The sequence below is a fragment of the Hypanus sabinus genome, chromosome 21 (genome assembly GCF_030144855.1).
Source record: "Hypanus sabinus isolate sHypSab1 chromosome 21, sHypSab1.hap1, whole genome shotgun sequence".
NCBI classification, from domain to species: domain Eukaryota; kingdom Metazoa; phylum Chordata; class Chondrichthyes; order Myliobatiformes; family Dasyatidae; genus Hypanus; species Hypanus sabinus.
In genome coordinates, this window is record NC_082726.1 from 33,115,367 (window position 1) to 33,187,455 (window position 72,089).

Below are 72,089 nucleotides of genomic sequence, written 5' to 3' on the forward strand. Positions count from 1 at the left end.
ACTGAAGAGTCAGGGAGTTTTCCCAGGGTCACTATTCCTCTCCCAACCAATGTCAATTAACAAGGTCAACTCAATTTCATCTGCTAGGTTCAGGCAAACATTGTTCCTAGGTGACAACAGTGACTGCATAATGCGGTATAATGGAAGTCCTGCTTTCTCTTTGTTTTTACTGCCTGATATAGTTACCAATAGCTTGTGCACAGGAAGGAAATAAAAATGTTGATGTAATGTTCACTTTTGTCTGAAATTATTGGATTGAATATCCTAACTTGCCATGGTGCGTTTCAAATGTAGAATTTCTAATTGTTAATTGAGTAACAAATCTATTCAACTCCTTTTCTCTATGCTCTTACAGTCCATCCTTAGGTTTTATGTATTTTTATCCCTGATAATTAAAACTCTAAACAGATGGAAGTTACAGATTGTTACATTTTATTTCTTTTCAAATGAAGTATTATTTGTTTCATTCAAAATTGTATTTAGAGCCACAGTCATTGAAATTTAAAGCAAGGCATTAATATTCATATTCGTGCTGAATATTGATATTGAGGAATGGATTGGAAATGGTAACTGGAAGGTGATTGATAAGGAGAACATTTTGGGTTGAAAACCAACCCCAAACTAAACAGCATAGCCTGAATATGAAGCACCACCTTAATTTGTTGAAGTTAGCAACAGGTACAAGACTGGGGAAGCGTGTAATATTTATAACAAAATATTGAATGAAGAAGCATATTCTATTAATTAGCTATGAAGGTCTGGGGAAGGTTGAATAATCCAAAGTCTATAGTCATATATTCATATTGAAATGAATTAATAGGAAAATAATGATAATGCCTTCCAGAATTGAAACTAGTTTGGTGGAATAAATGGGGATTTTTCCATCAAAATACACAATAGTTTCAGGCACTGCCAACAGATTCATAAGCTTGATCAAATTCTACCTTGATGTCAAAGGCAATTATTCTCACCTCATCTCTAGAATTCAGCTCTTTTGTTCATATATGGATCATGACTCCATGTGACCATGGAGTCCTTATCTCTTGCAATGGTAAAGTACAAAATGAGCGTGTTTGAAGAGGTTCTTGGTCAGTAACTGCTGTGTGACACCTCTGACTCTGCTGAAATTTGGGAGATGGATGTTGAGAGCTTGGATATATGCTGCTTTTGGTTTTCAGGACACACTGGAGCAATTTCCCACAGTGTCAAGAGAGTGCTGGTATAAATACATGAGCGACTTGACTAACAGTACAACGGTTTGTTCTGGTATGCAAAGCTGCAGCATTACAGCATGGGATGTTGCCTGAAGCCATATCCTTTGCTATATCCAATATCCTTCCTCACTTCCTGATATCCTGTAAGGTGGAAATAGGAAGGGACAAGATGGTTGTAATGGCATCAGCTTCAATAACTGCATTCTTACACTGACCCGTTGATATTGATGGTGGAGATGGTCCACTCTTCTCTCCTATCAGATTCCTTCTTCTACAGCTCTTTAACTTTCCTGCCCACCTGGCTTCACCAATCACCTTCTAGCTATCCTCCTTCCCCTCCTCCCACCTTTTTATTCTGGCAGCTTCCCCCTTCCTTTTCAGTCCTGATGAAGGGTCTTAGTTTGAAACTTCATTTCCATAGATGCTGTCTGACCTGCTGAGTTCCGCTAGCAGTTTATGTGTGTTGCTTTGGATTTCTAGCATCTGCAGATTTTCTCCTTTTTATGTTGTCTGATTGCCTCTTCTGTTGAAAAGCCCCAGAAATGAAACAGTAACTGTTTCTCCTTCCACAAATACTGCCTGACCTGCTGAGGTTTCCATGACTTTTCAAACTTCCAGCATTTGATTTTGAGTTCCATTTAATTGCTCACTTTTGTATATGAGTGGAATGCAAAAATTATACCAGGTCTTCTGATTGCAGATCTGCCTACAAAATTCACCCTCACTTAGCCCTGTACTGTATCTTCACTAAGTAACACCTCATTTTTAGGCACATCTGTGACTGCTTCTGATAAACACCTTTCAATGAATCAGTGTTGGTTCCTGTTTTAACATTAATTGTAGAATGAGGGATATCCAGACTACAAAATCACAGCATTTAGGAAAAAATAGTTCAGTTCTTGTTGATACTTTAAAGAACCTCTCAGATGTTGAGTTTTGATGAAGTGGTACAGCACAGAAAAGGCCCTTCACCCATCGTCCAAACACCTTGTTGCTGTAATCCTGCATTCATTCCATTTCTTATTCTCTCCACATTCCCACCAGACTGTACTACTCACTTACATATTCTACAAAGTTTGCAGTGGCCAATTAATCGACTGAACTTAATGTCTTTGGGGTGTGGGACAAACCCAGAGCACCCGGAGAAAATCCACAGTGTCAGTGTCACAAGCTGCAAATGCCACTCAGATAACACTTCAGGTCAGGATTGATTGGTCTCTGTGCCAATGTAGCAGGTCTGAATTTGCCTAATTTTGCAACAGATTTGTGTTACACAACATGATAGAATGAAAATGTTATATCCCTGATGGTCAATTCTGTGAATACTCTTGAAATCTGCTATACCTGTATCTACTGTGAGATAGAATAGTCCAATATGCCTTCTTGCAGAACATTTCAGATGCTACCAAGACAATCAGTGATGGGAATTGAAGTCACCCACCCAGAATTAGTTCAATGTGTTTGCTCTCTCAATACTTCTTCCAAATATTGTTCAGCTGCATTTGTGCCATAGTTGCATTTATACTTATTTTTAAAATTGAACAATGTGCAGCCTTTTGCTCAATCTTTTTGGAAGCGCTTGTGATAATTGTCAAATTCTGATGAATTGCAATCAGCTTTTTCCTACTAGATTTGCCCACCACTTTTTGCTCACACCCAGTTTTCTTCTTTAAGCAATGTTTTTAAAGATTCTCCTATCATGGTAATGTGCTTCATGCCTAAGGTCAGCCAGCAGTCATCCACCTGAGGCACTGGGACAGATTTAGCTGTTTGTATAATTCCCAACGGAAGCCAAATAACTGAGTATTCTTCTTGATCACCAGAAGCAAGGTTGACAATGGCCCAACTCATTTCATAAGAGACTTTTGCAGCCAAAAGAGAGGGAAACTTTCACCCCATTAACCTGGACTGGAATGTTGCCCAAGCCATTGGTTTTACGGCAATGTGCCAACTCAAGGATTGCCCTGTGAACTGTTTACACGGTTAGTGTATTACAGAGGCATGACATACCAGTGCTTGAGTTACATTCTACTGTGCTTAGTCTTTATTGACCTGGTCTCATTTCTGAGAGTGTGTCAGGTTGAATCTATTCTCATTGAATCTTAATGTACTGGAACTTCATCAACATTGTTTACCATTAGAAATTTCATGAATAACTTCAGTAAAGTAACAATTGGATAACTGGATCTGTCTGCAGGAAGGAAGAGATCAAATTTTTAACACGGATAATTTTACAAAGCATTGTTACCAAGGTAGAGTATGTCCAGGCATGGCTTTTAAAAATGTTACAGGTTGCTGTATTGTTGTGATATTATGATTGTATGTACATGGATATTTAAAAGAGCACAGCACATGCTGAAAGAATCACTGTTCATGATATTTTCCAGCTCTAAAATTGGGGTTTCCCTCACTTTGGCTACAGTTCAAATGAGACACTCATAAGACCTGTCAAACAAAATGCAGTTGGTTACTCTACTGTGAATTTCACTGGCTAGGCACAGAAGATTATGGAGCAATTACAACTGACTATATTTGCAATTTGTATTTATAGTATAGAATGATGTTCTCCAGCATATAACTGGTGGAGACTCTCCCCACTGCTTTTCACAATATTGGTTCCCCACTTCCACAGTTATAAAAGCTGCTGAAATTACAACTTTCCTTTAAACTCTATTTGCAACAAACTTTTTCATCTTCCATTAATGACTACCGTTGATCCAATCGAAGGTGGTGACGAGTCAGCACATAGCAGGGAGATTGAAAATCTGTCTGAATGGTGCCACAACAACAAAGTCTCAGTCAATGTCAGCAAGAACAAGGAGCTGAATATAGTATTCACAAAGGAAGAAGAAACGAGAGGTCCATGCAGCAGTCCTCATCAGAGCATCAGAGATTGAGAGCATCAGCAACTATAAGTTCCTTGGTGTTATCATTCAGATCATCTGTCCTGGGCCCAGCACGTAAGTGCTATCACAAAGAAAGCACAACAGCAAATCTACCTCCTTAGAAATCTGAGAGAAATAGCATGACATCTAAAACTTTAACAAATTTTGATAGATGAGTGGTGCAGAGTATATTGACTGGTTGTATCACATGTCCTTGAAAGGAAAATCATACAAAAAGTAGTGGATCGGGCCCAGTCCATCATAGGTTACATCTTCCCTATTATTAAGCACATCTACAAAGAATGCTGTTGCAGAAAAGCATCATCCATCATCATAACCCCCACCATCCAGGCCATATTCTCTTCTCGCTGCTGCCATAATGAAGGAGATACTGGAGCCTCAGGACCCACACCACCAGGTTCAGGAACAGTTATTACCCCTCAAACATCAGGCACTCAAGCCAGGGGGGATAACTTGACACAACTTCACTCACCCCATCACCGAACTGTTCCCATAAAACATGGACTCACTTTCAAGGATTCTTCATCTCATGTTCTCAATATTTATTGCTTATTTATTTATTTTTATTTTTGTACTTGCATGATTTGTTGCCTTTTCGCATTGTTTTTTTTTGTCCATCCTGTTTGGTGTGGTCTTAGATTCTATTACGTTTCTCGAATTTACTGTGTATGCCTGCAAAGAAATGAATCTAGCAGTTGTATATGATGACATATATGTACTTTGGTAATAAATTTACTTTGAACTTTGAGCATACTTGATCCATGGGAGTTCGTGCCTGGAGTCATTAAAACTTGCACAACCGGGCAAAGAGCAGAGAACTGTGACTGATTCACATGGCACAAAGTGAGTCTGTAAACATAATAGGCCATGACCTGGAAATAAATTTTAAAACCTTTATCTGCAGTCTCCGGTGAAATGATGTATGGAAGCACCATTAAATCATACACTCAGTGGATGTGTGTTCATGTTCTTCTGCACCTGTATCCCACCCAATTCAAAGTTCACCATTTCCTGCAATCAGAGATGCTCATGCACACCACTGTTGCGACGCATGTTTGAGTTACTGTCACCTTCCTGTCAGCTTGAACCAGTCTGACCACTCTCCTCTGATTTCTCTCATTAACAAGGCATTTTGGTCCACAGAACTGCCACTCACCAGATGTCATTCACACCATTCTCTGTAAACTCTAGAGACTGTTGTGCATGAAAATCCCAGGAGATCAGCGGTTTCTGAGGTACTCAAACAACCCCATCTGGCTCCAATAATTATTCCATGGTCAAAGTTACTTAGTTCATATTTCTTCTGCATTCTCGTACGTGGTCTGAACAACAACTAAATCTCTTTACCATGTCTTCATCCTTTTATGTACTGACTTCCTGCCACACGATTGGCTGATTTGATATTTACATAAATGAGCAAGTATACCTAATAAAATGTCGGTGTATCCAGGGAGGGATAGCACCTCTGGTGAAGGGACTTGTTGAGTCCATTCTGCAGTAGCTCCCTCACCTTTGGTCCCCACCAGATACTCAGCTGTCACCTGTGACTCCAAGTAACTGTTTGTATGCGACAGAGGCCGTACCCCAGTACACCACTTCGACAGGCAAGCTAAGCCAGGTGAGAGCAGCTGGCGGTCTCAGACCCCGGGGAGTTAGGGACATGCTTGTCACAGCTTGCAATGTAGCTTTGGCGAACCAGGTGGATGAGATCTACAGTGAGACCCAACCACCAGGAAGGTGGTACCACAATGCCCCTATGAAGAGCAAAGGACATGACAAGGCAAAGAAGGCAGCATGATCATCCACTGAACCAAGGAAGATACTAGTTTGTGTCGCTTGCTTAAGACAGTAAAACTGCCCGACTACTGTGGTTTTTCTACTTTGAAAACTCACATGCACAGTTATCCTAACATTGGCGGACACAATGGACAACCACCAGACCTAATAAATTGGCAACTGAGTGTACATTAAAAGAGAAAGGCAAGTTTATTTGTAGAAGGTAAAATAAATTGTCATGTTAACTTCATCTGGATGTGCACAATTACATTGAGAAGGTGGGGGTGATCTTGTTGTTGAACCACTGTGGTAGTAGGGAGGAAGCTGCCGAATATTCATCCGATATGTCACACATCATTCAACTATGCCAAGAGGATAAGTGACTTGAAAAGCAACTTGAATGACTCAAAGTACTATTTAGACAACTAACTGTTCTGAAATGTGGTAATAAGAAGCACAGGGGTTAAGTTTATACAGCATGATCCCACAAACTGCTGTGTGATGACGAATGGATATTTTCGGCTTCGGTTCAGTGCTGATTACTGGAGGAACAATATGGAAGACAAAACTATTCTTCCTGCTAATTGTGCTTTGGATGCTCTTGCATCCATCTGTGAGGACAGTGGAGGAATTGATCTCGAATGAAAGATGGCATTTTCAACAATGCAGCACATTCTAGGGACCAAAGAACAACTGAAACTTCTGTAAATATAAATCAGCAAAATATTTGCTGCAGTAGAAATAGTAGGGTCAGCAGATTGAAGCAAGTAAGTGATAGAATATGGACAATGGTTGAATTGTTTCCTCAAGATTACCTCAGCGGATGGGAGTTCATGAGTCTGGGAGCGATCAGCACATAGCACAACATCAAAAGAAATGCTTGTCAGCAAATTCAATGTTTGCAAAAATTATTTGAGTAATTAAAAAAATAACTCAAGGCAGGGTCCCAGACTGGGAATGATTTAGTGTCTGTCCTTTGGAATCTCTTTGATACCAAAACTACAAAAAGTTTTAACTTCAGATTCTAATAACGCTAAAGAGGCAATATGAAAAGCTTTAGACATCCTTTATGTGATGGAAGGCAATAACTAATCAAATATCCAGCTAAATATATATGTATGATGTTTAACGTCTAAGGATTCTTTATATTGTTGATTGACATTCCAATTCTAGATTAAAGGCACACACACTTATATGTGAGTGACCTTGTAAGTCGAACTCTAAATGGATCTGCTTTGAACTTTCTCAGAGGAAGGTGAGTTGATAAAAACAAGGTCATCTAACAGATACTACTGAAAGACATAATAGGTTCTGCTGGCAAACACGGTATCATTTTCTCCCATGGTCCACTCTCCTCCCCTAATAGATTCCTTCTTCTCCAGCCCTTCACCTTTCCCACCCACCCTGGCTTCACCTTCCAGCTTGTCCTCCTTCCCCTCTCCCCCCATCTTTTCATTGTAGCATCTTCCCCTTTCCTTTCCAGTCCTGATGAAGGACCTTGGCTTGAAATGTCAACTGCTTAATTCATTTCATACTGTACTGTGCACATATTTCTTAGGCACATATATCTAACTGGGGTGTCTAAGAATTTTGTACGATCCTGTGGTAATTTTATGTATTGCACTGTACTGCTGCCACAAACAAAATGTCACGTGTGAGAAATGATGATCCTGATTCTGATATGGGTCTCTATTGTAGACTGAGTGGGAAGGGGCAGGGAGTGGGGAGGGAGTGGGAAGCACCAGAGAGACATTCTGTAATGATCAACGCAACGATTGTTGGGAATCACATGATCTTGCCTGGTGTCTCAGGGCAGGGTAGGTCAGCACACACACCAACCCCCAACCCGGCTGTCCTTCTCAGCCACCTGTCCGGCACCCCTTCCGCAGTGCTCCACCCTAGCCATTCACAACATCCTTTGCTCCTGCCAGATTTACACACTTACTCTCTGGTCCACGTTGACAAATACAGAACAATGCAGAAGTCTTGAGCACCCTAGCCATGTGTGTGTATATATATATACACATATGTGCCAAAAATGTTTGCACAGTACTATAGGTGCTGTCTGATTTGTTGAGGTCCTCTAGCATTTTGTGTGTGTTGTTATGGATTTCCAGCATCTGCATAACCTCTTGCATCAGTATGCACTTATCAAGTCTACAGAGCAGATCTTCCAAGCTGGGCCTGTGCCTGTTTATCTGACCATAGCCAAGGATTATGTATGTGCTACGACTAGCTCCAGCTCTATCAGTCAGGTCCTGGAGGCATTATGACGATTTTGTATAAAACCAAGCCTGGGTATTTATTCACTACTATACATTGGAATATGTGATCTTGGTTGGGAACAAAATGTGACTTTGGTGGATTACTCATCAGGAGCTATTGATCAGCTGGTATGCTCTGAGTAAGCTGGCAAGTGGTAGCTGGCTGCCTGGGTACGATACATGAGGGGAACCAGACAGGGAGAGGCACAGGATAATAAGGGGCAAAGCTGCAGCTAAAGGAGAAATTCAGAGAGATTTAATCTCTGAAGTCTAGGTTTGCATTGAGACAATGTTTTTCAGTGTTGGCATGACAACGGTGGGGAAAAATGGGAGGGGACAACTATCACTGTCCAGTAAGCTCCTCCAGCTCATTAGTTACCATCCTTTGAAGGCCATTCTTTAGGTTGAAAAACAGGTCGACACAGACTAGATGGGCTGAACAGCCTGCATCTGTACTGCAATGCTGTATGAGTCAATGAGTGTATTAAAACAGACACCTGGCATCATCCTCCACCAGGAAGCTGGCTTTTTGTTAACTGTTCAGAAACTGAAAAATAAAATGCTATTAAGATAGCTGATGTTATTAGAAGGAGTTACTTTAAAGTTTAAACACTAAAAGATATCAGTTGTAGTGTAACTGCTCTGTTATATTTCACATCTAGAGTCATTTTGATACAGTATGGTGGTTATGTCACTTGAGGATTAAACAAAATCATGATGACAGTTTGAATTCTGTTTAACAATCCTGATTAGAAAATACAGTGGTAAAAGTGATTATGAAGCCGCATCAGAAATGGTTTATTAATCTCCTATTCTTACACTTGTTACATTTGTAACTCCCACCCTAAAGTAATCTGGTTAAATGTTGATTGTCCTGAGATAGCGTAGAAAACCATTCAACTGAATCAAACCCAATTCCACTAACCAACAGTACTAGTGGAGCCTTGTCAACATGCCTCAGGAACAGCAAAGATACTGTCATAGAGTCATTGAAAAATACAGCATAGAAACAGTCCCTTCAGCCCATCTAGACCATGCTAAACCATTTAAACTTCCTACCCCCACTGATCTGCTCCTGGACCATAGCCCTCCATATCCCTACCATCTATTTACCTATCCAAATTTCTCTTAAATGTTGAAATTGACTTTGCATTCACCACCTGCAAAGGCAACTCATTCCACACTCTCATAATCCTCTAACTGAAGAAGTTTCTCCTTCTATTCCTCTTAAAAAATTTTACCTTTCACTCTTAATCCATGACTTTTAGTTGTAGCCCCACCTGACCTCAACTGAAAAAGCCTGCTTGCGCTTGCTCTATCTATACACCTCATGATTTTGTATACCTCTATCAAACCTTCCCTCAATCTTCTATGTTCCAAGGAATAAAGTTGGAAATTGTCATTTACTTAATCAGACTTTCAGAAGAACCATCACCATTACTCACCCATATCCAAGGTGCAGTAATTTAGTAAAATATTACTGTCGATTTCAGATTAGATATCAGAAGCCAAGAATCCATTGGCCAAGGGTAAATGATTCCAAAGCACTGTTTAAGGGTGAGTTGATAAGTTCCCTATTACGTATGTCAGTCAACGTTCAACACAACTGTTCATTATTAATTGGCTTTTCATCGCATTGGCTATTGAGCACAAATTGACATCGTGTTCAACTAATTAAGTCTACTTTAAAATAAATTGTAGGTTGAAAGGTATTTTTAATTACTGTGAGCATGCAATAAGTGCCATTCAAGTTTTTTAGAACAATCAAATCCACAGATCATTTACTTTATAGTTACCTCATACACCTTGTTTATCATTGTGAACAATCACCAAAACACTCACTGCAGATCCTCGCATCTCCAACCGGAGGTGCGCCAGGCACATTCTCCCCTCCCTTCTTCACTTTCCAGAGGGATCACTCTCTCTGCGACTCCCTTGTCCACTTGTCCCTTCCTAACATCCCATTCCACTAAGCCCTTTGTCTCTTTCACCTATCAACACTGAGCTTCTTACATCGTTCTCACTCTTCTCCTTCCTTACTTGCCTATCACCCTCCTTTCACCAGGATCCAGTATCAACTGCTTTTACTCTATCTCTTCCTTCCAACTCCTTTTATTTGTAATCTCCTCTCTTTCTTTCTAGTCCTGATACTGCTACAATACAGAGATCGCCCGAAAACAAACCTTCATGAAAATCTGCTGGTTAGATTGCGCGACCTCGGCTTGCTGAGAGAATTGGGCCTGCAGTCCTCGAGTCGCCTGATGCTGGTGGCCAGAGTTGGGAACGTTGTAAGCGGTGTGTGAGGAAGGGGAAGCGAGACGGGCGGGCAGGAGTCCGTGCCAGGAAAAATGCAAGCCCTAGCTGGCCGGCCCTCCCGTCCATTCTGCTCTCCAATGTCAGCTTGCTGAGGGAATCAGGCCTTGCAGTCCTCGGAGTCGCCTCATACCGGTGGCTGGAGGTGGGGATGTTGTAAACGGTGTGTGAGGAAGTGGAAGCGAGGCAAGCGGGCAGGAGTGTGTGCCAGGAAAAAATAAAACCCTAGCCGGCTGGCTCTCCCGACCACTCTGCTCTCCAATGGACATTAAATTGGACGACATCTGTGGCAACAAAATACTCGGCGGGAGTACAGAAACAGACAGAATCCCGGATGCCACCATTCGGCTGATTATTTATGTAACAGAATTTCCCCCAAGCCATCAGACTACCAACCTACTGACCTCTGCTGTGCCTATTGTCTTGTTTATTATTTATTGCGATGCCTGCACTGTTCTGTGTACTTTATGCGGTCCTGGGTAGGTCTGTAGTCAAGTGTAGTTTTTTGTGTTGGTTTACGTAGGTCAATGTAGTTTTTGTATTGTTCATGTAGCACCATGTTCCTGAAAAATGTAGTCTCATTTTTACTGTGTACTGTTCCAACAGTTATGGTGGAAAAGGCAATAAAAAGTGACATGACGACTTGAAGGGTTTTGATCTGAAATGTCAACTGTCCAATTCCCTCCATAGTTGCTGCCTGTCCCATTGTGTTTGTCTGCATTTTTTGGTGTGTTGCTCCAGTTTACCAGCATCTGCAGTCTCTCTTGTATCACCTTTGTTTTAACTACTGGGCTCTTGGGGTTTAGGCATGTACAGGTCATCCTGTGTCACAGATGTGATATCCGACATGGGTACAACAATACTTGTTGGTTACAGTCACTGCTATCCAGCATAAGAAGAAGTTATTAGACAATGATGAGATTAAAAAAGATCCCATATTTTACAACAAGGAATGCATTCCAATCTCAAAAAAATGATAGAAAAATACTTAATGCGAAAAGACCACTTACACAGGTGTGTTTACAAACTTTGGAACTTCCGAAGTAAACTATGATCAAGATGCAGCAAAAAAACTTGATTGTAGCCAGCCTTCTTCTCAATATTCCTACCCCTACCTGCCTTTAGGTTTGGTTTCAGTTCCTGGTGGCATTACGAAAAGAGGGCAGGCACTTTGCAAAGCCTGTGCCTTATCTATGCTTGGACTTACCGATGTAGACAGCAACCCATTTTTATTCTTGTCCCCATTCCCACACTGACATGTCTATCAACTGCCAGGTTGAGGCCAAGTGTAAACTAGATGGCTTCGGCCCGAAACACATCGACTGTACTTTTTCCATTGATGCTGCCTTGCCTGATGAGTTCCTCCAGCATTTTGTATGTTTTGCTTGGATTTCCAGCAGCTGCAGATTTTCTCTTGTTTGTTAGATGACCGGCATCTCATATTTCACCTGGGGTGTCTGCAATCTAATGGCCAATTAAATATTGAATTCTCCGTTTGTCCCTTTCCCCCTTCTTCAGATCTACCCAGATTCTCCCACAAACACTCTTTTTACCACCAACCTCCCACCAAATGTAGCTCTCCATAACCCAACTTCTTTTCCCTTCCTCACTCAATTGATCAGCCCAATGTTGACACACTCCTTCTGGTCTCTGTTCCACACTGTTCTTGTATGTCTTCCATTGTTCCCTTATTTAGACAATAGACAATAGATGCAGAAGTAGACCATTCGGCTCTTCAAGCCTGCACCACCATTCTGAGATCATGGCTGATCATCGACTATCAATACCCAGTTCCTGCCTTGTCCCCATATCCCTTGATTCCCCTTTCCATAAGATACCTATCTAGCTCCTTCTTGAAAGCATCCAGAGAATTGGCCTCCACTGCCTTCTGAGGCAGTGCATTCCAGACCCCCACAACTCTCTGGGAGAAGAAGTTTTTCCTTAACTCTGTCCTAAATGACATACCCCTTATTCTCAAACCATGCCCTCTGGTACTGGACTCTCCCAGCATCTGGAACATATTTCCTGCCTCTATCTTGTCCTCTTATCTTGCCTCTAATCTTATATGTTGCAATCAGATCCCCTCTCAATCTCCTTAATTCCAGTGTGTTTTCACTCTCCAGCTTCCTCTCCCTATCAGAATTTGTCATCTGCAGCTCTTTCTTGTTTTTTTTTCCCCTATCATTTCCTGGCCTCTATTGCTATCTCACACTTTCTTCTCTCTCTGGCTGTCAATCAACTGCCCCTCACCTGGATCCACCTGCCTCTTGCCATCTCTTGCCCCACCTTGCCTCCTCAGCTCCTAATGCTGCCCATCTCCCCTCTGCTCCCTTAGTCCAGATAAAGGGTCTCAACCCAAACCGTCAACATTCTTTAAGAGTCATTTAGACAGATACTTAAATAGGCAAGACATGAAAGGATACAGTCCTAATGCAAATGAGTGAAGTGGTTATCATAAAGATGATGGGCCAAGGGGCCTGTCCCTGTGCTTTATGATTTTATAACTCCGTGACTCCATTTGAGGAAAAGGATTAAAAAGTTGCCAGAGGCACTCATAAGCTTAAGGACAGAGAAATTACTAGAAGTTAACAGATAGTGACAAAATTATAAAATATAATATTGAATAAATTAACAAAAAACTTACACCAAATGGAGTTTAATTCTCTACTTTAAAAAACAGGCAGAGGACCAAACATCCTTGCTGTCAGGCCAGTTACGTCAGACTATCCCAGTGTATGTATAATATCAATAGCAAAATCCATTTTTAAAATATTTTTATTGTGAATTCTCAAAACAGCTCTCAGGACACTCCCAAACTTAGGGTGTTAGAGAGAAAGATTAATGGAAATTAATGACTACTAACCCAAACATTAGAGTGCAAGCAATGCAAGATTTAAGGTCAGTGGCCTGAATTGTGTGTGGTCTTGAAGAACAGTTCAGAGAAGCAAAATAAGGTTGGAAAACTGAGGTGAAGTTTGCAATATTAGGGGAAGGTTGGTTACAAGGCAAGTTCTCTCCATTCCGATTATTGTTTATGTTCAGAATTCTCCTGCTTAACACTATAAATCCACACTATGCAGCACAATGCAATTTCTATGCTTCTTTAACCTTTGTGAATAGCAATGCAAGTAGCAAAAAACGAAATGGACATCTTGAGAAGTGAATGACAGATTGGTGGAGACAGGCTATTTGGGGCCAGAAGATTACTTGGTGAAACCTCTAAAAATGTAGCCAATTAATATTTCTGACCTTTGTGTCCCAAGATGAGCAAATTGGTAAACTGGTAATTTGGTTTATTATTTTCTTATGTATCGAAGTACAGTAACAACTTCTGTTTTGCACGACATCCATACAAATCATTTCATCACATCAGAGCACTGAGCTAGTACAAGAGAATGCAATAACAGAATGCGGAAGTGTTACAGTTACTGAGAAAGTGCAGAGTAGTGCAAGGCCATGACAAAGTAGATTGTGAGGTCAAGAGTCCATCTTATTTTACATAGGTACATTTTTTTACAGTACCGACTACTGAATGACAGATTATTCAATAGTCTGAGTAACAGCTGGGTAAAAGCTGTCCTGGGAACTCTTTCTACATGTTCAAAGACTTTTGTAGCTTTTACCCAATGGGAGTGGGGAGAAGAGAGAAGGTCTGCTGTGGGTAGGGTTGGCTGCTTTACCCAGGCAGTGAGAAATGTATTCAGAATCTATGGAGGCAAGCTGGATTCCATGTTGTGCTGAGCTGTGTCTACAGCTATCTGCAGTCTTGGGCAGAACATTTGTCATACAGGCATTATGCATCCAGGTAGGATACATTCAATGGTGCATCCATAAAAATTAGGGTGCGTTAATGGGGATATGCTGGATTTATATAGCCGACTGAGGAAATATAGGTGCAGGTGTGCTTTCTTGGTCATGGTATTCACGTAGTTAGACCAGGATAGGTGATGTTCACTCCTGGGCACAAGAAGCACTCCATCCCCTCTACATCAGCAATGTTGCATGCGCATCACTGCATTTCCTAAGGTCGATGACCATCTCTTTTGTTTTGTTGACATTGAGGGAAAGGTTGTTGCCATGACATCATGCCAGGAGAAGCACTGCTTGAGTCTTCACTCAACTTGAATAATATTTATTCTGCAGAGGAATCTGAATGTTTTCTTGGCACAAGACGACCTGCTCCAGTGCAGTGTGTGGTAGGTCTGTTTCAGTGTGATGTTTGAAGTTAGGAGATCTGAGGTGGTGAATGTAATGGGGGAGGAAGGAGAGAAAGATATAAAGGAATGATGGACACGGTGCAATGATAATATCTAATATATTTTAATTAAATTGTGACATAACATTAAGACTGAAGATATCCACAATATACTCCTTTACAGATAAGTAAAATCATGTTGCAGTGGAAAGAAAATAAATAAGCTTAATTAGAAGAAAAATGATTCGGATCAAAGTACTAATGTTATTTTAAATGCTTTACTTTCCTCTCTTGGAGGTCAGGATCTCATGTACAGAATGTGGGCTATCCTGAGAAGATTTTCAATTTTTAAAAAATCCCATGCCAAGGCTCTGAAATATCACACAGCTGCCAGTGACCTTGCTTGCAAGGAGGAGGTAATGACTAATGATCAAGAGAATGTTAGACATGTCTATTGTGCTTTATACAAAAGAAGAGTGGAAATTAGCTCATGCTATTATTTCTTTGAAATAATATTTATCTTTAAATGTTAACACTTTGATAAGCAGTTACTATTCTGAAGACAGATGAATGGTGTAATCCTGAGACCTGGAAGATAGATCCACTAAATGTGCCAGATGTGAGAAACTGATTGTTTTCAGGAGAAACTTACGAAGAAAAAGCCTATAACATTTTATATTGGCTGATGTCACCTCTTTGTACAGAAATCAAACATTTAGAAAGAGGTAACATAAGTTTGGAAGGGGTTGAATCGTTGTAGATAGAACTAATGAACTTCAAGGGTAAAAACAGATGATGTGAGTTGGAAATCAACCACAAAACAGTAGTAAGAATGGAGTCTACCAATGACAATGGGAGATAGCAAATACATGCCAAAAGGGCAATGTTAGAACATTTATAGGGGGATTTCAATATGCAATATTCATTGTGAAAATCAGGTTGGCACTGTTTTCCAAGGGGGGAATTTCTAGATTGCCTACAAGATGGCTTTTCAGAGCAGCTCATGGTTGAGCCCATTAGGGAATCAGCTACTTATCTTTTTACTCTTTTTATGTTATTACTAGATTTACTAGAATGTTACCTGGGTTTCAGCACCTAAGTTACAGAGAAAGGTTGAACAAGTTAGGTCTTTATTCTTTGGAGCGTAGAAGATTGAGGGGGGACTTGATAGAGGTATTTAAAATTATGAGGGGGATAGATAGAGTTGATGTGGATAGACTTTTTCCATTAAGGGGCAAAAGTTTAGGGGTAACACGAGGGAGAACTTCTTTACTCAGGGAGTGGTAGCTGTATGGAAAGAGCTTCCAATAGAAGTAGTAGAGGCAGGTTCAATTTTGTCATTTAAAAAAAAATTGGATAGGTATATGGACAGGAAAGGAATGGAGGGTTATGGGCTGAGTGCAGGTAGGTGGGACTAGGTGAGAGTTGACAGTTGGCATGGATTAGGGGGGCCGAGATGGCCTGCTTCCATGCTGTAATTGCTATATGGTTATATGTCGATGATTTGGATGATGCAAAATGTGTTTTTATTGTAAAATTTGCAGACAATATGAAGATAGTTGGAGGGACAAGTAGCTTTGAGGAAGCAGAGAGGCTGGAGAAGGACTTAGCCAGATCAGGAGAATGGGCAAAAAAAATGCAGTTGGAATACAAAGTTAGGAAGTATATGCAACACACACAAAATGCTGGAAGAACGCATCAGGCCAGGCAGCATCTATGGAAAAAAAGTACAGTCGGCGTTTCAGGCTGAGACCCTTCAGCAGGACTGCAGAATTAAAGATGAGGAGTAGATTTAAAAGGTGGGGGAAGACAGAGAGAAACACAAGGTGAAACATAAAACCTGGAAGGGGAATGGTGAAGTAAAGAGTTGGGAAGTTGATCGGTGAAAGAAATACAGCACTGGAGAAGGAGGAGTCTGATAGGAGAGGACAGAAGGCCATGGAAGAATGAAAAGGGGAGAGGAGCACCAGAGGGAGCTGGTTGCAAGGAAGAAGATAAGGTGAGAGAGGGGAAAGGAGATGGAGAATGATGAAGGGGGTGGGGTGGGGATGTGACCATTACTGGAAGTTCGACAAATTGATGCTCGTTCCATCAGGTTGGAAGCTACTGAGACAGAACATTAGGTGTTGTTCCTCCAACCTGAGAGTGGCTTCATCATGACAGTGGAGGAGGCCATGGAAAATCACATGAGAATGGAAATTGGCTGTAGAATTAAAATGGGTGGCCACTGGGAGACCCACTTTTTCTGGCGGATGGAGTGGAAGTGCTCAGTGAAACTGTCTCCCAATCTATGTCCGGTCTCACTGATACACAGGAGACCAGATTGGGAGCACCCAACACAGAATATGATCCCAACAGACTCACAGGTGAAGTGTCACCTCACCTGCAAGGACTGTTTTGCCCCCTGAGTGGTAGTGAGGGAAGAGGTGTAGGGAAGTGTATGTTCCTCAGGAGTATACGTTCATGCACTTTGATAGAAGAAACGAAAGGGGTGACTATTTTCTAAGTGGAGATAAAATACAAAAAACTGAGGTGCAAAGGTATTTGGGAGTCCTTGTACAGGATTCCCCACAGGCTAATTTGCAGGTTGAGTATATGGCGAGGAAGGCACATGCGAGGTTAGCATTCATTTTAAGAGGACCAGAATATAAAAGCAGGGATGTAATGTTGAGATTTTATAAAGGACTAGTGAGGCCTCACTTGTAGTATGGAGAGCAGTTTTGGGCCCCTTATCCTAGAAAGGATGTGCTGAAACTGGAGAAGTTTCAACCAAGGACACATGAAAATGATTCCAGGATTGAATGGCTTTTCATATGAAGAGTGTTTGATGGCTCTGGACTGTATCCACTAGCATTCATAAGAATAAGGGGTGATCTCATTGAAACCTATAGAATGATGAAAGGCCTTGAAAGAGTGTATGAGGAGAGAATGTTTCCTATGGTGGGAAAGATCAGAGACACAGCCTCAGAATAGAGAGGTGTCCTTTTAGAACTAAGATGAGGAGGAATTTCTTTAGCCAGAGAATAGTGAATCTGTGGAATTCTTTGCTCTAGGCAGCTGTGGAGGCCAAGTCTTTTTGTATATTTAAGGCAGATTGGTCAGGGCATAAATGGATACCAGAAGAAGGTAATTGGGGCTGTGAGGAAAGTTGGATCAGTCATGATGATATGGCGGAGCAGATTTGATGGGCCAAATGGCCTAATTCTGCTCCTATCTCTTGAGGTCTTATGTGCCTTAATCCTTCACTGGCAATCTATGAGCATGTGACAAATCAGCCTGTGATTGCACTGAAGAGGATCCAGTGGAGATTCAGCAGGATTGCAGGACTTTTTGTTCTATTTATTTTATTTAAAGCTACAGCATGGAATAGGCCTTTGAGCTGTGCTGTCTGGAAGCCCTTCATTCAAACTTAGCCTGATTATTGCACAATTTACAATGACCCTCTAACCTGCCAACTGGTATGCCTTTGGAGTTTGGGAGGAAATTGGAACACCCAGAGAAAAGCCACGCTTTCTACGGGGATGACGTACTGACTCCTTACAGATGTCGGAATTGAACACTGAACTCCAACACCTTGAAATGTAATAGTATCATGCAAACTGCTACGCTATCATGGCATCCAAAGCTATTGCCAAAGGTTGTACAGGTTGGACTTTTTCTCCTTGGAGCAGGGTGGGCGGTGAGTTAGATCTGATAGAATAATATATAATTATGCAAATAATAGATAGCACATCCTGTCAAAAACTTTTACCCATTATAGAGGTATCAAGACAAGAAAATATAGTGAGAGGGATGTCTATTGATAAGTTTTTAACACTTATGGGTGATATCTGAAACTTCCTACAGTGGAGATGATGGAAGCAAATAGAATTACTACATTTAAGATGCACATATGCAAGGTAAAAAAAGCTCAGGATCTAATTCAGGCAAATGGGATTAGTGTAAATGTGCAAAAAGATCAGCATGTACACAATGGGCTGAAAGGCCCATTTCTGTGCTGAACAACTCCTGTACAAAGTATAGGCATTATTAATGTGTTTATTCATCTGTGGAATTATTTAATTTTAAATCACTAAGACCTTTTAAACACAGCTCTCTGCCATTGTCAGTCACATTTAACATTTGTAAAATAAGATAAATATTCTCTAAAATAATTCAAACTTGCATCAAGTTACTCTTGCGCACAAATAAGATGGAACAACAGCAAAACTTTTTTTAAAAAATGCTTAGAAATTATTATATGACAGTGTACAGAGAGATTGCAGTGTGAATGTTGATGAGATGTTAAAAGTTATGTACTGCAGATACAGTAAAGAGTTTAGAAAGTAAATGAAAGGTTGCTTTTTATTGAAATGTGCTTAATGTATTGGGGAAGGAGTTCTTGACTATGGAGTGTCTGTGGAGATCCCATATGGATTATAAACTGTAAAACTGCAAAACTGCAAATTAAATTGTAATTTGTAAAACAATGGAAGTCCATGAATCAGAAAGTAGCTACTGGGTCAAAATGTCTGCACCAGCTGGTAAATGCCACCTTGTCCTGTTATGTCCAAGTAGTTTACATGGAAGCTCACTGAGTTGCTTTTCAAATATAATTGAGACAGTGAGTTCCAGAACCCACTTCCCTCTGGAGGCAATTTGTTTCCTTCAACCTTCACTAATCTTTGCATCAAATCTGATAAATCATTGTACTAAATGCTGAAGCAGTCTTAGATTGCATATTGGTATTAAAAAAACTTTATTTTGCAGATGGACCATCCAGTGAGTGGGATTGTCCTCCTTCCGTATTTGCTTCTGTGCTGTTAACTGTGCAGAGGATACGAGTCCATTCCTGCTCCCAAATCCAGAACATGAGACATAATCCCAGTAAACTGTGCCAGCTAATTGGACCACGAAAGAGAGAAACCTCTCTGTTAGAGGGATATCTTTGCAATTTCAAACATCAAAGTAAATTTATTATCAAAGTACATATATGCCACCATACACAACCCTGAGAGTCAAAGTCATTTTCTTGTGGGCGTTATTAATAAATCTACAGAATAATAACCATGACAGAATCAATGCACAAATTTCAAACATGTTTTCAACATGTTTGCAAAAGACAACAAACTGCAAATACAAAAGAAAAATATAATAATAAATATCAAGAACAATAAATAAAGAAAATAAATAAATATCTAGAACATGAGGAGTAGAGGCCTTAAAAGCAAGTCCATTGGTTATGGGAACATTTTAATGATGGGGCAAGTGAAGAGTGAAATTATCCCCTTTGGCTCAAGTGCCTGATGGTTGAGAGGTAGTAACTGTTCCTGAACCTGAAGGCATGAGTCCTGAGGCTCCTGAATTTTCTTCCTGATGGATGCAATGAGAAGAGAGCATATCCTGGGTGGTGGGGGTCCCAGATGATGGGTGCGACAGTGTTTCATATAGATTTCTTACCTCAGTAACTAGGCCATAGAGTCATAAGAGTCATGCAGCACAGCAATAGGTCTTTCAGCCCACCACACCTCTGCTGACCACTACATACCTATCTATACTCATTCCACTTAATCCTTTCAATTCTCTCCTTGCATATTCAGATCAAGACTGATTCCTGACCAGGAAGGGAATCAAATGAGATGGAGATTGAAAGGAATAATTGAAAGGAATGAGATAAGGGCATGATATTGAATGATGGAACAACCTCAAGGAGTCATGTGGTCTCCTCACACTTATTTTTCTTAGGTACAGTTTAATTTCTGTAGCCCATTTGATTGGTGTTTATCATTAGATCTCCCTGAATGTTTACCTCGGTAGGCAGTGTTCCCAACATCACCATGTGCCCTGCAGCACTGGCAGAGCTTCCAGTGAGGACTGCATGTGAGCACATTAATCAGTTGGATTTTTAACACCATTAAATGTATGCAGCCCATTAAAACAAGAAAATATCTAAATTAAAGTCTGCTGCAAAGGCTATGATCATCTTCAGTATTAAGTCTCCATTAAAATGATGAAGTGCACTGTAATATTTCTAAGTGTCAGATTAAAATATTAATTTAATTTCTACTAAGTTATTTCAAACAGTACTTACATTTTTGTTAATTCCACCCCTCTCCCCTCTCTTCAATGATTTGTGTGACACTCTCAGACTCACTGTGATGTAAAAATGACACTCACATTGATTGTCAATGAAGTCTTTTAGACATTGGAGATTTGTCATGGATTTTTTTTCCCACTTTATATTCATGCAGCATATCAAGGAACCATGAGCCAGGGTTTAAGGAAGGCTGCAGAAGCTGCAATGTGTCAGGTGCAGCCTACTGCTCTGCTCGCTTATTGAAGCCAGAGGATGTCGGATTTATTTACTGGACTCTCATTGTCACTAACTTTGGTCTGCGAGTTATTGGATGTTAGCCCCCTTAATGTCAATATCATTAAGTACAAAATTTTATCCAACTCTAATTTTCCAAAATTTAATAGGCAGCTCATTTATGTAACAGGTGTCGTACCATCTTTTCAAAAGTCATCACATATCAGCAATGTGTTCAGAATTAGAACCAGTGAAGGTAGTGGTTGACAAAGTTGTGCCTTTAGAATTATTGCAGACTTTTATGATGTGAAATTTAGTATTTTGTGGCAGCATTACTATCAATTAGTAATTAATTTACTAGAAATAGATAATGCAAAAAAGGAACCATGAGATGACGTTCATGGACATTCAGTAGTCTGATAGTGAAAGGGAAGAAGTTGTCTCAGAATCATTGTGGGTCTTCAGGCTCCTGGACTTCTCTTTGATGCTAGTAATGAAAAAGGACATGGTTCAGATAGTGATGGTCCTTAGTAGTGAGTGCTACCTTCTTGAGGTATCACCACTTGAAAATGTTCTCGATGATGGGGAGGTGTGTGTCCATGATGTAACTGGCAGAGTCTACAACCAGAGGAGGACTTTTGCGATTCTTTGCTTTGGATCCTCCCTCTCAGGCCCTTTTACCATACCATTTGTGGAAGGCTATCAGTAAACTGGTTGGGATTTTATAATTCAAGTGTTATTATCTTTGTTATTTCCTTAACGTTACAAACTCTTTAATTACCATATGCTTAGAATTCAGTCTCAGAATTCATGTCTTCCTAGTTTTTAGCCTGGTATCAAAAAGGGAAAACAGGCTCTGTATCTCTAGAGCACTTTTCACAATGACACAGTTATAGAGTCATAAAACTGTACAGCAGAGAAACAGTACCATCGGTGCACAGTCTGTATGGTGACCACCATGTCTTTCTATACTGATACAATTTCCCTGCATTTGTTGCAACTTTATCTATGCCCAGCTCATACAACTGCTTGTCCAGATGATTCTTAAATGTTTCTGCCGCCACACCTCCTCATTACAGACAGCAGCTCCACTCTGCATGAAAAATGTATACCTCAGTTCCCTTTAAGCCTTCTCCCTCTCACCATAAACATATGTTCTCTAGTCTTAGATAGCCCTACAATGAACAACAGACAATGATTATCTCACTTATCTATGCTTGTCATAATGTTGTATACTGCTATTGTCATCTCTCAGTCTCCTTCACTCCAGGTAAAACAGGCCTAGCCTGTTCTATACTTCCTGATAGCTCAGTGTCTCCAATCCAGACAACATCCTTGTGAATTGTTTTTGCACTCTTTCTTGTGTGTGCTGGGTGCAGATGCATCTCCACCAAAGGAAGTATAAGGTGCTCCTTCCCTCTGCTAACCTGCAGGTTACCCTTGGGCAAACTGTAATGCCTGCTTATTCCACCACCCCCCCCCCCCCCACCCAATCAGGGTCATATGAAGCCATGAGAGCAGGTGGTGAATGGTTGTATGAACAGCTGATGTATATCCCAAATCCTGGTTATGTGACCACTGAGGCCACGCAGACAATCTCAGACGAGTATTGATAATGGCTGGGGTCCTCTGCCTTGTAAAGACACTGTCCAGAAGAAGGCAATGGCAAATCACTTCTGGAGAAAAATTTGCCAAGAACAATCATGGTCATAGGAAGATCAGGATGGCCCATATCATACAACATGCCACACAATGAACTAATGAAGTATTTCTTGCTTAATTCAATCCTTTCTAGACCTGAACACAATGCTCTAAATTTGACTTAACCAATGTTTTGCTCAGCTGTAGCATGATGTACTGACTGTTATATTCTGTGCCTCAGCCGATGAAGACAACCATACCATATTCTTTGCTTGCCACTATGTCTGTCTATGCTCCCATTTTGAGGAACTATGTACTTGGAGACCGTGACCTTTGTTCAACAGCCCTTTCCTAGGCCCTGTTACTCATTGTGTATGTCCCGGCATAAAGGAAAGCTTTCAGCCAAAACACTTTGTTCCAGCTCCTGGAAGAACACCGGGAGCTTCAAGGTTCAACATGTTGTGCATTCAGAGATTTTCTTCTGCACACCACTGTCATGAGTGTTACCTCCCTATCATCTTGTACCAGTCTGGCCATTCTCCCCTGACCTCTCTCAGTAACAAGGAAGGCATTTTTGCCACAGAATTGCCACTCACTGATTATTTTTTGTTTTTCTTTCGCACCGTTTTCTGTAAACTCTGGAGTCTGGTGAGAGTGAAAGTCCTAGGAGATCAGCAGTTTCTGAGATACTCAGACTACCCTGGCGGGAGCCAACAATCATTCCACAGTCAAAGTCACTTAGATCACATTTCTTCCCCATTCTGATGTTTGGTCTGAACAGCAACTGAACCTCTTGACTGTGTCTGTATGCTTTTATGTTGCCATATGATTAGTTGATTAGATATTTGCATTAATAAGCAAATGTACAGGTGTATCTAATAAAGTGGCCATGAAGTTCCTTCAGCACTGGACAATCCACAGTAGAATCACTATGTATTTGATAGGAGGATAATTGTACAAGATGTGAAGCCCCTTCCCTTTTCATCCTACAGCTCCTCCAGCAGCTGATTTCTCAAGATATATTCTAGTCTTGAAATATTGTGAGCTGGGAAGTAGAAGTTGAAGCTGGTGTTGGGAAGGATTCCAAGTTGGGTTTTCTATGGGAGAGTAGATTGTATGAGGGACGCAATTTGCTTGCCCAGAGGGAAAAAGCAAGAGAATGCAAACTATTGTATTGCCTTTTAGTAATGAGAATACATTTTGATGGGCTCAAATACCTAGATTGTGCAGATATGATTCTGTAACACTAAAATCTATTGGATTAAGAGATTGGTCACCAGTATATCTTATATAATGTGACTGGATGGGACAAGTGTTGATCCAATGGAATTCTCAACAGTGGAATTAAATGGAAGCACTTTCTTATCAATTTATGCATGTTATACACACAAAATTGGGAGGTACTAACTATCTTCAACAAGAGTGAGACCAATGACCTGGCCTTGAAACTTAATTGGGACCCTCACTGCCACCTCACATTGAGCTTCCTGGGTCACCAGTGTTCAGAAACTCGACTGGACTAGACACACGATTACCATGGCTACAAGACCAGATTAGGCAGGGTACCCTGGATGAGTAACTTATCAGTTAATGCCCAGGCCTTTCAACCATTTATATACACAAGGCAGGAGCATGATGAAATATATCCTCCTTGCAGCACCAACAATTCTCAACTAGTTCAGCATCATCCAGGACAAAACAACCCACTTGATTGATGCATCATTCACCACTACTGGTGCACAGTGTTACAATATGTACCACCTACAAAATGCACTGAACTCCTCTGGTAGCACTCCCGACCTGCAGCCTCTGCCAACAAACAGATCAAGATTAGTGGGTGAATGGGAATACAATTCCCTGCTGGGTCCGCTCCCAGGTGAACAATGTCCTCACTTGGAACTGCCACTTGTTCTTTATTTTCTCAAAACTCTCTTCTCAACAGCACTGTGGGAGCACCTTCACCAGAAGGACTGGAGCTGTTCATGAAGGCAACTCAACACCAAATTCTCAAGGACAATTTTGAAAGAGCAATAAACTCAACAAACATTTTGCAACCTACTAAATAATTACACATGCTCCTAACACAGGAAGCGCATAAATAAAATCCTGGCTAAAAATAACTAGTTGATAATTATTTTGCTCCATAAATGCATCCCTATGGTATTCATGCTTGTACAGTTCCATCAAGCATGATGTACTGAGGGTATGGGATTATGGGAGAAAGTGTTAGTCACCCCTGGCAAAGCTCAGCTATACTACCTAAAAATTTGAATCAGACATTATTAATTCTGAAATGTCTCATTTTCTGAGCTGAGACCAGGAACAGAGAAAAATAGAAAAGGCCTAAGGTGATGACATAATGTCCTCATCAAAGGCAAGAAGAATTTTCCTTAGCTTCCAATTAAAGCAGTAGGGGAGTGATGACTGTCTCAGAACTCAGCAAGACTAAAAGTGCGTTAACAGGAAATAATGCGCATGGCACATTGTATATGATGCTAGGCATCATCCCAACAAGTTTAAAGGCTGTAATTTGGCCAGGGATCATCCATGCAAACTGCAAATACTGCAGCAAATGTTTCAAGCATGCAATGACAACAAAAGAGAGGTTATTCATTTTGTGTCATTTATGCTGGAGCCATTCACCTGATGACACCAGTGCAGCTTGAAATTTTCTTTACACCATTTTACTGGCTTCTGAGAGCAGACTGAATCTTTTTCTGAGCAAACATCATCCAGTTTTAATAAACGACCTTTATCAAAATTTACTGAGGAGTGTGCAGTTTAGATACTACCTCATATGTCAGAAAATATACATGACACTCTACCATTTTATACAAATTCAAATACTGGCCAGGTTTATTTTCAACTTAAAAACATCATAAACTATAAGAGTTGGACAGCTAGTTAGTCATTTACAGATCAGGTAACCAGGATGACTGGTTAAAAAGAGTTGTTATGGTATCATGGAGTTATTGAGTCATACAGGACAAAGGTGGGCTCTTCAGACCAGCATGTTAAATACCAAAGTAACCAAAGTAATCCCACAGGCTCCATGGCTAATATTTGATCGAACTGAACAGACGCTGCTGCCACAGTTTTACAAGTACCAGTCTATATTAATCCCATTTGCCACACTTAGTTTGTCCAGATTATTAAAAAATATTGTGGGAATACTTGTCTCCACCACTTCGTCAGGCAGTGTATTCCAGACGGCAGCCACTCTCCAAGTGAACAAAGATTTGTCAGAGACCCTTGAAACCTCATACTCCTTACCTCGAACCTATGTCCTCTGGTTTTAGACTTCTCCATTGTGAGGGAATTTGTCTCACTCTACACCTTACCATAGAAGCAGCTCATCCTGGAGAATTCCCAGTGAGAACACAGGCATGGAAACTGGTCCTTGCCACATCTGCTTTTAGGCCCTGTTCAGAAGATTTAAGGCGCAAAATGACAGTCAGGAGGTGTGTATTCCCCATCCACTAGTGATCAATGAAGAGTGGTCGATAAATCACTAAGGGACAGCTCTGCTTCAGGGTAACAAACAGGCTCCACTCTCTCAGCCCTATTCGTCACACCTCCTGTGACTCCTGCACATTTAAAAATGATGCTGAAGTGCAACAATAAAGTTAGAATAAGTCAATGAAGGTGTCTGTTAGTTTGGATTCAAATGGCCCTGCACAGAGCAAGGCCGTTGCAGTCAGCCCAGAACACAACATGGTGCAGCCAAGGTATCACCCAGATACAGCATGGTAGTGTAGCAGTTAGCAGTCAGCATTAGTGATCACTGATCAAGGTTTGATTCCTGCCATTCTCCGTAAGGAATTGGTAAGCTTTCCCCATGACTCAGAGGGTTTCCTCTGGGTGCTCTAGGTTCCTCACACATTCCAAAGATGTGCTGTTAGGATTAGTAAATTATGGACATGTTATGTTGGGGCCCAAAGTATGGTGACAGTTGTGGGCTGTTTAGCACAACCCTCACTGAGCTAATTTGATGCAAACACTGCATTTCATTGCATGTTTTGATGTCGATGGGACAAATAAGGCTAAGGATTTCTGGGGAAAAATGCCAACTGCTTTTTTCACTTGTACCCCCCCCCCCCCCATCACATTGCTTGATGGTGGCCAAAACTTTTATTTTAGCAAACTGTTGTTTAATTCCACAAATTTTCCAGTTTTTATTTTACTCCCCCCAACAGCTGATTGCTTTCACCAGAAGGAGTGCAGCAGCCCAAGAACTTGGTTTTCTTATCACCCCACACCCACTGCTCAGCAGTAATAAGGGAGGGGCAGTATGTGCTGGGCTTTGTCGGTAATGTTCACATTGTATAAGTAACCAAGCAAAATCAACGAGCCTCCACTCAACACGTTTGGTCCAGGTGAAGGATCTTAACCCAGAACATTTCCCTTCCTGCTTTGTGTGCTGCTCCATGTCTTAGCATTTGCACTCTCATCTCAATCTGCAGACCTGAAAGACTGAAAACTCTGACAAAGTGCAGTTCTCCCACAGCCGATACAACATCCTCAATTGGTTGCGTGCATGCTTTGTGAATCTTCTGACTTGGTGTCCTGAGTGCTATAGACCACACCTGCTGGAAAATTGTGGGCTGAATGCGGGGAAGTTTCGTTCCAACCATTAAGTTAATCTGCATAAGCTAAAGGTACAGAGTCAAGCTATCTTTTAGGGGAATGATTTAGAGAGGATCTGAAGGGCAAGTTTTTCTTACAGAGGTTGGTGGGTAGATGGGAGGAGCTGCTAGAGGAGGTGGTAGAGATAGGTAAAATGAGAAAGCTTGGAAAAAAAAATGTGTATTACTACATGGATAGGAAAGAGTTAGAGGAACATGGACCAAATGTAGGCAAATGGGATTAACTTAGACTGGTATATTGGTTGGCATGGATGAGTTGGGCAGGAAGATCTATTTCCAAGTTATGTCAATGTGAATTTTTATGAATCATTGCTCCCTTTACTTAACTCTTTGTTTCAGAAGCTCGTCCCAATAGTCAGTATCAACTCCTGTACTGACCTCAGCTCTCAGACACAATGACAACATCAAGCAATACCGGTACAACGGCATTGCATTATGCAATTGTCCTTACCTGGGGTTAACTGCACTCAGCCCGTGTGGGGCTGCTGAAAGTCAGCAGCAACAGCAGACATTATTAGCTCTCATCCCACGTCTCTTTGTTCTCCATGTTACCACTACATGGATCTGCCAATAATTTACTACATTGCAAAGGTGGCTGGACTTCAAAAGTACTTCACCGGTTAAGAGACATCCTGAGGCACTGCAAAGTCTTGTATCAGTGCCAGGTTTTTTTTCCATCCGGAGTCTCAGTCTGGAGTTGATGTGTGTGTCCTCATCCCTCAACCAGGGGCTGTGAGATGTATAATTACACTGAATGTTCAAGGGAAAAAAGGGCAATTAAATGAACATAAGTCATTTTGTTACAATCAGTATTCTCTAAATAGATTGGAAAATGTTATCCTTATGGTGTAAAGGAGAGTCATGTAAAAATTCTGCTGCGTGGGTCTCAGAAGGCTAATTAGCTGACAACGCCTGATATTTTCAATTATTCAGATTTCTAAAAGGAGAAGTGAAACTAAGAGTAAGCGGATATGAATCAGCTATTAGTATTTGCAACAAATTTATTACTGTTTTTTTAAAAATTCTAGGAATCCAGGAGGTCACTTTTGCAATCTCCTTTGATGCTTGGAATTAGTTGGTAACAGATGGGGGCTGGATTTCTGCAGAGGCTTTCCCATGTGACGTTTGTAAGAGAAATTCCAATACTTTGGGGAGAAGAGTCAGAAGTGGTCCATGATGGCAAATTGTTATGTTGATGAAGGGTTTTGATGGAATGTTTTAATCAATGGGAAGCAACTTCCACATTAAGTCGTCATATAGAAATCCAACAAGGAGGGCAAAAGAAATGGATTTACCTAGAGAGTAATGGTATTCATTCTCTTGGGGAGCAGTTGATGAGTGGTGGCATTGATAGATTTTGGTTAGGAGGAAATCAAGTAAAACATAAATTCTGGCATAGACTAGTTGGTTGAATGGATTGTATCTGTGCTGTTTGTCTAAGCAATCTGGCATAATTCTGTGCATCAGGCTAAGTCATGGTGTTAAGACAAAGTCTATCTTCACCGGATTTTCTCTTCCTTATTTTCACTTCCTTGTACTGTCTTCCTACAGTCCCAAGTCCTGCTGAGTTTTGAGCGACCTTGTTATCCCATTTCCCAAGTTTGCCTTTCAGACTGAGGAATGGTGGAATATTTCACCAGAACAGGCATCACAGTTAAACCTAGTTCTTGGCATCCTATGGCCACACCTAAAAGCTAAATAGTTATCCTAAATTGTGTATTTTTCTTTTCTCTCTGGTCCTAAGATACATGATTGCACCATCTAGCTGCAGCCCCTATTCAGCATAAAATATAATGGATCTGAAATCCTTCCAGGGGAAGGTGGACCTGATCTACATCAACAGCACATTGATGATTGAAAAATGGAGAGCTGTGTAGGAGAGAAGGTTTGTATTGATCTTAGAGTGGGTTGAATGGTCGGCATGGTATTTTGGGCCAAAGGGTCTGTACTGTGTTGTAATGGTCTATGTTTTACATTCATATCGAAGGGAGGTTCTCCAGTGAAAGAGAATGAACAAGGATTAAACAGGAGATGAGGTCATTATTTCAGACAAAATCATAAACCAAAATGTGAATGAACAATCACTTCACAAAGTCACTAAGCTTTTGTTAAATCACCATGCATGTTACTGGTCACGGGCACAGCAGCTCCTATTTATCTTCCCAAATGGCATGCATCATGATTCAAAATTCAAGGTGCAAGATTGTTTAATGCCATTTCCACTGCACAAGTGCAAAGGAGAATGAAATAATTGTTGCTCCAGGTTCAATGTCAGACAAAAAAAAACAGAATAAGATAAAGAACACAATAATAATAAAAATATCAACTGTCCAGTCCATACTGCTGCGGGAAGTCAGGACTTGTGTATGACACCAGAACTTAATGCGCAATTAACAAAAGTCAATGAGGAAAGAAGTTGGCTGGTGAACACAGATAGACTAGTCTGGAAGGACTGAATGGCCTCTTTGCGCTTTGCTTCTATGCCAAAAGGGTTCTACAGACTATTATCCGCTGAGTACCTTGTTGGATGAAAGTAGGAAGAGAATTGCCATCTTTATAATATTGCAAACTGTTGCAGTAAGGAAACAATGTGTTTGACAGAAGAGAGCAAATGTCAATTTTTCCTGTTAATCAATGGATGGGAAAACCAGACAGACCGTACATCAAGCCAAGCATGCAACCCACATACAGCTTTTGGTCCACATAATTCTGTGTTGAGTTGGTGTTACACTATATACCTGGGCTTTGTAATCCTTCCTCAAGCTTACCTATTTTTTTTGTGCTAAGGGAACAGGATGAGAGGTGCATACAAAGTATCTCAACAGATAAAAATAAAAAAAATAAAATAAATGTTTTAAAACACGTGTGAGAGGCTTCTGAAAGCAAGTTTATCACATTGTGCTTCTGTGTTTAAAACCAGGTAAACATGAAACAAGCAAAACACACTTCAGTTACAAGCACATTCAGTCATTAATGTTTCCTAAAGAACTGAAAATGAGAACACTTGCTTTTCACATGCTGGATGTTCTAATTATTTGTTTATTTATGCAATCCTTAACTTTGAATATAAAATTCATTTCAGGGTTAATTCAGCAGTTTGTAGATGGTTCCAGGCGCAAAGACATCTGTTCATAATTTCTGTATGTATATGTTCACAGAGTCCACAGAATCCCAAGTAAAGGAAGCTTCTTTGAGATGCCAAAATTAGAGCGAGTCAAGACACTTCTGAGCACAATACAAGCTCTACCTATGTATTTTCCAGTTCCTCTGCAATCTATTCTCCATCAGCTACTGCAAGTTTCCTCCAGCCACTTATAAATCTGAGGTGCTTTATAGCGACCAAGTCACCTACATTTCTTTGGAATGTCGCAGGAAACAATTACATTCCGAGGAAATCCATATGTGTACAAGAAGAACATGCAGATAGTAATCTACGTTCAGGAACAAACCTGGATTACTGGCACAATGAAGCCACAGCATTGCTAACCTGTGCTAACCATAGCTAACCTGTGTTTCAGGGATAAATCTTGTTCATGATATTGCTTTGTACTTCATTGCTCCAGAAAAGTCTTATTAATCCTTTTACAATCATCTGAATGCATAAACAGAGCCTCAGTTTAAACTCTAGCATCAAAGCTCTTCTTGAAGGGATTAGCTATATTTATCAGAATCAGAATCAGGTTTAATGCTTTGGCATTTGCTGTGAAATTTGTTGTTTTGTGACAGGAGTACATTGCAATACATAATAATAAAAACTATAAATTACAAGAAGTACAGTATAAACAGAAATAAGTTAAATAAGTACAACAGAAAGAGAGGGAAAATACTGAGGTAGTGTTCACAGGTTTATTGTCCATTCTGAAATCTGATGGCGCAGAGGAAGAAACTGTTCCCCAAACGTTGTGTATATGTCTTCAGGCTCCTACACCTCCTCCTTGAAAGTAGCAATGAGAAAAGGGCATGCCCTGGGTAATGGGGGCCCTTAATGACAAATGCTGCGTGTTTGAAGTATCACCTTTTGAATATATTCTGAATTCGGGGAGGCTAGTGCCCATGATGGAGCTGGCTAGGTTTACAACTTTCTGCAGCTTTTTTCGATCCTGTGCAGTGGCCCCTCCATACCAGAAAGTGATGCCACCAATTAGAATGCTCTTCAAGGTAGAAATGTACTAGTGTCTTTGGTGACATGGCAATTCTCCTCAAACTTCTAATGAAATATAGCTGCTGCCATGCATTTTTTTGTAATTGCATCAGTATGTTGGGCCCAGGATAGATCCTCAGAGCTGTTGACACCCCGGAACTTGAAACTGCTCACCTTTTCAACTTCTGATGCCTCAATGAGGCCTGGTGTGTGTTCCATTGACTCCCCCTTCCTGATGTCCACAATCAATTCCATGGTCTTACTGATATTGAATGCAGGGGTGTTGCTGTAACAACACTCATCCAGCTAATCTATCTCGCTCCTGTATCTCTCTTCATCACTATCTGAAGTTCTGCCAACAATATTTGTATCACTGGCAAATTTATAGATGGTGTTTGAGCTGTGCCTAACAACACAGTCGTGGGCATAGAGAAAGTGGAACAGGAGACTTAAGAACACATTCATGGGGTGCGCCAGTGTTGATAGTCAGTGATGAGAGGATGTTATCTCTGATCCACACAGAGGAAGTCAAGGATCCAGTTGTAGAGGGCGATACAAAGGCCCAGGCTAGTGCTCAATTTATTATGAATGGAAAATTTATGGACATTTGAAGACTCTGCACATATATGGTCTATGGCATGTGCTCATGGAGAAAGGCACAAATACTGTAACTCTAAAGAATAGGCAGGCATGAATTTGGACAAATCAAAGCAGAAAATGTTTGAGATACTGAATACAGAAAATAGCAAGTGCGGAGTGCAAAACAGAGCTCATGATTTAGTTTGGGGGCTTTTTCTTATCTCCATGGATACTAATTTCAATACTTCCTGCTTTTATTTAGATTTCCAACAACTGGTTTTCGATGAATTCAAAAAATTCCCGAGAATCATTGGCTAGAAGATATAGAAAGTCCTAGATCTGATGCGAGGAAGGAAAGTGTGGATAGGAGGCATGTTACTCACGTTCCCCACTGTTGAATGCCGGACAGTGGAAAGCAGGATTGGACTGCTGCTGATTGACAGCACAGTGGTGAAGTCGGTAGCACTCCTTCCTTGCATCTCCAGTGATGTAAGATTGATCCTGACTTCCACATCTATCCGTGTGGTGTTTGTATTTTCTCATTGTGACCATGGGGGGTTCCTCGGGGTGCTTGGGTTTCCTCCCACATGCCAAAGATGTATAATTGACTTGTAGATTACTCTTTGGTGTAAGTAGTTACTAGGAGACTGATAAGCAGTTAATGTGTGTGTGTGTGAGTGAAGATAGGTGGCAGGAAAATAACTGGAAAATGGAATTGATTTGAAAGCTGGAATAGAGTCGATAGGAAAAAAATAATCTCTTCTTATATTGTCATGAATTGCAAAATAAACTAACCAACCACGACGTCGTGGAGAGCATTCTGACTGGCTGCGTCATTGTCTGCTATGGAGGGGCTACTCCACAGGATTGAAGTTGCAGAAAGCTGTAAAGTTGGTCAGCTCTATCATGGGTACTAGCCTCCCTAGAATCCAAGACATTTTCAAGCAAAGGTATCTCAGGAAGGTGCATCAAACATGAAGGACCCCAACACCCAGGACGCGCCCTCTTCTCATTGTTACTGTCAGGAAGGAGGTACAGAAGCCTGAAGATACAATCTCAATGATTCAGGAACAGCTTCTTCCCCTCTGCCATAGGATTTCTAAATGGACATTGAACCCATGAACACTACCTTATGATTTTTTAAAAAATGTATTACTGTTTTTGCACATATATATACTTACTGTATTTCATCTTTTTTTTCTATATTTGTCATACATTGCATTGAATTGCTGTTGCAAAGTTAACAAATTTCATGACACATGCTGGTGATAATGAACCTGATTCTGATTCTCCGTTGAGTGGCGTTGGATCACCTGCAGCCTGTGGAACTGGAACCATGCAAGTATCAAGAGAAGGAAGGAGGCAGCAGAAGGAAACAAAGCAACTGAATTAGTGAGAAAAGCCACTGAAAACTAAAAACTTACTGAATCTCCAATCAACATTGAGTTATTGCTCATCATATAGAGATAATTTCTGCGTGCTGTTGCTCTTGCAACACTCCCACTAAATCCAGCACTTTCTCTCTAATTAAGAGGCCTTTTAGCACAGCACAACCTTTATTGCATATACATAGATCTTGGAAATTTCTGCATAGACAGCGCAAGTAATGTTTTCCATGTTTAAAAGTCATTTCCATAAGTAAGTGCAATTTCTCTACAGTTTGTTCCTGTTTAATGAAGTGAGGTCGTGTTTGCATTCCTCCCAATATCGCAAACTGAAACCAGCCAAGCATCAGCTAAAAATTAAGGGGCAAAATTAAAACCTACAATCCAAGTAGAAGATGGTAAAACACTGCAGGAATCATGGTCTGGCTCTGTCAAATGTATCTCGATTTGTTTAAGATATTTTTTATATATTTTGTGGAATTAATGACTTTAATGATAATAAGTGCAAATGACATTGAAGGGAAAATGGTTAACATTTATTTATTCTTGCTGTTATCTTATCTGTTGATGTCATTACAATAGCTCGTTCCAACCCATTCTCTCCCATTAGCTTTACTATCAGGGGCAGCCCAGCAAGATTCCAACAGGGCTATAAATAGTTTCCAGAGACCACATAGAGCTCACATCATCTCGCTGGAGCTAATGGCAAGGGGAAAAAAAATCTCTTTTTTTGCATTCCCTTCACAGAATTTTGCTCTGGCTTCTTGTTTCTTGGAAATCAAGCCGAAACTCAGAACGTATTTCCTTTGCTGCCTCTTTGTTTCATTTCCTCTAGAGGACTGTGTGGATTTGAGTCACGGACATCTACCCTGAAAGGCTAAGAAATAGCCTTGCAGATTTTCCACGCCACTGAACAAATGTTACTTTTAGCCCTATGCTTTTGCCTATCGCTCGTGCTGTTTCCTGCAAAGGGGGCTCAACGTTTCCACATCTCCCTTATTTGTCAGTGCTTTTGAAATTAAATTGTTTAGCAAAAACACAATTCCCTGGCATAATGAGTCATATAGTTGAATGTGATAAAACAGAGATCATCACATTCGATATTATACTATTCCAGAGTTTGATATGATATATAATATTTATAATTCATATCCAAACATTTTAAATATTAGATTCCTGCTGGAAACCTTACAGGCAAATTAAAATAATATATATCTGAGTATTCACATTTTTCATTTTACATAATTTCATAAAATATATACTGATTTAATATTTCTTTGCTGTTTAAATGATTAATTTTTTGTAATTTAAGATTATATGTTATTTGTTGATTAATATTTAAATTAGTATTATACATAACTTATAATTGAATGTAACATATTACATAAAAACAGCTTATCATTAATATACCCTGTTATTTTAAAAACATACATTATGATAAAAAAATTTATACCTCGTAATTTGATATGGTCATATATCCTACCAACAAGTATAATACATGTGTTGAATCATGTGTCAGTAGTGCAGCTAACTGATCTACTGTCACTTGGCTTCAGTGACACTGGTTTAATCCTGAATGTGGTGTTGATAGTGTGGAGTCTGCATGTTCTCCCCATGACTGGATGTTTATCCTCTGAAAGCTCTGTTTTCTTCCTTTATCCCAATATGTGAAGGTTGGCACGTTAATTAGCCACTGTCAGTTGCCCTTAGTGTGCAGATGAGCAATAGAATACTGCGGTGGGGTGTGGGTGGAGTTGTTAGGAACGTGGGGAGAATAAATGGGTTACGAGGGGCTTAGCATAAAAACAGATGTTTGGTGGTTGGTCTGAACTTGGTGGGCTGAAGAGCCTGTTTCTGTGCAGTATCACTCTGCTTCTACAATACATGACTTACAGTTTAATATAATAAATATCCCTCTGATCAAAATACTTGCATTGTATTTTGTGGGGTTTAATGATGAAAAGCAGGCAAAGTAAAAAATGTGAAAGAAGTTAAAATGGTGTAAAGAACAATAAATGTATTGAAGGCTCTTATCCATACCACTGTAGCCCCACTGCAGTAACACAGTGATTAACGCAATGCTATTACAACTCAAGGCATTGAAGTTCGGAGTTTAATTCTGAGTCCTCTGTAAAGCATTTGTATGCCTTTCCCATGAGTACATGGATTTCCTCCAGGTGCTCTGGTTTCCTTCCATATTCCAAAAACATACCGAGTGGTAGGTTAATTGATCATTGTAAATTGTCCTGTGATTAGGGAAGGGTTAAATAGCCGGGATGATGAATAGTGTGGCTCTTTGGCCCAGATGGGACTGTTTCACACTGTATCTCTAACTGAACATAAAGAAAACACCTTGTAGTTTGGAGCCATACTTAGCTTCAGCCATAAGTGGAACTTCAGATACCTGATACACAAAAATTACTATGTGTCTTGAAGTAAGTTTGTTTTGAGGTTCTTAAAGCACTGAAGGAGACGATCAGACAAAACCTCCGTTTCAGAACGATGTCAGTCTTGGTATCTCGCTCACTCTTGTGCTTCCTGTAGATGCTACATGTAGACTGCCACCTCTACAATCCACTCCAAGCAAGAACTAATTACTTTACGACCCAATGTTTGTCTAGAGACAGGCTGGAGGAATTTAGCTTTGGATTTTTGTAGCAATAACAGATATGCTACTTTGTCTCACATTGCGAGGGGCCACTTTATTGCCTTGATGTCAATTGTACTGCAAATGTAGAAGCCATTGTTTTCTTTAAAGTCCCCATAAACTTTGGCTAAGCTTGAAGCAGTCAGTCAGTGATGAAGTTAAATTGGGAAGCTCAAATCATGATTCTTTATTATGCATATAAAAGAAAAACAAGAAACAGCTTTCTCGCTGTTTTTTGCAGAGATGATTAAGTGGTTGACTTGAACTGGATTTGAAGTAAGCCTGCTACATTAATTGATGAGGCAGGCTTGTAATGAGCTAATAGATCTACATCTAACGTCACAGGGTCAGAGAACACTACAGCACTGAAGCTGGTTCTTCAACCAATGTAGTTTATGCCAGAGCATTATTCTGCCTAATCCCATCAACCTGCACCTGGATCATAGTCCTCTACACGCATCTCATCCATCTACCTATCCAAATTTCTCTTAAATGTTGAAATCAAACCCACATCCACCACTTGCTCTGGCAGCTTGTCCCACACTCTCACCACCCTCTGAGTGAAGAAACTCCCCCTCATGTTCCCCTTAAACATTTCACCTTTCAGCCTTAACTCACGACCTCTGGTTGTAGTTTCACCCAATCTCAGTGCAAAAAGCCTGCTTGCACATCCTATTCATACCTCTCATAATTTTGTATACCTCTATCAACCACCCCCCCAATCTTCTTCATTCTAGGGAATGAAGTCCTAATCCATTAAAACTTTCCCCATAGCTCAATCCTCTCATCCCACACATACTTGTAACTTTTCTCTGCACTCTTCAATCTTATTTACATCTTTCCTGTAGGTAAGTAGGTGACCAAAGCTATACACAATACTCCAAGCTGGGCCTCACCAATGTCTTATACATTTCAACATAACATCTTACTCCTGTACTCAGTACATAGATTTATGAAAGCCAATGTGCCAAAAGCTTTTTTTATGACCCTATCTACCTGTGACTCCTCTTTCAAGGAATTATGGATCTGTATTCCCAGATTCTTCCATTCTGCTCTACTCCTCGGTGCCTACCACTCACCGTGTAAGACCTACCCTGGTGGTACTTCCAAAGGGCAACACCTCACACTTGTCCGCATTAAATTGCATCTGCCACTTTTCAGCCCATTTTTCATCTGGTCTAGATCCCTCTGCAAGCTTTGATAGACTTCCTTGCTGTCCACTACATCCCCAATCATGGTGTCATCCAAAAATTTGCTGATCCAGTTTACAGCATTATCACCAAGATGATGCACAACAAGAGACCCAGAACCAATCCCTGCAACACACCAATAGTCACAGGCCTCCGGCCAAGGAAGATATGAAGTTGCTCTAGCAGACAAGGTAAAAGAGAATCTTAAAGACTTCTACTGATAAATTAAGAGCAAGAGGATAACAAAGGACAAAAGTGGTCCTCTGGAAGATCGGAGTGGTAATCTATGCATGGAGCTGAAAGAGATGGGGGAGAACTTAAACTGATTTTTTACATCTGTATTCACTCGGGAGATGGATACAGAGTCTACAGATGTGTGGCGATGCAGCGGCGAGTTCATGGGGCCCATAGAGATTATAGAGGAGGAGCGGTTTGCTATCCTGAGGCAAACTAGGATGGATAAGGGCTATAAAGACAATGGCAATTATCAATGTAATCTTCTTACTTCTGAGGGAATTATTTTGATAGAGAATGAATTACTTCTACAAGGATGTTCTGGATTCCAGGGTGACTGATGAGGCCAACGTGGGAACAGCAGGCATTCCTTTAGATAAGACAGGAGAAGGGCTGGTGCTGAAAGATATGTAGTGCTCATTCCCTTATGCAGGGCTTCTGTATGTTCCAAGCATGGTTGCAAGATTTCCAATACTGCTCCTTCCCTCATGTCGTGTGGTCAAGGGCCAGAGAATTCCAATAGTCAGTGGGCGTGTTCTTTGCTTGCAAGGTGACTTTGAACACAGCCTTTGTATATTTTCTTTTGATAGCTTCAAGCTCTCTGCCCATGACAGAGCCTGACACAGAGTGTCTGTTTTGGGAATTTGATGTTAGACATGTGAACAACTGGCTTGCCCAAAATGATGTGGATATTCGCTTGAGGGTTAACATATAGTCGTATTTACTGGCTGGGTTAATCATTGGCTGCAAGATACAATGGCACTTACAAGGATCATGAAATGTACTTTGTAAATGTAGGTTTTTTTCTGTGGAGAAATTCCTGTCACCATTTTCCCCAGTTCCCTCAGAATACATATGTTGTACCTATCCCTATATCCCTACTCACACCTTTTTCTATTCTTTATTTTAATACTTATATATCTGTGTCTATTTAACTGTGTATCTCTAAGTAATGCACCCTCATAGCACCAGTGATTAATCCTCATCCTTTCCTACATCTCTATTACAGCTAACCATGAATTTTGCTTGTACCTGTCCACTGATCTCTATTAATATCTGTCACATCCTTTTTACCACTATAACTCTATTGTTACAACATTTCTAATAATTTCTGTTCTCATATTTCCATTAATCTGATTTGAATAAGCCTGCATGAATATTATTATCTTTTCTCTTAGCTATATTAGCTCTTGTCACTGTATTTCTTTTAATATGTGTCTCAATTAATAGCTAACCCTGTATCAGTATTAATAGCTGTCTTTTTATCTATAAACATTGTTCTTACTAACATCAATAGATCTTCCTTTATCATTAGTAACACCTGTTATATATCTCGGCAAATATTTGTCCCCTCATTTCTACATTTGTCTGTTTTTTCACTACGTACCTTATGTCCATTTGTCCTTGAATATTGATCCCAAACATTTTTAATACAAACATTTTCAATCCTACAATGTTAACATTGTGCCAGTACATCTGCATACATGTCTTCGCCTCAGTTCAAGGAATTCCTATTTCATTATTTTTGGCATCCTTCCTGTCTTATTTCTGTATGAGTCCCTATCCATTGTCATATTAATGCTTGCACTAATATATCTATTACTAAGTCTCTGAATCTCCATAGCTGCTGTTATTGTTTCTTCATGAATATTTGAATATTAATACATATGTCACAGCTATACACCTTCCCTGTTCTTATCTCTTCATTAAATACTAAGGTTTCATTTATTTAAATTCCTATCCCTAAGTCTTTGGTACCAACATCTTCAGGTGCCCTTAGTCACTTTGTATATATATTGTTCTTAAGTTACATCAGTCATTGTCCAAGTATTTGCATTCATACTTTGGGCATATATTGATAATTTGCATATTATAATTGTTAATATCTATCCCTGCAACTCTGTATTTAATTGTCTTTGATTATCTGTTAATAGTTTTCCTGACATTTGTATTAATAGCTGGTTCTGCCTTTAAATCGTTGATCCTATAATTCTATCAATACCTGTCCCATGCTGGAATGACTATCTACCTTAATACCTATTCATATCTGTCCCATGTCATTATTAATATTTCCCCCTTCACCTGTCTTAGACTTAAGCCTGTCTTTGTTCCTCCATAACACTTGTCCTCATGCTATTAATAACTCTCCCCTTTTCTGTTAATACATGATATTTCTCTCTATTTATTTCCTGTTATATCTATTAATATTTATACACTACCTCCCAATGTCTGTCCACTCTATTAATGTCATCCATGCACCCATTCATAGTTTATCTCTTTTAATGTTCTGGTATCTCCTTATTACATGTCTACACCTCTAGTTATATGTCTATGAATTTCTTTTAATGCCTGTCCCAATAGTAATGTTAACACCCATCTGATTTTTTTCAATAAATATTGGCTTCATGCCTCTGTAGTTCCATTTATTCTATTTCATGAGTATGAAATAGCTAATAGTGTAATGGCATCAGCACCGGAATTTGAGGCAAATGGTCTTGTGTTTGAAACTGGCCAGCTCCTTGCACACTTTCCATCCATACTGGGTCAAGCTTTGAGCTTGCAACTCAGCTAGACAAATGCTAAAAAACAGACAAACACTAAAGAAATGGCAAAGTGAGTATGCAAATATTGACAACTGTGAGTATGAACATGTTGGAAAACTCAGTCAAGTCTGGACAAATGCCCCCCCCCCCCCCCCCCCCCCCCCCCCCCCCCCTTAGCAAAATAATTTAGTACACCTTGTACCAGGAATTCAAAAATTCTACAATCATTAGCAAACTATCTTCACTCACGTTTACTGTAAATATCCTTACAACTACAACATCTCAACCCAAAGCATTAACTATTCCTCTTCCTCCACAGATGCTACCTGACCCAATGAGTTTCTCCAGCAGTTTGCTTTTCACCCTAAAGTAAACTTACTTTTGAGAATAATGCAGATCTCCGCAGGTGGATGGGAAATTGAATCTAGAACTCATTGTGCCTGAGCTGTCATTAACCCCAAGTTTAGCTGTCTGTTCAAAGCCCATTTCTGTGAACTTAATGCCTCCCCCACTCACTGTAACATAGCCTTCCTTTTCAAATAACTATCCAAATACCTTGTATATCATGATCGGTCTATGTCCTTTGTAGTAAAATACCATTGCCTGCCAAGACTCTAACAGTGACCATGGCTATTGGTTTCCCTGCCAGTTCTTCCTATGATAATGATGACTTTGTGCCACTTTAATTGATTTTCACACAGCCAGCTGATTCAGAACCTTTCAAAATTTTAAAGATTTTAATTGTCTCCCATCCCATTTCTGTAAAAATACTGTAATATTTTAAACAGTTCTATATAATCAATACAGCCCACGCTTGGATCTTTACTTTCCCTTTCTATTTTAATACAATTTCCTTCTTAGAATCTAGTGCTTTCATCTACAGATAATAGTCTAACTGTTTTAATAGTTTAGAGGTTGCCCAAATTCAGCGTCAATTCCTTGTTTATATTTCATGCCATGCATCTATGTCAAAAATATCTACCACTAATTCCATACGTCCAGCACCTCTAACTTATCTTGAACATAACTCTAAGGATCTGAGTGTCATGGACAACCATGCCACACATCATCTACCCCCAGCTGCTCATGTGATGCTTGTGGCAGATTTTTTTTCCTTCAATCAATGCAAGAATTAGTTATAGAATTGGAATCACTTACAAGATAATCAGAATAAAGATGGCAGGATTTCTTTTGATGAGAGATCCTGACCAGGTGAAGTTTTTCAGCAGTGTAAGACAGGGCTTTCCAACCTGGAGTCCATGGACCCATTGCTTAAACGTATTGGTCCACAGCATTAAAAAAAAGAGATGATTTTACTATGGCAGCTTGTCTAACCTAGGATCTTAACTCATATACCGCATCATCTGAGGTGGTTCCTCTGAGCTGAAGATGGCTTGATTCTGTAGGTTTAGAAGTGACTGATGAGACCAACATAGGTCCCAGAGAATACACTATAGGTTGGGGGGGGGGGGTGGATTCAGCTTGTGTTTGTTATGACAGGTTAGAAAGTGGTTCTGAGGTTCCACACTCTTTCCAGCACTCACAGAAGGCTTCCATATATTTCTGAAACATGGGCTTGAAACGGGGGAGATTTTTTAACTATATAACAATCACAGCACGGAAACAGGCCATCTCAGCCCTCCTAGTCTGTGCAGAACTCTTAATCTCACCTAATCCCACCCCCGCACTCAGCCCATAACCCTTCACTCCTTTCCTGTCCATATACCTATCCAATTTTACCTTAAATGACACAACTGAACTGGCCTCTACTACTTCTACAGGAAGCTCATTCCACACAGCTATCACTCTCTGAGTAAAGAAATACCCCCTCGTGTTTCCCTTAAACTTCTGCCCCTTAAACTTTTCTCGAGAGGAATTCAAGAACATCCTTGATTCTAATTCTCCTTCCACCTAGCAATCTCTTTCTCTCATAGAGTCTGGATTAGAATGTATTTCAGTGTTGAACATGCAAATATTATGGCCAACCTACTGAAGTAGACTGAATGTAGTTAAGTCCTCGGTGTTGGGATGCTGGGCTGGAAGGGGAGGCTGGCACTGGGTCACTTATCCAGCCAATGAATTCAGAGAAGTATGCAGGCACAGCATTGCTGTCATCCCTTCAATGTCTATAAATACCTGGTCTAGATGCTACTGACTCAAAAACATATGGAAGGGTAGTGTTCAATGTTTTTCAATAGATCATGAATTTTGTGCCATACACTGTCTTTTTAGTTGGTCAAAGGCTGTGCCTGTGCATTGAAGGTAATGGTGAAACTGTCAATAATGTTTGGGTTTGCTAAGAGGTGGCTCCAAAGATGTGTGAAGCTGTCCAAAATTTCTAGGGTATTGGAGTGAACTTTTATTGTTGGAAAATAGACTAGGTAGAACAAATGTCTCTGGCGGATATTGAGTGTAAAGCCTCTCCCTTCATATGCTTCAGTGAATGAGTCAACAATGACTTGCAATTCCATGTCTCACCAGAAACTCCATCGGCTGCCAGTATTCAAGCTTTAAGCACATGGATAGAAACCGGGTGGGTATAGTTTGCCCACTGCATTATATTAGGATATCATTGGATAATGACCCATTTTTGATTTATGACTAAAATCAACAAAATCCATAGAGAATGCATATGTTTGTTACTTTTCTCAGATTTGTTAATGTGGGTGAATGTGGCATGTTGGTTATCTTGTAGTACCAAATGAAGGCAGCTTCTGTTGATGGAATATTACTTGTTCCAATTGCTGCTCAGTTAATACTATGTAAAATACAACTTACATTTGGCTTCAGTTTAGCCCCTTTTTTTCATCTGTAAAAAAAAAGATTATAGTACAAATGAAATTATCTGGCTCCAATAACTGGTGTCTTACTTTGAGGAAGTATTTATAGGAAAGCCAAGCCTTGCTTTTATCAGGGTGACCATCTTAGCAAGTTCAAAGTAAAATTTATTATCAGAGTGCATACACATCACAACATTTAACCCTGAGATTCTTTTTCCTGTGGACGTACTCAGCAAATCTATAGAACAGTAACTGTAAACAGGATCAATGAACAACAAACTGTGCAAATGCAAATATAAATAAATAGCAATAAATAACAAGCATAAAATAATAAAATAAGAAGTCCATAAAATGAGACCACTGGTTGTGGGAACATTAAAAATAGAATGAGTATAGTTATTCTCTTTTTTTACAAGTGCCTGATGGTTGAGGGGTAGTAACTGTTCATGAACCTGGTGGTGCAAGTCCTGAGACACTTGTACCTTGTATCTGATGGCAGCAGCGAGAAAAGAGCATCGCCAGGGTGGTGAGGATATTTGATGATGGAGGCTGCTTTTCTACTGCAACGTTTCATGGTTACTCAATGGTTGGGAGGGTTTGACCTGTGATGTACTGGGCTGAATCCACTACCTTTTGTAGGACCTTGCACTCAAAGACATTGGTGTTCCTATACCAGGTCATGATGCAGCCAGTCATGTCTATCACACATCTACAGAAGTTTGCCAAGGTTTTTGAAGACATGCCAAATCTCCACAGAATCCTGCAGAAGTAGAGGCACGGCTGTGCTTACTTCACAATAATACGTGTATGATGGGTCCAGAACAGGTCCTTTAAGATCGTGACACCCAGGAATTTAAAGTTACTGACCCTCTCCAACTCTGAACCTCTGATGATTACTGGCTCATGGACCTCTGGTTTCGCTCTCCTGAAGTCTACAATTAGTTCCTTGCCTTATTGACACTGTGAGAGATTGTTGTTATTACACCACTCTGCCAAGTTTTCAAGCTCCTTCCTGTATGCTGATTCATCACCCCCTTTGATACAGCCCACAACAGTGGTGACATCAGCAAACTTGTATATGGTGTTAGAGCTATAGTTAGCCACACAGTCATAGGTATAAAGCGAGTAGAGCAGAGGACTAAGCACACGTCCCTGCAGTGCTCCTGTGCTGATGGAGATTGTGGAGGAGATGTTTTTGCCAATCTGAACTGACTGGGGTCTGCAAGTGAGAAAATCCAGGATCAAATTGCACAAGGGGGTATTGAGACCCAGGTCTTGGAGATTACTGATTAATATTGAGGGGATGATGGCATTTAATGTTGAGATGTAATCGAGAAAGGGTATCCTGATGTATGCAAATCTGCTGTACAGATGTTCCAGGGCGTGTGAAAACCCAATAAGATGGCATCTGTTGTAAAACTGTTGCTTTGGTAAGCAAATTGGAACAGCTCCAAGTCTCCACTCAGAGAGGAGTTGATATGCTTCAACACCATCCTCTCAAAACACTTCATCACTCTGGATATAAGTTCCACTGGGTGATAGTCATTGAGGCAGGTCACCATGCTCTTCGTATGATTGAAGCCTGCTTGAAGAAGATGGGTACCACACACTGACAATACAAGAGGTTGGAAATATCCAAGAACACACCAGTCAGTTGGTCAGCACAGGTCTTCAGTGCTTGACCAGGTACTCTGTCCAGACTGTATGCGTCCCTTGGATTTGTTCTCTTTGAAGACAGCCTGTACATTATCTTCAGATATTGAGACCAAAGGATCATGGGAGGGCATGGGGATATGCTCTAATGGTCAAAGCAAGCATAGAAGGAAATGAGCTCATACAGCAAAACAGACCTGAACTTGCAATAATCATGATGGAGCTGATTCTCAGATTCTAACACACCTCCTTGCACTGACATCAGTGCTCCATCTCCAGCAGGTTTGTGCAATGATTTAAAAACAAAATGAGAAGCAATGATAAGACTTAAACTGTCCTGCACTCGTTGATAGACAGAGCACTCTCAGAAATGCCTTTAAATTTAAAGTGTTAGATTATTGACAAGCAAAAGAAACTCTGCAGATGCTGGAAATCCAAGCAACGCCCACAAAATGCAGAAGGAACTCAGCGGCCAGGCAGCATCTATGGAAAAGTGTAAACAGTCGAGGTTTCAGGCTGAGACCCTTCATCAGGACTGGAGAAAAGGATGAGAAGTCAGAGTAAGAAAGTGGGGTGACGGGAGAAAAAAATACAAAGTAGTAGGTGATAGGTGAAACTGGGAAATGGGGAGGGGTGAAGTAAAGAGTTGGGAAATCAATTGGTGAATGAGACAAAAGCTGGAGATGGGAGAATCTGATAGGAGGGGATGGAAGGCCATGGAAGAAAGGAAAGAGGGAGGTGATGGGCAGGTAAGGAGATAAGGTGAGAGACAGAAACAGGAACAGGGGAATGGTGAAGAGAGGGACCATTAACTGAAGTTCAAGAAATTGATGTTCATGCCACTAGATTGGAAGCTGCTCAGACATAATATAAGGTGTTGCTCTTCCAACCTGAGTGTGTCCTCATCCTGGCTGTAGAGGAGGCTATGGACCGACATCGAAATGGAATTGAGGAGTTGAAATGGGTGGCCACCGAGAGATCCTGCTTATTTTCTTTTTTTTCAGGAGTGAGGTTGGAATCGGAGAGAGGAGTGGTGAACTCAAGATGGGTGATGTCTCCTCAGCAGTTAGCAATGAAAATATCCAGAGCAGACAAAAGACCAGAGTGGGATGTCCAGGAAGAGAAGGAGGGTTGAAGATGGGAGAAGGGGTAATTGGTGCAGGCTGGAGAGTCCTTGCCAAAGCAAGTAGGCATGCAGACAGAAGCAGCGGAAGAAGAGCTCAGTATCATGGCAGGCGCGAAACTCACTGAGGTATAGATGGAGGGGGGACAAAGGTGAGGCCCTTACTGAGGATAGAACATTTTGCCTCAGAGGGGGTAAGTCAGAGGGAATGGTGAAAACCCAACACAGATGAGAACTAGGATATGAGGAAGGAAAGTTCTCCCACTATCCACCCATTTTAAAAACCGGTTTTAACCTGTATAATCTAGTTTTAACCAGTATAAACCAGTTTTAAACCATTTTAACCAGTTTTTACCAGTATAAACCAGATTTAACCAGTTTTTTAACTGGTTTTAACCATTAACTATCAACCAGTTTAAACCGGTTTAAACCAGTTTTAACCAGTATAAACCGGTTGTAACCAGTTTTAACCAGTATAGACCATTTAAAACCGGTTTTAACCAGTTTTAACGTATAGACCGGTTTAAACCGGTTGTAACCAGTTTTAACCAGTATAGACCAGTTTAAACCGGTTGTAACTGGTTTTAACCAGCATAGACCAGTTTTAACCAGTATACAGGTTGTAACCAGTATAAACTAGTATTAACCAGTATAGACCAGTTTAAACCAGTTGTAACCAGTTTTATCCAGTTTAAACCGGTTGTAACCGGTTTTAACCAGCATCAGTTTTAACCAGTCGGTTTAACCAGGTTTAAACCTGATAGCCTGGTTTAAAACCGGTTTAAACGGTTTTAACCAGGTTAAACCAGGTTTAACTGGTTTTAACCTGGTATATACCAGGTTAATACCTAGTTTATACCTGGTTAAACCGTGTAACCTGGTTTAAACAGGTCTATAGACCTGGTTAAAACCAGTTACACCGGTTTTATCCAGTATAAACCGGTTGTTACCAGTTTTAACCAGTATAGACCAGTTTAAACCAGTTTTAATGTATAAACCGGTTGTAACTGGTTTTATCCAGTTTAAACCGGTTGTAACCGGTTTCAACCAGTATAAACCGGTTTAAAGCAGTTGTAACTTTAAACCGGTTGTAACCAGTTTTAACCAGTATCAACCAGTTTTTTTTAGATGTGATGGTCTACTCCCAATTTTTTATCATCAATGCAGTTAGATTCTCTACCCTCCAGTGCAGAGTGAAGGACTGGAATGGTTCAGGAAGGCAGGTCACCACCACCTCCTCAAGGGCAATTTAGGATGGACAATTAAATGCTGGCTCAACTTGCAAAGCCTAAATCACTTTAATGAATAAACAAAATATCTATTTGACTTCCATGAGATGTAATAATTCATGATGTAAAGGGTTATTCGTTCTTCAGCATCTCTCCAGCTGAGGAGTTTGTAAGCATTGTAAGCCTTAGGGTGGCACAGTACTGTAACACTAGATCCAGGTTCAAATCCCACTGCTGCCTCTAAGGAGTTTCTACGAGGTCTCCGCACGACTGCATGAGTTTCCTCTGGGTGCTCCGGATTTCTATTTCCCATTCTGACATGTCAGTCCATGGTTACAATGAAACCACACTCAGGCTGGAGGAGCAACACCTTATATTATGTCTGGGTAGCCTCCAATCTGATGGTATGAGCATTAATTTCTCAAACTTCTGTTGGTGTCATTCCCTCTCCTTCATCATTCCTCATTCCCACATCCCTCTCTCACCCTATCTCCTTATCTGCCCATCAGTTCCCTCTGATGCTCCTCCCCCTTCTCTTTTTTTCCATGGCCTGCTGTCCCCTCCTTTCAGGTTTTCCCTCCTCTAGTCCTTAATCACTTTCACCAATCGACTTCCTAACTCTTTACTTCATCCCCTCCCACTCCCCATTTCACCTATCACCTACTACCTTGCATTTCTTCCTCCCCTTGCCCCACCTTCTTATTCTGACTACTCATCTTTTTCTCCAGTCTCGATGAAGGGTCTTGAACCGAAACATCGACTGTTTACTCTTTTCCATAGATGCTGCCTGGCCTACTGAGTTCCTCTAACATTTTGTGTGTGTTAATTAGATTATTGAAATATGTATTTCAGTGAAGAGCAAGCTAGTAATGCAAAAACTCTCAGCAGCCTTTTGCTTGATTAAAATATATTAATTTACCATAATGTGTGTTTTTGATTCAATTTTCTTCCAAATGGCATCAATGATTGAAACATTTAACACCCAGTTAATCTCAGAACTCTGTCCAGAGCTTCACTGCAGACTAGCCTGTGACTTTTAGGGAATGTAAATATCCCATCAAATAATCAGTAGTTGAAGTTGATTTATCTACAAACAAAAATCAAGTTGTAGCCTTTTATTTATGTCTGAAGGGGAAATCTATGTTTGACCTTAGCAGGTTCCTCCGTCTATTGATGAATTGGGCTGGACGTTGAGAATGGAATTGGCTTCATTTGTTTCTCTGTCTGGGTAATGACAGCTGGCTATACAATTGATGGGGTATACTTTCAGTTAACCAACATCCAAACTCATTTATTGGTTTTTTTTTGCAACATTTGACAAGTATGTTCCCTGGCAGTGGTCCTCTGGAGGTGTATGATGCACAACACTATTAGTCAAGTAAAGCATAGTAAGTGTTTTGTGATATCTAGTTACTGTTAAAGTGACAGTGTCCTGCTGTATGGAAGCTGTGTCAGCATATGGAACACCCTGAGGCTTAGCATTCTCAAGAGCTCCATGTGGAAGTCTATTTATCCCTCATAGCAACTGGAGCCAGGTTTCCCTGGCATAAAATGATAAAAACAGAAAAAAGGGCTACAGTTGGGGAAGGCAGAAAGAGGGTTGTCCAATGGCAGTGGACAATGTTGCACTGGAATTAATTTTAATTTTAATGGATATATTAAGCTTCAAGAATGTTTATGATAAAAACTAATTCTTACAACTAAAGCTTTAATTGAGCTGTGGGAATTAATATTTGAAAGGGAGGCAGGGTGTGTGCTTCATAGATCTGCACAATATAAGATCAGTTACTTTTTTTGGAAAGTTATTCTGATCCTGCAGGTGAACTTTAGCTTAGGTGAGTGGGACTAGATTGTGATCTGGCTGTTAGCGGTTTTGAAATATGTGAGATCAATGAGTCGTTTTTCTGCTGGAATGAAAGGTGAGCTGTGACTGAGAGACACTGTAGCTGGTGATATAAAAGTCTTTATCCAACACCGCAGATCTTCTGAGGAAAATTGAGTTTTCCTCTCCTCACAAAATCTTTTATACTTTTTAAACACTAAACAACAGAATGATTAACGGTACTTTCAATGACTGTAATCACATACTTTAACATCTTCAATATAGACAGTTTTTCAGAATTTCATATTTGCAATTGTAGCACTTCTCAACTAGCAGAACCCCTTGGAATATTCAATACTGGTGGTTGGTCCAAAAATTCATCTGAGCACAAACTCCAAACAACCCAAAATATACACCTGTTGTTAGAGTGTTATAACCCTGAATATAAAACTAGCCTAAATATGAAGTGACAATACAAACCCATCCTGAACTGTGCTTAAGGTGGCAGGGTTTGCCTTTAACTGTCTGATAGTATAGTAGTATAGGAGATGGCCACTTCATGTCTTCCTTGTCCTCATCCAGCAGTTTTCAATGAATGCCAATTAAGATGAACATTAATCTACTCCCTTCCCCTGTGTAGTTTCAATGGTACAGAGTCAGAATATCCTACACACAATTGGCTTTGATGACCCCAAAGTACTGGTACAGAATCAAAATGTACCACACTTATTTATTGGTTTCTATTGCCTTATCATAGCAGTTGAAGTTCACAGGTTTTATATATAATCTATAACATATAACATACAACACATAACAATTACAGTACGGAAACAGGCCATCTCGACCCTTCTAGTCCATGCCGAATGCTTGCTCACACCTAGTCCCACCGATCTGCACTCAGCCCATATTTCCTAAAGACTAGTTCTCACTTTAATTAATCCATAATTATGCTATTCATTATTTCATAACTCCAGAAAAATCCCTAACAAGATTAACCTTTCAACTCAAGTGTCATTTGCTGGAAGAATGGAGTAAGGAGGGATCGGAGAACTGGTGAACAAAAATCTTCAACCAGTGGGATTAAAGGATCGGTAAAGAAAAAATAAAATGGTAGAGAATGAGTCAGGTGGAAGAAATGAACTTCAACATTGAAAGTCAAAGAATAGCCATGGGCATCTGCATGGGCCCAGCTCTGCCTGACTTTATGTTGGCTAAATGGAGCAATCTGTGTTCCAAGTCTTCCCTGGTATGTCCCCTAACTTCTTCTACACTACATTGATGACCGCAATGGAGCTGTGTCACTCATCCTTGCTGAGCTTGTCAATTTCATCAACTTTGACTCCAACTTCCACCCGGCCCTTAATTTGACTTTGTTCATTTCTGACACCACCCTCCCCTTTCTCTATCTCTCTTCATCCAACTCTGAAGATGAACTGTCCATCGATTTCTTCAATAAAGTACCGATTCCTATGCCTATCTTGTCTATGACTGTACATCTTCCCACCCTGTCTCCTGTAAACATGCTATTCCCTTTTTTGAGTTCCTTTATCTCTTCTGCATCTGTTCCCAAGATGAGGCTTTCCTTTCCAGATCATCAGAGATGTCCTCCTTCTCCAAAGGATGAGGTTTCCCTTCCTCCACCACTGATGCTGCTTTCACCCACATCTCCTTCATTTCCTGGACATCCATGCTCACCCCATCTTCCCACTGCCTTAACAAGGATAGAGTTCCCCTTGTCCTCACCCACCATCCCACGAGCCTCCGCATCGAACACATCATTCTCTGCGGCTTCTGCCATCTTCAGTGGGATCCTACTTCTCATCACACCTTTACCTCCCCCACACTTCTCTGTGCTTTTCACACCCATCATCCCTCCACGATACTTTTGTCTGTTTGACCCTCCACATCAATCGCCCTTCTGAAATGTATCCCTGAAAATTACAGAAATGCTACACATGGCCATTCACTTCCTCCATCATCTCAATTTAGGGCCCCAAATAATGCTTCTAGGTGTTGGGGTTGTCTACTGTATCTGGTGCTCCTGGTGCAGCCTCCTCTACATTGGTTACACTCAACATATAAATTGGCAGACCGCTTTGTCAAGCACCTCCACTCCATCCACAAAAAAGAAGAATTTCCTAGTGGCCAACCATTTTAACTCCAATCCTCATTCCTGTTCTGACATGTTGGTCCATGGCCTCCTCTTCTGCTTTGATAAGGCCACTCTCAGGGTGAAGTAGCAACATCTCTTATTCCATTTAGGTAACCTCCAACTTGATGTCATGAACATCAATTTCTCCTTTTGGTATTTTATTTTGCCCCTTTCCCTCTTCTTCTATTTCCCATTTCACTTTCTAGCTTGTCATTTTTTCCCTACCCACACCTTTTGTTTTCTGGCATTTCCCCCATTCCTTTCTAGTCCTGATAAAGGTTCTTGGCCAGAATGTTGACTATTTATTTCCATAGCTGCTATCTGTTCTGCTCCAGCACTGTGTGTGTGTGTGTGTGTGTGTGTGTGTGTGTGTGTGTGTGTGTGTGTGTGTGTGTGTGTGTGTGTGTGTGTGTGTGTGTGTGTGTGTGTGTGTGTGTGTGTGTGTGTGTGTGTGTGCGCGTGTTGCTCTAGAATAGCTTTTCTCAACCTTTTTTGCCCTTGAGGAACACATGAAATGGTTGTCAGGTCTCAGGAAACCCCTGCATAAAAATTATTATATCTTAGCATGATTACTAAGTTGCAGATATAATAATCCAAAAATAATTGTCAATGCTGCTTTGAGTAGAGTATGAATTTTTAGCCAACCTTTCTTGAGAAAAAACAGGTAGTTAAGCTTAGCTTACCTTTCTTGAAATTAGTCTCTTTCTTTCCCTTTCATAAATTTTAAAAATGCATAAGGCAAATATAATAAATTTCAGTTAAATATTTGGCTAAAGCCAAAATGGAATTTAATTTTTCTAAAGGTAGGCTTGGTAGATATAATTTAAATAAAAGTTGCAAATAGATTTTAATTAATGCTATTTACAACATGAAAATCATTGACAATATTGAATAGTGAAGTTACTAAAAACCATAAGCTAAAGCAATATGAATAAAATATAGCCTAAGACACAATTTTATACAAGACTTTGAAAAAAAAATTCTAACCAAGTGACCTGATCAGGCTCAAATATAGGCCTAGCATGTGCACAAGTACTCAATTCTGGGTCAAACTTGAGATAAGCATACACAAATATCACCTTCAACTGAAATGAGACAATTTTTATCCTTGCTATTGATGCTTCTTGAACTAGAAAAAGCTTGCTCACACATGTAAGAAGATGAAAACTGCAATAAAATATTCATTGTTTTCCTATGAATGGCAGGATACTCTTCTTTCACAGAAATCCAGAACTTGTCCACGGGCACGTCAGTAAATCTCATCTTGAGTGCACGATCAGACTGCAGCTCATAAAGTTCTTCTCTCAAATTCAAGTTCTCAGCTGAGCAGAAGATTCAGAGAAAGGATCTCTCACCCAATCATACACGTGTTGAAAGAGAGAAAAAATACTGTCCAGTTTTGTTCTACAGTTCTTTCAGGTAGTTTTCAATAAAACTTGAGACTTTCTGATATCCTTCCTCACTTTCAAGCCTAAGCAGCTGTGGAAACATTTCAAGATTTCCATTTGCAACATGGTTTTTCCAAAGATTCAGTTTTCTTTTAAATCCAAGAACTTTGTCACTTGAAGTCAAAACATTTTCTCCAGGGCCTTGCAGAGACTTGTTCAACTGGTTCATATGATGAAAACTGTCCACCAAGTAGGTTAGCTTCTGCAGGCATTCTTCATCTTCAAAAGACTCAACAAAATCTGGCCTACTATTTTCTTGAAAGTACCCCTGCAGTTCACCTTTCAGCCGACTGTCTTCCCCTCCATGCAATGCAGCGCCCACCAATTATCAACGGCCTTCCCTGTCTTGTGTCAAAAACTGAGAATGGACTCAACCAAACAATCACGTTCCTACAGCGCACTGCCGTACTGGGCTGAGATTGCTAACAGGGTTGTTGGGTCACTGCCCACCACTGCGAGCACCAGCATCACGCATCGCCCAAAGTTCAAAAAATGAAGTTTTTTTCATTATGATCTCTCACAGAACCTCTAGCAACCTCTCACAGAACCCTGGTTGAGAAACACTTCTCTAGAAAGATAGAAAGAGAGAAAGAAAAAAATAGCCAATGTTGTGTGTGAGGAACTGTAAGGACAACTGTAAAGCATTTAATTTAGTTTAAGAATCTCGTACAACAATTTAATACCTGCAAGATTGAAGCTCAACAGCTTAAATGTCTCCCTTTCTGGATGGGAGAAGTTGTATAATTAATTTTCATCTCATTAATTCCCACTCCTAACTTTCTGTAGTGAATTAAATGGGAAATTAATGTGTAAATCTAGGAAGTTCTTAAAACCAACTGTGATGCTGTTGATGTTTAGCAAACAGCAGAGCAGTGTAAATTGACCAGAAAATTCACAACTTATAGCATATCACTGATTTCCTGAACTTGTTGGCTGATTTGTGCATTAGTAATGGTGAATGTAGTTAACAAGTCTTTGGATCATGTTCAACTCTCTTGCTGTAAGTGCTCACCCTGCATTAAACCATCATCTGTGGCGCAGTTAGAACTGGATGCTGTGCTATCTCACAACGTACCAACTAGGCCTCAGGAGGCAGCTCTTAGGGTCTGCCCTGAATTGTCCCAGTGGCCTTTAGGCAACCATATGTTCTCAAAGGCCTTTGAACAGTTTATGAATGGACCTGATAATCAATGGTATTCAAAACACTCAAGTATGGAAAATGTTCTAAAAGGTAATGAATTTACTTAGAAGCTCATTAAAGTATTAGAAAACAATTATAATATAGTCACGTATAAAATGCATACTAATTAAAAATAGAGTAAAATTAAGAAGTGAACTAAACAGACCACAAAACTATTCTTAGCAAGGTCAACAATCTTATTGAAATGAATCAGGCTGCATCATATATACTAGGCATCCTGTCATGAAGCTGAGGAGCTAAATGTGAAGTGCATCAGCTGTCCACTCAGGCTCCGTGTTCTGTCATTCGACTTGATGCTAAGCTCAGAGGTGCAAGCAAAGTGCAGATGCACCAGTATTTGACTTCCCTATTATCTATGAATTCTGCTCTTTAACGTACAGGCTCTGAAATCAATAGTTGAGTTAACAAGAGATAGAATTTTCTGGTAGTCTTCTGTGGAAGTGTGATAAAGTGTCAGAATAATGTGGCCCTTTATCTGTTGAGGAAAATTTGTCCTAATACCATTGATAATTCTTCTGGCATGTTCAATGTCTGTTCCAGTCTAACCCTGCTTGTTCCTTCTATGAGTTGCCTGATTGAATGTCCATAATCTAGTAATCTATGCTGCTAGCTCTGTTTCTTATAGCAGCCATAGGTTAGATTATTATGTTCTTGGTTCTATTTTATTCATTGTCCTTCTTCATTTGGTTCCATTGCTCAACACTGCTGGGATCTGCTTTGTTTTGTGCCTTAATTTGCTATTTCTTACTTCTTCCTGCTCTTTCCTCCTTTGCACAATCTAAGGGGAGGAATTATTTTATCATCTTCAGTTTGTATTTCCAGAATCCTCGCATTTTTCTTTTTGCTGACCAGTTTGTAGCTTTGGGCTTTGGTGCTGGAGTATTCATTTAATAGTAATTTGACGATTATGTTTTGACCAAGTCTGCTTTTACTTGTTGCTTGTTATGTAATACCTTAAAGAGGCACAGCATAAAACCCAAAAACAGGCTTTTCTTTCTCAGATAAAGGTGAACTTTCAAAGGGAAGATTGAGATGTAGGTTGCCCAGACTTCAGAAATCACAATTCCAAGGAGGAACCACTTGAAATACCCAGTTTAAGAAAACGTTTGAAATACCAGAGACTATGTTAATTTATTCCGGTTATTACCTTTTTGCGGTCCAAGTCCAGACCTCCTCAAAGAGACTGCACCAGTTTGAGTGATAAAGAAGGCATATGCATGTTTGCCCCTTATTCATTGAAGCATTGAGTTCAAGAGTCAGGAAACTATATTGCAGTCTTACAAATTTCTAGTTAGGCTACATCTGGAATATTACATTCATTTCTGGTTGTTGTCACCCTGTTGCAGGAAGAATGTGGAAGCTTTGGAGAGGGTGTAGAAGAGGTTTGTCAGAATGCTGTCTGCATTAATGTGTGCTATGAAAAAAGGTTGGACAAACTTTGGTTGTTTCTCTAGAGCAGCAGAGGCTGCAGGAAGACCTGGCAGAAATTCATAACGGTATAAGAGGTATAGATAGCGTATCTTTTTCCCAGGGTCAAAATGTTTAATAACAGAGAGCATCCAATTAAGGTGAGAAGCTCAACGGAGACATGTGGGTCATGCTTTTTACACTAAGACTGGTGGATACCTGGAATGTGCTGCCAGGGATGGTAGTAAAGGTAAATTTGATAGAGGTGCCTAAAAGACTCTCAGATAACACATGAATGTGGAGGAAATGGAAGGATATGGACATTGTATAGACAGAAGGATTAGTTTGATTGGCTACTTGATCACTGATGTCATTAGTCCAACATAACATTGAGGCCAAAGGGCGTTTTTCTGTGTGGTACAGTTCTATGAAGTCAGGGTATCACTGCTAGGCCAATATTCCTTTCCTATGCTGAATTGTCCTTAAGTGAATGGTGATGAATTGAGCTTCATTATGAAAGCTGATTGACTTTTGCTCCTTAATAATTCTCTTACGTTTAATGAGTCTGAAAAAAACCAGGTAACTTGTCAGGCACTCCATCCATGCAACACGATGCCAAAACTGTACAATGCAGGGAGATCGATATGACCATACCTTATAATCGCATACAGTGTCCAGATAACTTCCTATCACAATTATTGTTAATACAGAGCATGGGACTGGACCATTGACCTAAAGATGGCAATTAACTTGAACTATTCATCTTAGAAAAGGGTGTGTCAAAACAGTGCATGAACAAATCATTGCACTATTAAAATCAAACTTGCACTGGCTGCATAAATCTGTGCAATTTATCTGCTCACTTGTTACAATGCAGAAGGAGGCCATTCAGCCCAACTGTTCTATGCTATCTCCCAGGAGAGAAAACCCATGAATTCCTTTTCATCACTCCTTATTTCACTGTACGTCAACTCTCCTTTGATTTTACACAAAGGGACAATTTATAGTGGCAACTAACAGCATGTACTTGCCAGATCATCCAGTGGAAACATTACCCAGTTATCTGAAGAATGTGCAGACTCTACACAGTTAGAACCAAATGGCAGAATTAAACTCAGGTACCTGGCATGTGAGGCAGCAGAGCTAACTCACACACTTCATTGGATCTGCCTGCAATATTGCAGCCAGTCAGATCTGGGAGGTCTTGTAAAAGTTCCCTTATGGCTGAGATTCTTTAAACCTACGGCCATTTTTCAAGGTAGATTGATAATAGTTCAAGCTTTATAAAGTGTGAAACACATGGCAAAAATGGTTTATCAGTGTGCCTCCATAAATGAAGGAAGAAGGAAAGCAATAATTTGTTAAGTGACAATAAAGCAAAATTGTCAGGTGAGCATATTTGGAGCTATGAATGCTTTAGAAACTTAATGGGGAGATAGAGGTGCAGAACAACATTGAGATGCACTTGCGAGGTTCTGTGCTAAAATTCTCAATATGGTTTCAAATCCTTCTGTGTCCTAAATCCTTTGCAACTCTGCAGGTGGACGTGGAGAGGAAGTTTCCCGTGGTGGGGGGAGGGTGTGTCTAGAATAGAAGGATATCCCTTGAGAACAGAGATGAAGAGGAATTTCTTCAGTCAAAGGATGGTGACCTGTGGAATTCATTACAACAGACAGCTGTGGAGGCCAAGTCATTGGGTGTATTTAAATAGGAGGTTGAGAGTTATTGATTAATAAAGGCACCAAACATTGCAGGGAAAAGGCAGGAGAATGGGATTGAGAGAGATAATAAATCAGCCATGATTGAATGGCAGAGCTATCTTGATGGGGCAAATGGCCTAATTCTGCTCCCATGTCTTAGAGCCTTATTGTCTTCCAGTTGTGAAACACTCTGAGATCTCTGTGTGTTCTTTTCCCCTGGTCTCATGGAACTCTTCTGGTTTTAATTGCTCCTGTGTTGATAACTGGCCCCTTACAACTGGCAGGATATTGGTAGTGTGGAGGAGCAGAGGGATCTGGGGTTACATGTCCACAGATCCCTGAAAGTTGCCTCACAGGTAGACAGGGTGGTTAAGAAAGCTTTTGGTGTGTTAGCTTTCATAAGTCGAGGGATAGAGTTTAAGAGTTGTGAGGTAATGATGCAGCTCTATAAAAATCTGGTTAGGCCATACTTGGAGTACTGTGTCCAGTTCTGGTCGCCTCAGTATAGGAAGGATGTGGAAGCATTGGAAAGGGTACAGATGAGATTTACCAGGATACTGCCTGGTTTAGAGAGTATGGATTATGATCAGAGATTAAGGGATCTAGGGCTTTACTCTTTGGAGAGAAGGAGGATGAGAGGAGACATGATAGAGGTGTACAAGATATTAAGAGGAATAGACAGAGCGGACAGCCAGCGCCTCTTCCCCAGGGCACCACTGCTCAGTACAAGAGGACGTGGCTTTAAGGTAAGGGGAGGGAAGTTCAAGGGGGATATCAGAGGAAGGTTTTTCACTCAGAGAGTGTTTGGTGCATGGAATGCACTGCCTGAGTCGGTGGTGGAGGCAGATACACTAGTGAAATTTAAGAGACTACTAGAGAGGTATATGGAGGAATTTAAGGTGGAGGGTTATATGGGAGGCAGGGTTTAAGGGTCGACACGACATTGTGGGTCGAAGGGCCTGTACTGTGCTTTACTATTCTATGTTCTATGGTTATTGGCAAAGTTCTCAAGTTCTGAATAATTTCCTGCATTCTCTTTACCTCTCACTTCTCCATGATTTTCCTTGAACTTTGCATCATTGACTAAACTTTTGATTGCCATCACTAATAACTCCTTATATAACCCGGCATCAAAAATTTGATAATGTAACACGGGAATACTTTATTAAAGATGCTTTCTAAAAGTAACTTATTGTTCAGAAGGAGCCACAACACCAGACTCCATTAAAGAAAAAAAATTCTATATCATTTACATGAGTTAAAATGACAACTGTGTGTATTCAGGTCCTCAATGGTCAGGTCATTCCGTAAACATGTCATGTTCACGCTTGACTGCCCATGCTCTGGGTGCAAGGCCCTGTAATTTCACCACTTAGAAATGAATTTCGTCTAATCTCATTTCACCATGTCAAATGGTACCATGACACGCTGTTTTGTTCTGTAACATTTGGTTACGCTGAAGCAGTTCACTGCCTCACACTGTAGCCTTAGCCCTCTGGTTATTAAAGAACTGAAATATTTGGAGAAGCGGGTTTGTAATTTAGAATCAGAGACTCAGAGCGCTATTATGTGCAGATGAAGAAGAGAGGGAATATATCATAAAGGAAAAAAAAACAATCCTTGAAAATTGCTTTCTTCCACAATGACAGTAACACTGATGCCTCCTGGATTTTTGCAGGCAGTACTGTCAGCAAGACTGCCACCAAGCCCAGCACTATGCTATGCTTGGGCACGTGTCTGAACTCATTAAATTTGGAGAATATTTGCATAATTCAAAAAGCATCACATTAAATTTGCATAATTCCTTTGATTACACTTGTTATTAGCTGCAAGTGACATTGATTTACAAAATGGCCTGATATAAGGTTAATAGCACATGTCACCTTCTGAAAAATTGTGTGTGTGTGTGTGTGTGTGTGTGTGTGTGTGTGTGTCCTTTCTATGTCATGTTTTCCATTTGGCCTAACTGATTTCATATCGACTTCGGAGTGAATTTATAGTGCCAGTTGATCATTTCCTGTCTTTAATTCAGTCTTCTTTCATTGTCCAAGATGCAAATTGAAATCCCACAGATTATTGGCCAAAATAACACCGGAACGTCTTTTTTTTAATGGATTCTGGGTGTTTGCAGCATTTTATATCCTTGCTTCAGATTTCAATATTTGCAGACTTAAGAAGTACTGCAGATCATGGAAATCTAGAGTCTAAATCTAAATCTACACTCATTGTGTAGGATTCCTGATGCAGGGACTCAGCCAGAAATGTCGACTGTTTATTCCCATTCTTGATGCTGCCTGACCTGCTGAGCTCCTCCAGCACATTGTGTGCATTACAACATTTGCAGCCTCTTTAGTTCAATTTTACATAACTTTCAGATAACAAGGCCATAAGACACATGACCAGAATTAGGCCATTCAGTGCATCGTGTCTAATCTACCAATCCATCATATCTGATTTATTATCCCCTTCAACCCCAATCTCCTGCCTTCTCCCCTATCCTTTGACACCCTTACTAATCAATAACCTGTCAATAGGAAGAAGTACAGTCGACTGTACTTCTTCCTATAGATGCTGCCCGGCCTGCTGCGTACCACCAGTATTTTGTGTCTGTTGCTTGAATTTCCAGCATCTGCAGATTTCTTCGTGTTTGCAATTTTAATAACCTGTCAATGCTCACTTTAAAAATACACAATGACAGGCTCCATAGCATCTGCAGAAATGAACTGCACCACTCTCCAGCTAAACCTGGGGTCCGTGGACCTGTCGGTTAATGATAGGGGTCCATGGCATAAAAAGAGTAGGAAATCCCTGGGCTAAAGAAATTCCTCCTCATCTCTATCCTAAATGGATGTCTTTGTGTTCTGAGGCTGTGCCCTCTGGTCCTACACTCCCACTCATTCATATGTAATTATGTCATGTTGTGGGCTGTTTCCAAGAAAGTGGGTGGCTATGGATTGTCAGGTCACATGACGATCCATGAATTGGTGTAACAATGCCAAGCCACCATTGTAGAAGATGCCAGAAGGTCTTGGTTCTGATACATGGACGTATCATTAGTTTTAAACTCTGACCAGATTACAAGCAGAGGGAATGGACAATGACAGACATATGTGAAGCACATGGTGTGTTGAACTCTTTACAACTCATGTTCACAGTTATCATTTTTATTTGCACAGTTTGTATTCTTTTGAACATCGGTTGTTTGTTTTTGTTTATGCAGTTTTTCAATCTATTGTAATTCTTTATTTTCCTGTAAATGCCTGCAAGAAAATGAATCACAAGGTATAATGTAATACATACGAGGGGTGATTGATAAGTTTGTGGCCTATGGTAAAAGGACTCAATTTTAGAAAACCTAGCACATTTATTTTTCAACATAGTCCCCTCCTACATTTACACACATTTAGCGGTTGTGGAGCATACAGATCTTGGACCTCCAGAAAGTATCCACAGCAGGGGTGATTAGGCCACCTAAGGTAGAAGTAGATGAGTTATACAGCTCTTGTTACATACACATGCAGTTCAACTCTTTGAGTGATTATGCAGAAAGTTTGAAGTTAATGACTCATTGGGGTGATTGATAAGTTCGTGGCCTCGTGTAGAAGGAGACCTCTCCCTTTCCTTTTTCCCAACTAAGATTTTCCTCTCCTTACCTCCTTCCCACTCTCAATCCTCAATAGAGACCCATATCAGAATCAGGTTTATCATCACTCACATACATCATGAAATTTGTTTCTTTGTGCCAGCAGTACAGTACAATACATAAGATTACTACAATACTGTGCAAAAGTCCTAGGCACCTTAGCTATGAATATGTTCCTAAGACTTGTGTGCAGTACTGCATATATCAGTTTCTCTCATTTTTCTCTACTTCATGCATCTTCTTTACCATTCTGACATATGTCCTTCTAAATCTCTCCTTTCAACTCATCTATACTACTCATTATTCCTCAGGACAAACTTCTGAATTTCTACCTCTTTCTAAGGGATTCCTTTTTTCATTGATTAAGAAATATTTTTAAGGGTTTTCAAACCTTGCAAATGAAAATCAGTTCAAATCCAGTAACTGAAATTTGAGATTACCACAATCTGGAAAGGAGAAGATGAGCATCAATGAAAGAATCTATGAAGTATCACATTGGTGTGGAAATATCAGCAGATTTACAACTGTTTTAATGGGGATGGTGAGCATAGAGCTGGGAGTCAAGGTGGGAGTTGAGGATAGGAAACTGCCCAGGAAATTCGAGGAGAAAGAACTCAAGCAGGGAGAGATTAGGGAGGTAGACAATGAATCTGTAGACAAGAGCATTTGGGTTCATATGTGTGTATGTGCATGGATGCGTGTGTGGGGGTATGTGTGTGTACTGTATGTGCCATGTGAACATATGTACAGGAATGTTTGTATATGCACATCTATGCAGATATGTAAGAGGCATGCACTGGAGCCTAGTTTCCAGCCATCATTTACCATCTCAGTATAGGGAAAAGACTTCACTCTGCTGAAACCAACAGTAGTGATGCCCAAAGGCCAGCCTGTGTTGAACGAATTCCTGCTCAGCCACTTTCCACTCCTCATAACTGAAGTCAAAGGAAGTCATTCTTGACTCAAGTCACTGTCTCCAAGTCGAAAAGTAGAAGATGTAATTTTATAAACACAAAAAAGTCTGCAAATGCTGGAAATCCAAAGCAACCACACACAAAAAGCTGGAGGAACTCAGCAGGTCAGGCGTCATAATTATGAACAGTCAATATTTTGGGCCAAGGCACTTCTTCAGAACAGAAAAAGAAGGAAGAAGACACCAGAATAAAAAGGAAGGGGGACGGGAAGGAGGCTAGGAAGAAGATGATTGGAAAATCCACTAATGCTCATCATCTAATGAGGAGAAAGCTGCAAAAGGAGCTGGAGAAGGTCGAACTTCACCTTCCTGTGAGCCAACAATATAGGAGGAGGAGAGGAGGTGAGTAGGTTTTTGGAGTACATAGACTCCAGTTTGCAAAATAGTACAGACACTTTAGATTACCATTTTGAATTTACTCTTTGCCAACATCAGATCTTCATGCTCACAAAGATGTGGGCTACAAATTACAACAGGGGATAGAAAATGTATGTCAAAAGGGCAATGTTATGACAGTCACTGGGGATTGCAATATGCAGGTAGATTGGGAAAATTGGGTTGGTGCCAGATCCCAAGAGGGGGAATTTGTAGAATGCCTACAAATGGCTTTTTAGAGCAGCTCATGGTTGAGCCCACTAGGAGATCAGCTATTCTGGATTGGGTGTTGTGCAATGAATGGCAATTGATTAGAGAGCTTAAGGCAAAGGAACCCTGAGGTGCCAGTGATCACAATATGATAGAATTCACCCTGCAATTTGAGAGGGAGAAGCTAAAGTCAGATGTTTCAGTATTACAGTGGAGTAAAGGGAAATAAAGAGAAATGAAAGAGGAGCTGGGCAGGATAGATTGGAAGGGGGCATTAGCAGAGATGACAGCAGAACAGCAATGTCTAAACTTTCTGGGAGCAATTTGGAAGGTGCGGGATAAGTACATCTCAATAAAGAAGAAGCATTCTAAAGGCAGGTTGACACAATCATGGCTGACAGACAGAATCAAAGCCAACATAAAAGCCAAAGCAGGGGCATATAATGAAGCAAAAATTAATGGGAAGTTAGAGGACTGGGAGGCTTTTGAAAACCAACAGAAGGCAACTAAAGAATTCATAGAGGGAAAAGATTGAGTATGAATGTAAAATCACCAATAATATTAAAGGAAACACCAAAAGTTTCTTCAGATATATGAAGAGTAAAAGAGAGACAAGAGTAGATATTGGACCACTGGAAAATTAAGCTGGAGAGTTCGTAATTGGGGACAAACCGAATCAGCATTTTGCATAAATTTTCATTGTGGAAGACACTAGCAGTATGCTGGAAGTTCGAGAGTGTCAGAGGGCAGAAGTGAGTGAATTTTCCATTTATAGGGAAAGGTATTTGGGAATCTGACAAGTCTGAAGAAAAGTATATCACCGGGGCCAGATGGTCTACACCTCAGGTTTTTGAAAATGGTGGCTGAGAAGATTGTGGAGGCATTATTAATGATCTTTCAAGAATCAATATATTCTGGCATGGTTCCGGAGGAATGAAAAATTACAAACATCAGTCCACTCTTCAAGAAGTGGAAAGGCAGAAGCAAGGAAGCTATAGGCCAGCTAGTTTGACCTCAGTGATAGAGAAGATGTTGGAGTCAATTGTTAAGGATGTGCTCTGTTGCAGGCATTTGATAAAATAGGCCTAAGTCAGCATGGTTTCCTTAAGAGAAAATTTCACCTGACAAATCTGTTGGAATTCTTTGAAGAAATAACAAGCAGGTTAGACAAAGGAGAATCAGTGGGAGTTGTACTTGGATTTTCAGAAAGCCTTTGACAAAGTGCCACACATGAGGCTGGTTAACAAGTTAAGAGTCCTTATTATAATTACAGGAAAGATTTAGCATTGATAAAGCATCGGCTGATTGGCAGGAAGCAAAGATTGGGAATAAAGTGAGCCTTTTCTGATTGGCTGCTGGTGACTAGTGATATTCCACAGGGGTCTGTGTTGAGAGTGCTTCTTTTTACGTTATATGTCAATGATTTTGATGACAGAATTGATGGCTTTAAGGCTATGTTTGCAGATGATATGAAAATAGGTGGGGGGCAGATAGTGTTGAGGAAGCAGAGGGGCTGCAGAAGGACTTAAGCAGATAAGAAGAATGGGCAAAGCAATGGCAGATGGAATACAGTGTCAAGAAGTGCATGGACATACATTTTGGTAGAGGAAATAAAAGTGGAGAGTAGTTTTTTTAAATGGAGAGAAAATTCAGACATCTGAGGTATAAAAGGGACTTGGGAGTTCTTGTGTAGGATTCCTGAAATTTTGATTTCCAGGCTGAGTTGGTGGAGAGGAAAGCAAATGTGATGTTAGCATTCATTTTGAGATGACTAGAGTATAAGGCAAGACATCGGTCAGACCACATGGTGCAGTTTTGGGCCCTTTATCTAAGAAAGTATGTGCTGACATAGGAGAGGGTTTAAAGGAGCTTCACAAAAATTATTTTGGGATTGAAAGGCTTATTAAATGAGGAGCCTTTGTTGGCTCTGAACCTGAATTCAGAAGAATGACTGGGGGATCTCATCGATAGCTATCAAATTTTGAAAGGTCTCAATATACTGGATGTGGAGCTGATTTTTCCAATGGTGGGGGTGTATAGGATCAAGAGGACACAACCTCAGAGTAAAGGGACATCCATTTAGAACAGAGATGAGGAGGGGTTTCTATAGCAAGAGAGTGGTGAATCTATGGTATTCAAAATACAATTAAGATACAATTAAAGAACACTGCTACTTCTGTTTTTATTTTATCCCTCAGACAACATGGCTACCCCCTTAATGTTCAATATGGGGCCTTCCTGTATGTAACTTGGCTCTTGTGTTTCCCGATATAACTGCACAATGAAGAATAATTGTTTCATTATGAAATGATCCAGATTGGGATGAATAAATGTACCACTTTTTCCTTTCTTCCCCTATGACGTAGAATTGGCTGAAAAGTGCTTCCCTGTTTCAGTCTTTGATAAACACACACCCACATCCAGAAATGTAAACCACTAATCACCCCTGTCCACACTGAACCCACATGGATAATCCTCCAATTTCAAATCACTGGGAGTCTTAACCCAATTTCAATCTGTTATAAACTCCACTCCACATTTAACAATGACGAATCCCTTTCCAAATTCAAAACACTTTGGGATTCAGCATATTCAACCCACAATTGAACTCATGGAAAGTTAACCCACTGTGGCCTCATTCGAAATGCAATCCACTACAAGTCCTACTAAAAAATCAGTCCACTACAGAACTTCCTCAGTTTTAACCCACTAAGAGCTCTCCCTCCAATCTGATGTAGACCCAACAAGCCCCTCTTAAGATTCAACCCACTTTCAAGCTCACTTCAAATTCAGCTGGGTTCAGCCACTTCTAAATAGTCAACCAACAACAGACACATCTCCAGATTGAAGAGTCTAACCATACCCTCAACCCCCGCCATTTCAGTTAACCCATGGCATGCCCAATTTGTTATTAATTCCACTCCAAACACTAGCTTAAACACACTCAGTACTCAACTGCATAACACTGCAGTTATGAGTCCTGTTGAAATGCACTTTATATTAAATTATGCTAGCTTCAAAAAATTATTAGTGTCAGGCTGAATGACATAATCTGGAATGTTCCCAGAACGAAATTTACCACTTCCTAGAGAACCTTTTGTAGTCAGAAAACTTACTGGCCACACTCACTGACATTGTCTTTGTTTTGATAATTGGCCTGTAGCCATTGTCCTTCCTCATGTCACTCTCATCCACCATTCTTCCTCTGACAACTATTGCCTGCCAGAAAATATTGCTATGTCTGGATTTAGTTTGCAGAGATAGACAATAAAATTTTGGACTTCTATTAGGACCATTGGAGTCCCTCAGGTCTGAGCTGCCAGGAAAACTGGGGCAATGTCATTGTTTTATTATATCATGCTTGCAAACCTTGTGACATTCAAGACACCTGAGCTTAATAGTAGATAAACTTCTCAACTGGTTACCAAACATTTACCTGTTAATACTTCACTGTAGATGAATCCAGCAGATTTAAGATTGGAAAAATAAACTATTAAATTTCTTTCACTGATCCTTCCATTCCAATATCTGAGCAAGCCTCGATTTAAGTGCCCACTTAGTCCAGGTTTAATATCTATATTTAATCAAAAATCAAATTACATCATATGCATATTTTCTGAGCCGTTGCAAGAATTTTGACTTCCTTCCAATGTCCTAGGGTTGACTGGTCAGGCTGGGGTTCCTCATTGTGGTAGGAAGAAAGGTGTTCTAATAGATTCCTTTTAAGTTATGAATGGGATTGATGGGCTAATATAGAGACTAATAAATTCTAGGGAAGCATTCTTTTGGCATAGATTGGTTAGAAGGTGAACTAATCACAAAAAGAAATACTTGAGGGGCAAATCATATATAAAGAAGGGAAGAGTATTATGTTCAGTTCTAGCTGCCCTGCTATTGAAAGATGTTGTTAAATTAGAAAGTGTGCAGAATACATTTACAAGGATGCTGCCAGGACTTGAGGGATTGAGATATATGGAGAGCTAGATGTTATTCCTTGGGGCAAAGGAGCCTGAGGTCTCTCAGAGATGTATCGGAATCAGAATCAGGTTTAATATTACCAGCATATGTTGTGAAATTTATTACTTTGTAGCAGCAGTACAATAATAGAGAAAAAAAACAGTAAGTATAAATTATGAGGGGCATAGATTGGGTGAGTGCTCTCAATGTTTATCCAAGGGTCAGGGAGTCAAAAACTAGAGGGCATAGGTTAAGGATGGGAGGCAAAAGATTTAATAGGAATTTGAGGGGCAACTTTTTTATTACATGAAGGAGGAGGGTATTTATATAGAATGAGCTGCCAGAAAAAGTGGTTGAGACAAAGCGAGTTGGATAGGTACATGGATATAAAGGTTATCAGCCAAAGGTTGGCAAATTGGATTGGCTTGGTTGAGCCTCTTGGTAAGCATGGACGAATCGGGTCAGAGGACCTGTTCTGTGCTGTGTGCCTCAGCCATGAATATCTTATATAGTTTGATCTTGTTGGATGAAGTAAGCTGTGGTGATTAATGCAGAGAAAGTACCAATCAATCTGAGCCCAGCAAAGTCTGCCAAACACAATGCCTGGTTAACTTGTTTATCACTGATATTTCATTGAGGGAATATACTGTTTAGAATATCAGGAAATACTCATTTACCTTCAGACCATGCTGTGGGACCCTATAATCTCAGGGGTAGTGGGCCTCACCTCACTGTCCTGTCAGGGCGCTGTTAAGTCCACCATTGCAGAACATCTTCAGAACTGCACTGCTGTATTGGCCTTTATTATGTGTTCACTACCAGCGTGGGATTTGATGTTCCATTGAGCAGCCAACTCCCAATGACATCAAGTCGGAATAAACTGCACTAGTGAAGTTTAAGAGACTACTAGACAGGTATATGGAGGAATTTAAGGTGGGGGGTTATATGGGAGGCAGGGTTTGAAGGTCAGCACAACATTGTGGGATGAAGGGCCTGTAATGTGTTGTACTATTCTATGTTCTATGTAAACCAATGCCAGCTTCAAGCAGTCAACAGACGTGTTGTGGAAGAGGGAAATGGGGGTAATTTTTAAACATCTATGGACAAACCTCATAAAAAATACTTAAAAAGCAACAAGTGGCGAAGGATTTCTGAAACCCAGCTCTCTAGCAATGAAATAAAGGAACATGACTTCCAACATCGGAAAACAAAATATTGCATTGATGTTCAGAAATTCTTCTCCACACAGTGAACAATCCATGGCTTTCATGTACTTTTGGGGCAGGGTAAAGTTCTGGAATTACTGAAGAAATAGTTTTCAGTAGAGGTGAGAGGAAAGCAGGGTCTAATCGGATGGCTGAGCGAGACTGGCTGTCTGAGTGGAAACTCTTATGAGATGTGACTTTGCTTCAAGGTTCAGCCTTATCTAGGATGCTTATCTCCAGTACTTCATTGTCCTTGTAACTCATTCTGACCCAGTTCAAAACCTAGACAGCAACAACTTACATTTAAATAATGTTAAATGCCTCTAAATGTTTCACAGGGAGCTACCAACAAAATTTGATATTAGGCGACATACACTGTACAGCCATTAGGAGAGATGCTAAAAAGTTTGTTCAAAGCAGAGGTTACAATGAGAGTAGCAGAGCCCAAAGTGTTTAGGTAAGGTCTAAGCAACTGAAGGCAGCTAAAGCGGACGGTAATGATTAGAAGCAGAAGATGGCAGATGCCACACAGCCATGGGAAACTAGAGATAAGAAGGAGATAAAAAAAATGGAAGGATTTAAAAATTAAGATTAAAAGAAAATCCCCATTTTTTATTACTTGGCTTTAATAAACTCACTGAGGAGACCAAATTATCTTGGAACAATTTCTCATAACCTACCTCAATCTCAGTTTATATTTTTATATAATATATCCCCTGACCATAACATCACTTCCTCCTCCTTACTTAATCAGCTCACAGCTCTAGACTCTGGAATGACATTCTTTGTGCTAGCCACAGAAGCCACCAGCTTGTAATATCCATCAAGTAGTCTTTGGCTCAACAATACCTTCCTGCATCTTACAGAATGCTTCTAAATTGCCTTGGCCTTTACATACTACGGTTGAACCTCCTCAGAGCCCCGCTGATGTGCTGCCAGTATGCCTATGCTAATGAGTTATAAGGAGACATTACGTTGCCCCAGCATTATGAAACAAATAACAAATGTGCTCCTCCCAATCTCCCTTTGAAATATGAAGTAGAAAGAACACAAGCAAGCACAGAACAGGGAGAAATTAGTAAAAATGTTTTACTAACCAAACTGACTCTGCTTTGCTCACTGCTCACAGCTGTGGTTGCAATATTCTCTGTCTTCATTAGCCTCAAAACAAAAAGAGAGATAGAAAGAGAGAGATAGTTAGATAGAGAGAGAGAGAGAGAGACAAACAGACAGACAGACAGAGAAAAAGAGAAATGGTAGCTTTAATCTTAACAGCCTGTCCATTTTGGGTGTCATCTTGATCTATCTTCTTTGCATAGCCGTGCCCCATTAGATATTCCTAGTCTATAGGAACCCCCTGATAGTCTGCACTCTCTGACTCATTGCCAGATGTCAGCTTTGGTCAAGTGCAGGATTTCTATCAGATGTGGCATCTTCAGTGTTTAAAACTTATCATTCAGTCCCTGACATCTTGGCACAGAAGAGTAAAAGAGAGCTTTGAAAACAGAAAGATCTAACCTTATCTCATGTGTCCTTCAGAATCCAACTACCTGACTCATTCTATAAAACTATGAGATGAAATACATAAAGAATATTAGGGATAAGAGGGTATTCCATGTAAAGAGGTGGAAAGAGGAGAGGGAGTGCACACAATTTAGTTTAAAAGGAGAACTTGAAATGTCAAGTGAGACAATTGAGAGAAAGTTGATATATCTCAATGTTTATAAATCTCCAGGCTGGGATAATGTGTATCCAAAATAAGAACAGAGAATGGCAGAAACACACAGTAGGTTGGATAGCATTCATGAATTAACAGAGAGAAACAGAGTAAACAGTTCAGGTCAATGATCTTTCATCAGAACATGATTAATGTGTATCCTAGGTTGTCATGAGAAATAAGAGAAGAATTAGCCGAGACTCGACCTACCATTCCCTGGTCTCCTCTGGTCAAGGGCGTCAGAGGACTGAAAGATTCCTTACTTGGAAACAATAAAAAAAAATTTAAAGGATGAGTGGAGCAATGGCCAGCTCATTAGGTGTAACTTATCACAAGTATCTGTTGGATGTTTTAAGTGCAAATGGGTGCTTGGTGGACAGTATGGCATCAAGGAATGATGGCTGGCTCTATGGCACCTGATAGAGGTGTATAAAATCATGCGAAGCATAGACAGAGAAGATAATCAGTGTCTTTACCCGGAGGTGGAATTATCCTAGAAGCAGAGAATCGAAGGATACATATCATGTGCAGGCAGGTCGAAACAGATTAGCATCGTGCTTGGCACGGCTGTGATGAGCAGAAGGACCGGTTCCTATGCATACTGTTCTATGTTCTGGAATCTGTGACTATAATACATCACTTAGACAATCACAGATTAATTGGGGATAGTCAACATAGATCTGTGAAGACAGGATTATATCTGAAATCATTACAATATTTATGGTTATAAAAAGACTCAGTTTAGTGTACTTAGTTTATCCTAACTTGATTTTATTAAAGAATTTTACAAATTCCCAGATGACAGACTGATCTGTAGAATATTGGGGCAACATAGCAGTGTAGTGGTTAGCACAAGGCTATTATAGCTTGGGGTGTTCTGGAAATTGGAGTTCAATTTCAGCCCTGTCTGGAAGACATCTCTGTACATCCTCCCCATGATATGCATGTGTTTTCTTTGAGTCCTCTGGTTTCGTCCCACAGTCCAAAGAAGTTTTGAGGAAGAGAGAGATCTTGAATTGCATAGGAAAGCAATAGGGCAGATTGAGATGGTTAAGAAGTTTACTGAATACTCTTTTTTCTATCCAAGGCATACAGAATTAGAGCAGGGTTATGTATGAACTCCAGTTAGTCCTCAACTAGAGTACTGTAGACTATTTGAGTCACTGTATAACAGAAAGAGTATGACAGGACTTGAGATGGTTAAATGTTGGAACCTTTTCCCAGGATTAAAATACTTTTGAGGCCATTTCCTTTACATATTCTCTGTAACATAAAACAAACTTGTTTTTTCACTTTTCTGATTCTGATTACCACTCTTCAATCTGGAACACTAACTCTGTTTCTCTCTCCACAGATGCTATCTGACCTGCTGAGTGTTTCCAGCATTTTTTATTATATACCAGATTTCCAGCATCTATAGTTTTTCAATTTTCATTGGATACCAACCAACAGATGGATAGGATTGTACTGGGTCTAGAGGAAATTCACTAGGATGTTGCTTGGGATGGAGTGATTCAGTAAGGACAGAGTAAATAAGCTGAGTTAAATTCCCTTATATCAGAGGAGGCTGAGGAGTGACTATTTGAGATATACAAAACTAAATGGGCTATGACTGTAAGCAGGACGTGAATACACAATTTTTACTTTGACCTTCTGTGTCATATATTTCTGTAATTTGTGATACCAACATCCCAAGAAAAGCAACAAGTTCTTATTGTTAAAATACATAAAGCCATTTTTAAGAGGGATATTTTTGGTGAGCCACCTGATGTAGGCCCTTCAGTAGATCGGTCAATGATTCTGCTACAGACTTACGTTGTGAATCATGTGCCAATCTTGTCAAACCAGCAGAGAGTGGAGCTCATCAAGTCAATGGCATATTATGTGCTCCAATGGTTCCCAATGGATCCTGCAAAGTCACCCTTTGGGAAATCTGTCTAATTTCCTTTTGCACTTCCCACTGATTTTCATTACTTGCATTCCTTGGTATTTGATTCAACTACGTCCACCTCCTTCATAATCTTCAAAATGTAAATTAGATCACCTCCATGTCTCCTCTTTACTGGAAAGGACAAGTTGGAACTTGCTTAACCTTCCCTCACAAATTAAATCGCTGTACTCAATGTCATCTTCGTTGCTCATCCTTGACGAGGAATATTATCCTTTCCATGGTCAGCTGAGCTGACCCCCCCTTGCAGCTTCACATGCCGTTCCACCACATCTTATACAGCATGAATCTAATCTGCCTTTTATTTATATGAACTCCTCCCATTAACTCAGTGTGGTGTTTCACTGGCTGCTTTTGCAGTGGTAGAGCTTTAGGCTGCCTCTTGTAATTATATAACATCTCTCACAGCCTCTTGATGTTCTAAAAATGCCTTATTGCCAGCAAAATGTTTTGCAAGTACAGTTACTATTGCATTGCAGGAGTTGGAGTACAAGAACTTGATAGAGAGCTTAGTGACATAGTGTCATGACAACAACATTGACTTCAATGTCCACAAAACAAAAGAGCTGGTCTTTGGCTTCAGGAAGTGGGGTGATGCACATGCTCCAGACTACATCAAGTGTCGTGAGGTGGAGAAGGTTGAGAGCTTCAAAGTTCTTAGGAATGAACATCACCAATAGCCCGCCCTGGCACAGGCTTTGATGTCACTGCTAAGAAAAACTTTTACTTCTTCAGGATAGTAAATAAAATTGGCATGTCCCCGATGACTCTTACCAGTTGTTATCGATGTAACATTCTGTACAGATGTGAAATGGCTTGGTATGACAATGGCTCTGCATGTGACCTCTAGAAACTGCAAACAGTTGTGGAGATACCTCAGCACATCACAGGAACAATCTTCCCCTCTATGGACTCTGCCTATACTTTTTGCTGCCTCGGTAAAGCAGCAAGTATAATCAAAGAACCTCGATATTCTCTCTTATCCCCTCTGCCATCAGAAAGAAAATACAAAAGCCTGAAAGCAATAAAATCAGGTTTAGGGACAGCTTCTAACCCACTGTTAACAGATTGTAAAAGAACCTCTTTTGCAATAAAATGGACTCTTAGCCTCGCAATCTACCTAGCCGGACTTTTCAGTAGCTTTTACACTTTATTGTGCATTTTTATTAATTTATCTTATTCTAGCTCAAATCACTGTGTAATAATTTGATCTGTTTAGCAGTTCGCAAGGCAGTAATAAACCAATAAGAATAGTGATACCAAAATGATGACCTCTGCTCATGACATCCTGGGCCAACAATGAAACATAAGACAAAAACAGGAGCAGAAGTTGACCAGACTTTTAATATGCTCCATAATTCACTATAGACTCATTGAGTCAAAGAGTCATAGAACACTATAGCACAGAAACAGTCCCTTTGGCCCATTAAGTCTGCACCTAACCATTAATCTGCCTTGTCCCATCAACATGCACTTGGACCATAGCCCCCCATATCCCTCTCATCCATGTTACATATCCAAATTTCTCTTAGCTGTTGAAATTAATCCCACATTCACCACGTGCACTGGCAGCTCATTCCACA

At 40.2% G+C, this 72,089-nt stretch overlaps 1 long non-coding RNA gene across 1 annotated transcript; it reads left to right on the plus strand.

The window, feature by feature from the left end:
* Positions 1–14,628: 14,628 nt before the first annotated feature.
* Positions 14,629–31,007, plus strand: LOC132379220 (uncharacterized). Its single transcript, XR_009507337.1, has 3 exons — positions 14,629–14,669; positions 14,966–15,084; positions 30,403–31,007. It is a non-coding gene; the product is annotated as an uncharacterized LOC132379220 (long non-coding RNA).
* Positions 31,008–72,089: the final 41,082 nt, after the last annotated feature.